The 72,089-nt window shown below is 29.7% G+C and overlaps 4 protein-coding genes across 4 annotated transcripts in view; all 4 read left to right on the top strand.

Annotated features, from left to right (window-relative positions):
• Positions 1-5,390, top strand: part of LOC136983991 (adhesion G protein-coupled receptor E1-like) — a 5,904-nt gene extending 514 nt beyond the window's left edge. The window contains exons 2-6 of the mRNA XM_067280884.1: positions 1,875-1,918; positions 2,059-2,236; positions 2,432-2,542; positions 4,857-4,946; positions 5,022-5,390. Coding sequence (XP_067136985.1) covers positions 1,875-1,918; positions 2,059-2,236; positions 2,432-2,542; positions 4,857-4,946; positions 5,022-5,218 — 620 coding nt within the window. The 3' untranslated portion in view covers positions 5,219-5,390. The remainder of the gene's footprint in view (positions 1-1,874; positions 1,919-2,058; positions 2,237-2,431; positions 2,543-4,856; positions 4,947-5,021) is intronic.
• A 3,047-nt stretch (positions 5,391-8,437) lies between these two features.
• Positions 8,438-45,195, top strand: LOC136983990 (tRNA pseudouridine(38/39) synthase). The gene is made up of 12 exons (XM_067280883.1): positions 8,438-8,560; positions 8,644-8,756; positions 10,459-10,660; positions 10,743-10,842; positions 14,337-14,427; positions 18,611-18,671; positions 18,771-18,904; positions 21,523-21,643; positions 21,726-21,789; positions 27,396-27,513; positions 30,294-30,427; positions 45,059-45,195. Exons 1-12 carry the CDS (start codon positions 8,465-8,467, stop codon positions 45,127-45,129), a joined length of 1,305 nt encoding a protein of 434 aa, XP_067136984.1. The 5' UTR covers positions 8,438-8,464; the 3' UTR covers positions 45,130-45,195.
• Positions 45,196-47,506: 2,311 nt separating this feature from the next.
• On the top strand, positions 47,507-51,101 carry LOC136984074 (pancreatic triacylglycerol lipase-like). Its single transcript, XM_067280999.1, has 8 exons — positions 47,507-47,609; positions 48,646-49,100; positions 49,222-49,453; positions 49,532-49,756; positions 49,838-50,062; positions 50,344-50,458; positions 50,636-50,812; positions 50,885-51,101. The coding sequence occupies exons 1-8, from the start codon at positions 47,579-47,581 to the stop codon at positions 51,099-51,101; spliced, it is 1,677 nt and encodes a 558-aa protein (XP_067137100.1). The 5' UTR covers positions 47,507-47,578.
• Positions 51,102-59,651: 8,550 nt separating this feature from the next.
• On the top strand, positions 59,652-68,126 carry LOC136984072 (hillarin-like). The gene is made up of 7 exons (XM_067280998.1): positions 59,652-60,461; positions 64,608-64,724; positions 64,798-65,082; positions 65,156-65,302; positions 65,376-65,458; positions 66,284-66,427; positions 66,630-68,126. Exons 1-7 carry the CDS (start codon positions 59,922-59,924, stop codon positions 67,741-67,743), a joined length of 2,430 nt encoding a protein of 809 aa, XP_067137099.1. The 5' UTR covers positions 59,652-59,921; the 3' UTR covers positions 67,744-68,126.
• The last annotated feature ends 3,963 nt before the right edge of the window (positions 68,127-72,089 follow it).

Genomic DNA, 72,089 nt, shown 5'->3' on the forward strand with positions numbered 1-72,089 from the left:
CGCGTCACACGTCAGCGTAAACAGAGTAACTTGGCGGAATGGCAGATGAGTTTCAGTGAGTGTGAGGTCTTTCGTTGTTCAAATGGTGTAAATTTATAACAATATTTGCAGAACTTTGTTTCATCGTAATTTCACAATTTCTATGAAATTCCCGGACAAAATTAATAGTTCACCCGGACAGTGACTCAATTCCAGGACTGTCCGGGTGAAAACCGGACAGGTGGTAACACTAATTCTGGTATATAATTTTATGGAATTATTTATACAGAGCAAACAAAGCTGAAATGCAGAATAATATCACAAAATATTGGACTTTTAAATTGCAATGGCTTTATTTACTTATATCAAGCATTTCAATGTTACAAACTCATAAATTTGACACATCGAACAGAATAGGTTTGAGAAATCCGATTCTAAATACACTGAACTTCCGTTTATAAGTGCATCGTCAAAATATTATTAAAAAATTATTTTAATATATATATATATTAAAATAATATATCTGCATATTAAAATATTTACTGTAAGATGACAAAGTATCATAAGCAACATTCAGCTTTTCTCTTCTAAGGGACGGAAGTGAGGTAAAATCATTAGCCTGGTTCTATAAACAACAGATCTGAAAAAATATCCTACTATTCTTGTAAAGGACCGCTTTTAACAGAGTAGGGGTAAAAGCGACACGAGCTTGTTAATTTGTCCCACCTGGCGTTATGTTTGTAAACAGTCGGGGAAACAAAGGGAGTAGCGCCTCTGTTTATGGGACTTGTGTGTGAGCGGTAAAGTGTTTACCACATGCTAGCCTACTAGAAAAAAATGTAAACAAGGGGCGGACGTTTCGGTAAGCTGTTTCGTCGGGAGAATGGCCGACGGTTTTGGAAGCTGCCGATGAAAAGAAGAATCTGAATTGGTCGGAAGTCGTCGTCCAAGAACTCGTTAAATAGAAAGACGGTGAGAAGGGCGAGAGACCGAAGACGTGGTAGTCTCTGACACTTAGGAAGCCCGCGAGGTGTAGAGAGAGTGTTCTCCTCAGAAATTCCTCAGAGAAGGGTTAGTGTAGAGACAGGACGGCCACACGGTTGAGTCAACTCCCAATGACTAAGGCCTCTCCCAAGTTGTATAGTTCCGGGTAACCAATCTGTTATGTAAGACACCACCTGCTGTTATCTAGTAAATAGTATGTTTCCAAACTTGTATATTCTACCTACTGTAAATAAACTGTAAATAGTGTACAATTTGAGTGTGGAGGTGTACTTTCATCGAACCGGAAAACTATCGGATCGTGACACATACCGAACCCAACTCATCAAAACGGAGTTCGGGAGATATCATCACGAGATCGTCACGGAGATCTTCACTATTCTTAAAATTAAAATACAGCAATTTTATTTTTAGGATTGAATTTTGGGGGAATGTAATAATTATACATAGAAATGTAAAATTTAAATTTCTACATGATATTTTTGAAAATAGAAAAAAATCTACATTTTATGTTTATTGACTAAATATACATTTTAGCTTATAAAACTTGGGACTCACACTTGCATCGCGTTATAATGAGCTGTGTATGTACTGTACAGTATATTATTTAAAACTTCTGCATAGTTGTTTTTATAGTTTAGAGATCTATTTTGGATTATCAGTGTTTTCCGGTTTTCTGCACACACTAGTGCACATTAGTACGGATAATCGGGAGTTCGGTATACTTATAAAAAATACAAATCTGAATCAAATGGCCAGACCGAATAGATAGGTATTAAAATATAATCAATAATTAAATAACTGTCTTTTGTTTGTTAAATTAATGCTTCTCAAACATGTGCTAAAATTTATTATAGAAAGAATTTACTTATATTTCAATTGCTTTTTTTTAGTTAATTGTTTTGGCTCTCAATGCATAGTTGGTGTCTGCTGGAAAGTGAGTTGAAAATTTTTAAATCTAAAATAAGTTTTTTCAAGTTAGAAAATAAACTATTTCCTGAAAATTGTTTATTAATGATAATATTATTTTATAATAATAAAATTTAATTTTATATTACAATAAATTATCAATTTTAGACTTGTACTTGTGGCTGTCTCTGCTTCCCAGGCTTCGGTGGCTCTGAATGTGATCAATACATTGGAGCTTGCACGGAAAAGGCTCAGGAATTTTGCAAGCCATTTTTATGCATGGACCATCCTAGAAAAACATTAAATTTCTCATGTGCTTGTCCGGAAGGATGGATATACTCGACAGGTAATTATTATTATAATTTCTTTCAAAACATAATATTTACATTTCAATAGAAAGAAATACTGAACGCTAATGCAGTAATATATGAATAAATTGGCTTTTGAAACTTCATACGAATGCAAAATACTTTAAATTAGAAAATTTGTAAAGAGTAAAGACGATTATATTAACAAATATTTTTTTAAATTTATATTATAGATCCTGATGATCCTAGTTGTAATGATGTAGATGAATGTGTATCTGAGACCAATCCAGTCTGTGGTACTCAACAATGCATTAATACTCAAGGAAGTTATATTTGTGCAGATGGTATATATATATTATTTATTTATTTGCTTTATGGTATGCTTTTCTATCAAAATGTTAGTAAAATAAATCAGCGCCGTCTGCAGACTATGAAAAAGGGGATCACAAAGTATAAAAAAGAGCATCGTACATTATGCGCGGAGCTTCAAACTCTACGATTCAATGTCGGATCACGGCTTTCATAAGGTGGCGCTGCTCGCATTCGGGGCTAACAAGGTCTATATAAGAAGGTCAGGACACGCGTACTGTAGCCGCCATTTTGGGACTTTTTGAGCTGCATGTTTAAAACAAACTCGTACGAACAGTCACTTTTATACGACACAATTTAACTACAATTTCATAAATTAGTTTAATTAATGTCGTATAAAACTGATTGCTCGTACTGTACAAGTTTGTTTTAAACATGCGACTCAAAAAGTCCCAAAATGGCGGCTCCAGTATGCGTGTCCTGACCTTCTTATATAGACCTTGGGAGCTAACTTGGTCTTGAAAACGAGGAATGGAGTTTTGGTCAATATACGACGAAGTTGCATGAGTCAATGGACAAATATCGTTCATTAGTTTCTTTTATATTTGCAGAATGGGTAGAAGTCATGAATTTTTCTGTTGTTTGGAACCCTCTTGGGGAATTAGGAAAAGGGCACCGCGAAGAAAAGGGGGCACCTGCCCCAAGTGCCCCAATGTACAAGTTCCTTGATAATCCGGCCCCGCAATTATCCGTCTTACCCCCCGTGTGATCGCCTGTGAAAATTTTGATTCTGTCACATTTCTTTACTTGTTTTCTCGGTTTTATTTCTTTGAAGAGTATTGCATTTCAGCCTGCCGTATTATTTCCCTATTTGCCTTCAAAAAGAATCAATACCGAAGGGCAACAGGTCCATCATTCATTGCCTCCAGGCATATACTCTCGGTAATCCGACAGTTTTCTCTAATCTGGCACTCTTTCGTGCAAGAAATAGCCGAATTGATGAGAATCCGTTGTATTTATAATAAAGATATTGAATTTCATTAAATACACGTAGAACTATTTGTAACTCCGCTTCTATAGTTTTAAGCACATAATATAATATTCAGCTGTCTTATAATTAATGCAAAGTTAAATATAATTCACAAATAAGACATCCATAGATCTATGTGACATGTCAACTGTCTGTGGATCCGGATTTGAATTTCGTTTTTGACACATAATTTATACTCGATAGTTATTTATTCAACATCTTCGATGAGAATGATGTTCAATGTTGCTTGATCCTATTGAGGATCGGGCACGCCCGAATTAAGATAGTTAGCCATATAGGCCTACAGTAGCTTTAATATGCTAGAGCATCGAGTTAATCAAACAAACCGTAGATTATATTTTAATACCAAAACAATAGACGGCCGGATGACCGAGCGGTCAAGGTGGCAGCCTACAGCTCTGGGGACGCCGAGGTCGAATCCGGACGGGTCGAAAAATCCCCAGGAATTTTTCGGAGGGTGGTCCGTCTGGATATGTCGGGCTCCGACCCTCAGCATCCGACTTCCCCATTGTGGGCCTGGCCGAACCCATGATGGGTTTGCTAGAGAAAGAGGCCCTCTTAGTACTCACAGAGCGGAAAGAGTTAAAAACAACTAATGGTCTTCATTAAGAATTCCAGTAAATAATCTCTGACTAATTAATGACTGAGAGATATGAGACTCCAACGTATTAAAACCAGTTAGGATATTATAGTCCAACTGTAGTGTGGAGCTGCGCTAACGGAGATTAAGGAATTCTGCTACGTTCGTTCTTTTATTTTTGAAATTTAACCTATTTAGCACACATATCCACTACTCTATTCCATTATTTTTTTTATTTAAAAATATATCATTTAACAATAATATATATTTTACGCAAACTAAGTTTTTTGTCGTTTAACGTGCAAAATGAAAAGAAATAAATAATGCAAAACAGTGTATTAATTAACAGTTCATAACGCTTCGCACTTACCCACTCTCAAAATTATGTAACGTTTAGATCAACCTCGTTAATTGTACAAAGGAATAACACAAAGCATTGAATACTGAACGTTGTTTTATTAATTACGTACAAAACAGTGATGATTCAGTATACGACTCTTTTGAAACAAAAATGAATCACTACAGATGAAACGTATTCTGATTGGATATGTGTGCCATTTTTCGATGCTTATTCTCTTGCCCATCTTGTAAATGTAAATAACCGATTAATGCGTACTTTAGAAAGTAAATATAAATTCTACATATATTATAAGAATGTTATATTTTTAACTTGTATTGAATTGCATATACAGCATTGAAAACAAATTATTTTATTTAGTACCCGCTGGGCCACCTGAATATAATCCCGACGTACCTTCAACTGTACCTTCTGGTTCATATACTCCTGTCGATCCTGATTTTAAAATAGGTAAGAAATTTTTATGCACATATACAACACGTTTAACACATATTTGCAACTTACTGTATTTTATAATCTTTACAGCGGACATGACTTACATAGAAAAACAACTCATTCCCTATAAGAAATATTTTTCAGCAAAAGAGATGAAACAAATTTGGAGAGATCACTTTGAAATAGCTGCTGTTTATTTTTATAAATATCCACTTGCCTATCAACTTTATATGAAACGTCCAATCGATAACAAAAGAGCTCAAACTTACGTTACAATCGAGCATTAACTTCATATATTTATCAAAAATTTTAAATGTAATAAATTCATTCATTTGTGCTTTATGTATAAGATGTATGTACACGAAAAGTTACAACAAATATATATGCGAGTAAATTATCAAGTAAATATACAAATATATTGGTTTTAATATCACGAGTAATTCGATTTGGAATAAAATATGCAGCATTTACTTCATACCAGTTTACCAGTTCTTCGAATCTTTTCACTTTCTTTTTTTTTTTTTTTTTTTTTTCCTTTTTAATCCAATTACAGTAGTTATTTTGACAGGCGGATGGCCGAAGCCGTAAAATCGTACTTCGGAGGTCTTGGGTCTCTCCCGTCATCATTCGGCCGCCCTATTGTGGACCTGGCCGAACCCATGATAGGTATGGAAAAAAGACCTTAATGCCCACGGAGCGGAAAGACTGATTAAATAAATAAATAAATAGTTGAAATTTATAGGCTTTCCGTTCCGTTTCCATTAAATCAGCGGTTCCCAACCTTATCTACAATATGCCTTCCCGATGCTGGAGTGTAATGTTGTCTCCCCTGCATACAAATAAATGTTTATTGCTCTGTATTCTGTATTTATTTGTTTTTTATTACAAATTAAGTAATATCGGTAAAGTTTGACTGCACTGACTTATTTGCTTATTTGCTCATTTGAAAATATGAAGCACAAATTGCACTACCGAAAATACAAATATACCTACCTACAGCACTTTGCACAAATAAAATGGGTAGTATCTGTACAGCCTGGAATTTATTCCTTCTGAATAGTTATAATAATGTAAATTATAACAATGTTTTCCATATTTTCACAAACTGTAAACATCAATGTGAAATTTGAGCTTGTTTTGATTTGCACAAAACGATCGATGTTTGGTTCTAATCTGTCAATCCCACGCGCAGGTCATTTTATTCCGGAGTTACGGCTTTCAATCGAGTTACAGTACAAGGCCACTATTCTTCCCTGCCATTGCTGCAACGCCGTCGGTGCATAAACCTATACAATCAATCCAAGTCAAGCCTTCAACGCAACAAATTCGTTAAGTAAGCGAATATGTCTTCATTTGAAGTTGTTGGAATTGTTTTACAGACAGCAACTCTTTTTTTATACAGTATATCCTTCCGTGGCTTATCTCACGTAACAAATAAGATGAGCCTGTGATGAAATATCGGTTGATTCATCGAGTTGCAACGTAAATATTTGACTTTATTTTACCACCGAATTAACTGCGTTTTCAAATCAATGGCCAAGTCATCGATTCGCTTTGAAACTGTATTATTTGACAGTGGAATAGTTCGTAATGCCTTCGCAGTTGCCTCTCCATTCATAATGCAACACATTTCTAAAGCTTCTGGAAGCAATAAATCCTCGGCAATAGTGTGCGATTTCTTACATTTAGCGATTTTCATAGCCACTACATAAGAAGCTTCCGACGCTTCCTGCGATACAGTGGCTTCTTTTGACATTACAGTTTTCTGCCGTTTCAATTCCATCTCTTTTCGAACAAAAAAAACCCCACGATTCTTTTGTACATCATGCACTATTTCCAGATGTCTTTTAAGCTTCGCAAGCTTTTAAAGCTGTCGTTGGCGAGAACTTGAAAACGAATGACACATGAGCTGTCGAATGCCAGATTTGCTACGAAAACAAGAAAATCCGAACTTGATATAACTTGTATCATATTGCTGCATTTTTTCTTTTCTTTATCCGTTACTATTATTAAGTTCACTTTGATCTGCATATTCTGCACTTCGCATAGTTTTCTTCAATTAGCGGTCCATTCTAAATATCAAGACGGTAGGTTTAGTTTAGTTAATAGATTAAGTAAAATATGTGGTAACAGTCCCAACGAGCGTCATTTATGCGATGAAGAAAACAAATAAGAGAGTGATGGAAAAACATCATTTGCTTGTGGAAGGTTATCACATTGTGTTCGTTTGTTTTTATCCACATATACTTACTCGTCAGTCATACACTGAATAGTATTGCGCGCATTGGCTCGCGCCTTCCAAGGAAGGCACCTGCATTAATGGATGTTTTCTGCCATTGTAATAAGCCGTTAGTCTTTAAAAGTAAACTTTACGTTGTGTTAAAGAGTAACCATCTTGTGGACAAAAGATTCACTGCTTCCTCACCTACCCACAATCAAGTGATGTCATACCACTCTTGGTGATTTGTATAACAGATTAACATCCGGACGGGAAGAAATTACAAAGTTTTTGCAGTTTCTTTTTCATTAGTTGTTTTATGAAAATGAAAAGTTCTCATATTACAGAATAATTACAGACAATATTTTAAAATATGTCCACATCCTGTAATTAATATATGACAATAGTCTAATAATCTACTCCTAATATTATGCAAATACAAAATTTTTGGTCGACAATTACTACAATTTTTTTTTTCACATGTAGACGAGGCATTTATCCAATTAGTTTTTTTTTTTTTTTTTTTTTAACTCTTTCCGCCCTGTGGGCACTAAGAGGGCCTCTTTTAGTAGGCCCATTATGGGTTCGGCCAGGCCCACAATGGGGCGACCGGGTGGTGAGGGATGGGGCCCGACATATCCGAACGGACCACCCCCCGAAAAATTCCTGGGGATTATTCGACCCGTTCGGATTCAATCCCGGGTCCCCCAGAGCGGTAGGCTGCCACCTTTACCGCTCGGCCATCCGGCCGTCTATCCAATTAGTTAATAGATACAGTTAATTTTTCAATGCGTCCACTTTCTCCACTACCTTAATCTTTAAAAAAACAAAAATACTTGGTCACTTGATAGACCATTTGGGTTTATGTTACCTTAGGTGCCAAGATGGCCGCTCGTCTCTGATTCCAGGAAGGAAACAGTGGGGACACACATTCCAACCTAACCTAACCTATTCTAATAAATTACCAGAATTATTAGCAACCAAATTATTAGAATAGATTAGGTTAGATTAGAACGTGCGTCCCACTGTTTCCTTGCTGGAATCAGAGACGAGCCGCCATCTTAGCACCTAAGGTAACATTAACCACAATTTGTGCGATATATGAAATACAATGTTTGTCTACTAATTCCAATTCATTATTTATTATATTAGATACGTTATTTTTCTCAATAGTACTTGGCGATTCTGGTATTTTTTCTTATTCATTCAAGTTTACAACTGACAAATTTAGCCCGCACCCTGGTATCAATTAGATGAATTACAATGCGTTGCCATTTGTACGGTCACGTGTTTGTCAAACACGTGTTTTGAACTCATGAAATCAATCTCGACAATTTTTAGTATATTTTTAAGAATGTGCACTAATGTTAGTTCTGTGTCTAGTGTTGAATTGGGAAATTTGTCTAAAGAGGTATAATCGACAAGTAAATTTTGCTACTTATTTACAATATTATTTATTAGGAACGTAAAAAAATAATTCATATTTACATTTAGGATTTAATATATAGAATACGTCAGTTGGAAACGCAAGTTACAGTATTGAAGAATACTATAGCTAAGCGGTCGGGAGAAAAAGAAAAAAAGCAAAAACCATTCGATTTTACTAGGTAATAATTACTTTTTAATTAAATCTAGCCTTTCTGATAAATTTAATATGAAGTTAAATTGTCATTTACTTCAAAATATTTATAAAGAAACAGTATATATAATAGTATTTCTTGTATCTGGTTTGTATGTTTCATATGCCGTCTATTTCAATAGGTAATTGACACAACTTTTCTAGCATTTAGAAATAAGTTGTTTACAAATTTCAGTAAATTATTACTTTTACTGATCAGTAAATTGATAGTTATCTTAATATTGTTAAAATGCATAGTAACTAAATATCATTAAAACTTCAGAAGACTAAAACTGGATGATTAGAGTAGAATAAACAGCAATGTTTAATCCAGCAGTTAATTAAATCGCATACACTTTTAGCTGCATTTACTAGTCTTTCTCCCATTCAAAGTATAGAGTAAAAAAACAAAAGTGATTACATTACATAATGTTATGTGTAATTAAATGAAGGAATATGAAGCATTTATACACTTATATCCTTCATTTAAGATAACACAGGTTGAAATGATGTTTTATTACAAATTAGAATTTTAGGTATTGATATATATCTAAATGATGAGATAATTTGGGTATTTGAAAGTTATAAAGTGGAATCCGCTTATTGTAATCAATTTAGGACTACTCAAAATTGATAACATTAAACAACATAATTAATTAAGTCTGCAATTAGTAAAACTTCTGATTTTGTTGACTCTAGTGTTATAAGTATGGTACTTGCTAAAGCAATTAAAAAATGTATAACTTGGTTTACTAATCATATGTTGTAAATGTCAAACTCGGCTAATACTGCTGTCAAGTGTTATGCTGGATGAGTCAACGCATAGCTACCCAAATAAGCTTCTATGTTATTGGTATATGTGTCCATGTCTATAAACTTCCTAATAATGTAACATGTTCAATATTGCAGTTTTCTGTATATGTTTTTATTCAGGTTTAATGTTTCTAGGCTTTTGTTTAGTGTAAATGGTATGATACCAGTGGAAGAAAGAACAATAAATACCCTATTCATTCTCCACAGTTGCCTTATTTCTTGGGCAAGGGAGTGTACTTGTTGATTTTTTTTCAGTATAATGAGTCTTTCTCAAGTTATGAGTATTTGGAATGAAGACAACTATGATATAAGCAATTTTATTGCATTTGTCAATGAAAGTGATGTCAGGTCTATTGTGATAAGTTGTTTCATCTGTAATAATGGCTTTATCATAGTATATTTTGTGTATATTATTTTCTAATACTGACTGTGGAGTATATTTATAGTAGGGTATCTAGGTGCTTAATAATCTATTATTATTACTACTAAGTTATATGTTTTGGGACATGCTAATTTTCCAAACATTAAATCACTGATTAACAATACAGATTTATAATTATTAATACAATAAGGGGAATCTGATGTATTTAAACTTTTTGGGTAGAAATATAAATGATGAAATTCACCTGTCACATTTTTTATAATTTTATGAATTGAGTAAATAATCATTTTGCTAAGTTTAAAAAGTATTAGAAAGTTTCATAGTTCAAATATTTGTATATACTTTATTTTCAGAAAGTTACAATAAAATTCATTTCATAATCAGTTATATTTTTTACTATTTTTTTTATATTATATTTTGGAATTTATTTCATATAATTGAATTATTTTATTTTATAAAAATAATTTAATTTATGCTCAATTTCTATATTTTTCAGATATAAAAAAAGACATGTCTTGCTTAAATTTTTATATCTTGGTTGGGATTATAATGGTTTTGCAGGACAAGAAGAAGGCATAAATACAATTGAAAGTGAACTGTTTAAAACTCTACAAACAACAAAATTAATTGAATCAATTAAAACAGCTAATTACAATAGATGTGGTAGAACTGACTCTGGTGTATCTGCATTTAGTCAGGTAACAGACACAAATGCATTCATAATATATTTATTTTCATTCATGATAGACAGTATATTATTATTAAATAATTCTTATTCAGGTGATCTCTGTTGACTTAAGAAGTAATTTACTAGAAGGAGAAGGTGTATTTACACCAAGTGATTATAATCCAGTAAATAGAGCTAATTATGCTAAAGAAGGTATATAAACTAATTTTATAGTATTGTTTGTTAGAATGTCTAATTTAAAATTCCTCTTGAACACAAAGAATGAATTTATCAAAATTTCATATTTAATTTTTTCATGTTATATTATTGCTTATACTGGGTATGGTAGGAAAATGAGTGATTATAAATAGGCAGTTATTAACTTTTTAATATTTATTAGCAAACTTTCATATTCAAGATTTCAAACAACATAGTTTGCCATTTATGTTTGAAGATGACAACACTCAAATGATCTTCATTCATATACAGACACTCTTCACATCTTTGAAGTATGTCATGTATAGAATGGTGCAATATATTCTTAGTTATGTTATTAATTGTACGACAAATTCTTGCCTTAAGAATTTCAATATTTTGTGGCTGATCTACCACACCCTTCGTTCATAAAATATTAAAACTCTTAAAGCAAAAATTTGTCACGCAATTAATAACATACTTGAGAATATGCTGTGCTGCTCTATACATGGCATACTTTTCAAGATGCAAAGAATGTCTATGCAAGAATGTCTATGCAGAAGGTTGCTCGAGTGATGGCATTTTCAAACAAATGGCAAGCAATATTGTTCAAATTCTTATACAGTCAAACCTCAGATTTTGAAATTAATTTGTTTCTAGAAGTTGTCTGAAAACTGATTTGTTCTAAAAAAGAAACAGATTTTCCCATAAGAATTAATATAGAATGGATTAATCTGTTCCCAATGCCCAAAACAAAAGCTTTTTTTTTTTTAAATCTTTTTTAGCTGTATTTTATGCATGAAAAAACTTATAAAGGCAGTATAATATTATTTTATCTATATCTAAATCTATATTTATTATACATATATATCAAAAGCAAAATGTTCTATTACCACCAATCAAAACTAACACTTTACAAAGAAATGCTATAAATAAAGACTCAACTCTGACTGCCTGGATGAAATATAACCAAATCAATTAAGATTACACAAGTACTTTATCCATTATTTCCAAAATATTATGTTTTAATTAATATTTTTAATAATTAATAGTTCTTGAATGTCATTTATATCATGTGAATGTCAATTAATGTAGTTTTTAATGGAAATAAAAAACGAAATAGTATCTTTCCTGCTTGTGTATTAAAATGTAATTTAAATAACCACATTATCAATGATTCGTGTAGTGACATGAAGCAATCTCGGCACCATTAACTTCTGAATGGTTAGTTCTGTCATTAATTGGTTGGGCTGTTGACTTTCTTTAAGAGCCGCCGCAAACTACAGGAAGCAAGAGCTAGCGTACTCTCGGTCGCGCTCCTAAGCCCCGCCTTTTTTCCCATGATGCTATGGGCCATTTTTGCTAGGTAAGCTACTCGAGCACGAAGCAGCCGCAAACTACACAACGTTTGCTCGCGTAACTAGTCCACATGACGTGGAATCCAGATGTGGATTGGCTATAGAACAAAGATTTTATTATAACCTATACTTGTCAGTTTTCGTTCCGTCAGTTATTATAACGGAACCTATCTGTCAGTTTTCGTTCCGAACTTTGAAACAGAATGGGAAAAATATGCCTATTAGTTAAGCCTAACTAGGCTTAAGCCTATTTATAAATAACTATTTTAATATACAACGTTTATACCATTTTCTTTTCAATACTGAATGTATTAATCATGTAATTTACGTACATCGATAAAATTCTATTATTTCTTTTTCGACGTGTGGCATGTTTATGTAGTCATCCATTTTCCGCTGCTCTCTCTCGCTAGCGTAATGCTCTCGTTGTTGAATTCTGTGAACAGCGAGAGTACTCTCGTATCGCTGCTCTAGCAAAGGAAAAACCACGTGAGCAAGAAGAGAGGGGCGGAGCCTTTGACGTCATCGGTTGTGCTAGGGCACGTTTGCTAGCATTTTGCTCTCGCAAAGTGCTAGTTTGCGGCGGCTCTAACATAGGAAGTTGACCATCGGTGACTAGCTCTCATAGCTGCAGGCTACCATGGCCTGCAGCTATGAGGATAGCCTCTTTTGTAGAAGCAAGGGCAAAGTTTACCTGTCTGCATTTATCAGGTACTGTACAAGAATCATCTCTTCTGTGCCTAACAGATGCAGGAATCATTTCTTTCTTTCTGGATCCACTTCAGTTCTATCACGATACAACAAAGTCATATGATGTCTTAATATTATATAAGTAATAATGAATGATAGATGAAATAAAACATGAAAATCTGACTGAGTGAAGATCTCATTATGAATTTGATTATAATTTATTCATTTATACATGGAAATGAATGAACATATTCCACAAATATATTGTGAATAAACATCATCATCATCTGAGAAGTGTAAGCCACCAAGAATTTTTGTAAGAGGTCCAAAAAGGTAAAAATCAGAAGGTGCTAAGTCTGGACTATGTTCAGAGTGATACATACACCCGTTGCATGATAATGCAACGGTGTATGTACTCCCATACTGCATGTCAGACTTCAGACTAACTAAAAAAGTATGGATGGGAAGTAATAGACGAACTTGTACATAGTCTGGACTTAACACCCTGTGATTTTTACCTTTTTGGACTTCTAAAAAAACATCTTGGTGGTTTACACTCCTCAGATGATGATGAAGTTAAAGATGCAGTAATGGACTTGTTCAAATCATTAAGTGGAGAATTTTTTCAGAAAGAAATTTTTGACCTTGTCACCCACTGGAAAAAAGTATTTAGAAAAGATGGTGATTATGTAGAAAAATAGCTTAGAATGTGTACTTTCAAATGACAAATTTAACTCTTTAATGTAAACAGTTAAAAGACAGTCGTCCCAAAAAAAATTCTTTAGACGATCACCATTTTTAGTGTTCCAGAACCAAGAATCAGACAGCCAGACCTTCCCTTTTAGGCTACATAGCTGTCCTTTCTAAAAGAAGTTCCTTAAAAGATACACAGGAAACCAATTAAAATCTTTTAATCAATTAAATTTTGATTTTAATTGGTTTCCTGTGTATCTTTTAAGGAACTTCTTTTAGAAAGGACAGCTATGTAGCCTAAAAGGGAAGGTCTGGCTGTCTGATTCTTGGTTCTGGAACACTAAAAATGGTGATCGTCTAAAGAATTTTTTTTGGGACGACTGTCTTTTAACTGTTTATAGAAAAATATTTATTCATCGGACGGAAACAAAAACGGAAAATCTTTAATGTAATTTATTTAGTTGTTATGAAAGATTGTACCTTAATTTTGGGACTTGTCCTGCAGTATTAAAATGATTAAAAAAGAAGGATAAAAATGTAGAGTATACTAATTGTAACAAATAAAGTCAAAACTTAATGAATTGGAGTAAAGAGAATTAAAATCATCAATTAATATGAGTTCATTACATTGTTACAAAATATTATTTGAATTAAAAAATAATTTTGATCTTAACTGAATTTAACTTTATGGGATAATCTAAATTATACTGTAATTAAATGATGATATCAATATAAAACAATAATAAATATACTTTTATTTTCTTATTACAGAACTGCCATATTGCAAAATGTTAAATAAAAATTTACCAAAAAATATCAAAATAATAGCATGGGCTCCTATCAACTGTAATATAAATGCAAGGTAATTTCATTTCATTTTTTCTTTTGTTTTTTTAAAGAAAATTTATGAAACTATTTTTAATTTTATTAATAATATAATTAACTTTATTACTTTGGAATATTTTTCTCTGAATATTTACAGATTCTATTCAAAGAAAAAATTTCATAACTATTTATGTAATAAATTAATAGAAAAATTCCATTCTTTTCTTTTCAATTCTGCATACAATATTAATGCATTAAAGAATTTTTCTAAAACTTTATCATAATTACATGCTGAAACAGTGTAATTTATTAATATTTTAATTCTGTTTTATGAACAAAATCCGTTATAAATTTTGTCATAAATTTGCAAAACAACATTTTAATCAATGTAAATTCAACATTGAACCAATTTTAAATCATTCAGTTATGTGTACTAGTTAATTCCAACTTTAACCACAGATGTCTACCATTATCAACAATTCTTCATAGATTGGGTTACGATTAAATCACAATATAAACCTATTGGCTGGTGTCAGTAATATGTACACTGCAAGAACATTTTCAGGCAGTGTACATAATACCGACACCTTGTTTCATTGATAGAACACAATCACAAAAAAATAAAAATGTGAATGTTTGTTAAAAAATAAATAAAATCCAATGTCCGTGTCCTATCGATGAAACAAGATTCATCTGAAGCAGGACTCAGAAGGAGCCCAAAAACATTTGTGCAATATACTTATTACTGACACCAGACAGTGGTTTAATAGATTTAATAGGTTTAATAGGTTTACAGTGCAATTTATTTGTCATCCAGTGTGAGTGTTCTTTTTCATCTCACTGGGTTACAATGTTACCATTTATCATATTTCAAGTGTTCTTGTACACCGAAGGCTCACTGCATATGTACCATTTTTCTGCATTTATTTTGTGGTTTTGCTGCAGTCAGATGTTGCAGGAAACAATCGCTAGAAACCACACTTTAGTGGTTCACAAATGGTCTGTATCAATGGCAACAAATCACACCATAAAAATTTAGTACCGAAATAAATTTTGAAGAAGCAATATTATGGTTTTTATCGCGTCAAAGAAAACAGCATTGTCAAAACAGAATTTTTTTTTTTTGTTCATCTTATTATAGAATATAAAAACAAAGGCCAGTTTCATCTACCTTGTCATTGGTTGAGAAAGTATGAACTAAGAAGATACTTTAATAGCATCAGATTTTATCCCATTGGAAAATAATGTAGATTACTGAGTGCACAGATCATTGAACACAGTTCAAAATAAATTTGCTGATTATTTTCTAACTATTAAAGGCAAATTACAGTATAATAAGTGCTAAATGCTAAATGTTGAATTATTGAATAAATTGTACTTACCACACTCATTCTTTTTTTTCTTTTTTTTTTGAAATTTTCATAAAATTTGGAGCAAAGATATTCCCAAGCATTTGCTTTTTCAATTCAGTTGCTATAAGCAGCACTTGTATAGTCCCAATGACCATAAATTTTGAATTTCTACTATAAACAACTCTATATTGAAAGGATTGCTCTCCATTTCTATTTCATGCCAAATATTGCATATGATCAAGTAACCAGTTTTTGCACCAAACATTTACATGAACACCTGGTACATGTGGTCAGTCTGTCGCACTGAGTGCATTTCATTGCATTCAACTACCAATGGCAGTTTTGTGGGTGATACTGACTTAGTCGTTGAACACAACTTCAACATCTGAGTTACTATTTTGCATTTCCATATTAATTCATTATTGTCCAGAAGCAACTACCACTTTGTGGTTGGCGTGTGGTTTTGAAGTGGTACATGTGAGTTGAGCCTTAAGATTTCTTACATTAAGGACATTCTAATCCATTAAATGTTTTTCTATGTTTGTTTACTTGAAGAAGTTTGATTAAATTAAATGAGAATGCTTGTAATTATTAATAATTTTCAGTTTAATGCTGTATTTGTTGTAAAATAGTTTTATTAATGTTCAGAATTGATCTATTGAATTCATTAATGTTCAGAATTGTTTTAGAATTGATCTATAGGTATAACTATATATGTGAACGTGTGTCAAGATAATATATTTCTTTGATATTAACGATATATATTTGAATTAATGCAAATATATAAGACTTTTTCAACAACTCTTAAAAAACAATATTGCAGATTTTGAAAATTGTTTACACTAATTATTATTGGAAACTGCCAAAATAATCATGTGAAAAGATCAGAAATTTCTTATTTCCAATATTAATAATAAGAATTTTTTCTTATTAGAAATTAATATATGTATATTAAGAAACTTCATGAACTTTAATGAATATTAAGAGATAACAGTTTTGAAAGAATTATGAATGTTATGAATAAAAGCATTATTTTCCAATGTGCTTTAATTTTTTTATAAAAATTTTTTAAATGATAAATTTGTTCTTTAATTAATGAATATCTTATATGATTTATCAGTAAATTGGATTTGAAATTTTTGTTGCTACAAATTTAATTATTATGTCACTATTATAAATACATTTTTTGAGTTTTTAAGATAAATAGTATATATTTTTAATGTATTAAAAATAATTTAAATAAAAGAAATACAATAATGTTAAGAATCAAATATACAGTATTCCATGTTGTATGAGTCACTTAAATACACGAGCCAATCACAGCCCGGCACGTATGCAGTTTAGGGGCTATGGCTGTTTGAAAGGTTTTCTTCCATAAAATTGATCGATTCTACACTAATTTGACTCAACATTTCCAAATCACGTATAATTTTTTGGGAATAATCCATATAAACTATGCTATAAACAAAAAATTGTTGGATTACTTACTGAGTGTGCACTGTTCCACGACGCCATTGCATAATTAAGCTTGTTTTCATCACGGAGCAGCTCATCGAATGGCTGGCACATGTTTCCTGATAAGTTATTTTTCTGCAAAAAATTCGCTGAACTTTGGAGACATCATTAATATAAATATAATTTTTATGGCCATTGAATAATAAATGTTTTTAGTAGGTCCAGTGCTCGTTTAAACTTGACGGTTTGTACAATATTCGCTATTGGTCCAGATTCAACCAATCCTGTCATGACACAAGTCGGCAATGGCATTTTACCGTGTTATACGAGTCTCTTTTAGCCTGTTATACAAACACAATCGCAATTTTTTTGCCGTGTTACACAAATCCATGCTATATGAACTCATGGTATAGAGGGGGTCTACTCAGTGCTGTAACTATCCTTTTATGCGCCTGATGCGAGCATCTGTAACTACGCCCCGAAACTATGACCCAAAACTTGGTCCAGGTCATTTCTGCGCCCCCGAGGGTCTACGTCCTGTGCCTGGGCACCGCTGGCACCGCCCTAGTTACGGCACTGAGTCTACTGTATATTGAAATTAAGAGGTACACAGTTTTATTGAAAATTCTCTTAAATTAAGAGATGTGTTTCTTTTAATTTAGATTTTTTGATGAGAAAGGTGCTTATATAAAGGTGTTTTTAGCATTCAAAGATTTAATGTAAAGGAAACTTATTTCTTTAAATTAAACTTATTAAATATAGCATGCAAATTATTTACTTAATTTTTTCCTAAAACATCTGTATATGGAAAATTTCAAAAAGTTTAATATTAGTTAGTAATAAGTAATAATAGCAATATTTTGTTCAATAATTTTACAATTATCTGCAGCATAATAATATATATATATATATATATATATATATCCTTAAACTGGATTGTAAACAAAAATAAATAAATAAAAATATTAATGATAGATATAATGAAAACAAAATATAAAATTAACAGGCATCAAATGAAAATAATAATTAATTTAAATATTTAGTTTCAAAATATATCATAGATTCAACTACTAAATTTTTAAAATTAGTTTTAACTGAAATATGGAAAAATATGTATACCATACTTTTTATTCTTTATTAATTGCATTTTTAAAATTTTTCCTTTTATGAATAATCAAGTGATAAATGTGTTATTTTTACATAGAATCAATAATATATAAAATCATAAAGTTGTATCATAACTGTATTTAAAAACACATTAGTTAATGATATAAAGTAGAATGTATTGTAAATGAATCATTCATCCATAATTTCTTAGGTAGAAAGATCCTGTTTATATGTTTTTTATTTGTAATCTTATATAATTATTTTAAATTTTATTTTTATTTATATAAATAATAATATTTTATATAGATTTGATTGCAGTTCAAGAACTTACAAATATTATTTTATTAAAGGAAATCTTGATATAAAGGTTGGTTTAATGAAAAATATAAATTTTTAAGTAAATTTTACTTTAATCATGTTAATTAATTTGTAAGAATAATTCATAAGGGTTAACTTTCTGTTATAGGCTATGGAAGAAGCATCAAAATATTTTATTGGAGAACATGATTTTAGAAACATATGTAAAATGAATATAAAAAATTTTATTACTAATTACAAGAGAACTATTCTTGATGTTAGTATTTCACCAATTGGATCAAGGTTAGTAATTATATTTTTATTGATTTTAAATTACAGTGGGTGATCGGTTAACAAACAAATCAGATAACGAACACTTTCGCAAAAGATTTTTATGATCAGACAATGAACACATGTTCGGATAACAAACACTTCACTGAACAAATATAAAAAGAAGCGACGAAAATAGCAAATACCGATTGATTTTCCCTTGTCTTCAGGTAACAATTCAAAACTTTTCGGAACGCGGGAGATGTCGACATTGACGCTCAACTCGATAAATACTGATCGGATAGTATTCCTCAAACTTTGAAATACTCCCTTGTAATTCTAGCCTTTTATTTTTCTGACAGAAGCAATTCTTTTATAGTATTCGCGAGACTATTGGGCGGGCACTCATTAAGTTTTGCATGGGTTTATATTTTCGAAAGGTGAGAATATAATAGCAAAGGTAGAGAGTGGGCAGAAGATGTCTGATGTTACTGGGCAGTATGGCTTGAACAAATCTACAGTAGGGCATCGTTCAATCTTATCTAAGAAAGGTACTGTAAAGAAGACTCAAGCAGCTAAAGGAGTAACAAAAATCACATCTGAGAAATAAAGAACATTGAAGAGCTCATAATGGAACCTGAAACAGATCTGACAACAGAAGAACGCCAAGAACTTTTGAATGAAGAACACCAAGAAACTTGGTGAGATATGTTTTCTTCTGAAAAAGAGGATTAATGCCAATATCTGCTATTAATTAAAGATCTTTTGAAGAAGTGGGGGAGGTCAGATCAACGGTCTCAGAATGGCATACAAACCAGGTTGAGATTAATAGGCTTGGGGATCTCTACAACGACAATGCTGTTAATTGCTTCCGAAAAATCCTGAAGAAGAGAGAAAAGCAATCGACATTGGATAGATTCTTTAACCCCCACAAACAGAAAAAAACATAACTAATAAAAATGCAAGACTGTGTATATATGTATTTTTATTATTACATATATACTTTCTTACTATGTTTATTTATATTTTTTATTTTTTGGGGTCTCCAGAACGAATTAATCAAATTCCCATACAAACCTATAGTAAATTGATAATCAGTTAACTAACAATTCAGATAGCGAACAAAGTCTTGGAACAGATTATGTTCGTTAACTAATCACCCACTGTATTTGTAAATAATTAAGCTAACATTTCTTTTAAAAAATTTTTTTATTATATTAATATGAATATTGTGTAAAACATTTTTTATATCAATTCAGCTGATATTGATTAAGAAATAAACTTTCGATATCTCAAAAATAAAGAAAAATTTTTATAGAGGATTTTAGACTTATTTTTGATGCTAGAATTCATCCCTAAAATATTAGTACCAAGTTTATTGCAAAACAAAACAGTTTGTTAATATTTTATAAAATTTATGAAATTTATTAAGGGATAAATTCAATAAATATATACTTTTGAACATTGACTATACAGGATTTGTTAATGAATAATAAACAATTGCTTTTTTCTTTTTGCAAATCCATGTATATTTATAGTTATGGATTAATAACAGAATAAACTACTTTAATTTAATAAAACATTTTATTTTTAGTTTTAATAATTTGACAATTATAAAAAATATATAACTGTTAATTAGAAAAAATAAATAATTAAAAAGTTGAGAAGCAATAGCATATGTGCATAATAAGTCAAAAGATGTTTTATTTTGTCAATATGCCATACTATAAAGGATGTGAGAGTCAGGGAATTTGTACAAAGTCAGTCAGGGAAAGTCATCGGATTTAAAACAAAAGTTTGAGTAGGAACTCTGTAAATAGGGTCAATGAGGGAAATATTGTCCAAAATGCATATTCTCCAGAATTAATAAAGCCTGTATATCTATCTTTGTTGTGTGTTCCTGTGTGATTCATTCTCTCAAACAATCTTATGTTACTCCTAACAAGTCTTTGATTTTTGTTAAAAGTCTGTCATTATTTTTTTAAATATCTAAACAACAAGAATTGAATGTATAAGTTATATTAATAAGAATTGAATGTGAAGTTTGTTGTGATATAGATGTTTAGTATTGAAATTAATTGAAGAAGAAAAAGATTTTATGAATTCAAAATTTTCACTTGTATAAATAGAAATTATGAAGTCAAAGTGTTTGTTCTGAAGTGTTTATAGCAAGGCTAATTTAATCAGTAATTGATATGTTAGATTAATGTATTTTAATCTTTTTAGTCTATATTTCAGAATACAGGTACTCCTCACTTTACGACTGAGTTCCGTTCCGACGACTACATCGTTAAGTGAATTTGTTGATAAGCGAGGAGCTTGTGCCGGGAATATAAGATCGTTGTAAAATTATACAAATAATGCAACAAACTTCAAATTTATTCATAAAAAGACAATTATAGTATGTGCAAGCCTATTATAGTACTCTTAGTGCGCATGTCACCATTCGCCACTGATCGACACTCAAGCTGAGAAAGGGGATTCCCCGAATTGCAGGTTAAAACTCGATTGGCGTAAGTGCAAGTGGTCGTTAAGCAGATAGGTCGTAAAGTGAAGACTACCTGTAATTTAAAGTACAGGGTATAATTTAAAACTTTATTATAATGTGTATCTTCAGAATTTTTATAATAATTTTGTTTATCTATTAATAGTTCTGAAGGAAGTTATCAAGTTTATGAATTAATTGTTAAAGGATATGCTTTCTTGTGGCATCAGATTCGTTATATGGCAGCAGTTTTATTTTTAGTTGGTCAAGGCAAAGAAGCACCACAGGTAATTTTATTCATTTAATGATGTTATATTGCATTTTTTTTTTTTTTTTATGTATGTAAACTATTTAATTAAATATTTTCAGGTAGTTAAAGAACTTTTGGATGTTGAAAAATATCCCAGAAAGCCTCAATATGCCATGGCAATAGGTATATAAAGAATTTTAATTTAAATTAATGCTAAAAATCATTTTAATGAGCTAATAATATGAAAAAAGTTTGAAAAACAGTTTACTTCAAGTTTTTATTTTTGGTTAAATTAAATAAAACTTTTTCTTAATAATAAAAAATAATAATATGTAATTAATTATAACTTACATATTTGATGATTTATTTTATAAATATATCATTAAAATCTTATTAATCTAAAATATACAAATTTGAAATAAATAATAATAGCAACATATAAGAAATTGTATTGAAATTTTCATATCTGAACAATATAGATGATAAAAAGTTAGTGTATTAAAATAATTATTTGGAGGATTATATTGTTATCAGAGATTGAATTTAATCTTGAAAAGTTGCTGTGTATATGGAATAGCATAATACATAAAATCAGTAATTGTGTATCTTAAGATTTTTAAGAAACTTAAAAAAGGTTTTTCTCAGTTGTTTGCTTTTATTTATTAGTAATAAAAACAAATGATTTTTTGTGCATATTCTGTTTTTCTGCTGACATTTATGTATCTTTCCATTATAAGATTTACATTCAAGAATAACTTAATTCGGATTTATATACTTAGTAAGTTTTGATATTCTGTAATAGAAATGAAATACAATTCATAAGATTTTTTAGAAACATACTTTTATTCTATATTTGAAAATATCTTCTACTTTGTTCATGATTTAATTTTATAATTCTTCTTTTGAATTTAAAAATAATGTAATTCAATTAATTGTCCAAATGTATGTAAATCTTAAATGCTGTGACAGCTTGCTACTCTCACAACAAATTATTTTTGATTATGATTAGTGATGTAACGAATATTCGGTTACTACCCGGTATTTGGCCTATTCAGCCTATTTTTCGCTATTCGTCCGAATACCGAATATTTAAATCACTATTCGGCTGAAATACCTAAAAACAGGAGTAAGAAATAACAAAAACACAATAAATTAATCATTTTTGTAACTTTTATTAATGCTGAACATTAAACTATCATTATTAAGGTTAGTAAGAAATAGCATCTAACTCTAGTATTAAATTATTTCATAATTAAATAATATTATAGCCTTTATCTAGCCTGATATCTTATGGCATTGATGGCGTGTAGGTTAGAATGTATCAGGCATTAATATTATTGTTTAGTTAATTATGTTATATTCGTATTCGCGTATATTTTAATATTTTTTACAATATTTTAAAATGATTTACAAAAAGTTTTATTGAAACTTATCGTATTTAATGAAAGAATTATTTATCTATTTCTAGAAGATGAGTAACTAAATATATAATTTATTTTATAAATAAAGCAAAGAATGAGCATTTCTCATTATATGCAAAAGATAACATTTGAAATCATGTTAATTTTAAAAATATTGACAAAAACAATAGCAACAAAATATCACAAAAACTTCACAAATAGAAACTCCCTCAATAATATATTTGAACTGTTCCACAACTGGGGAGAAACTAGACCATACGTCCCTACTAAAGAATATCCTTAGGGTACTATTCAGTCTACAAATACGTAGTAAAAAGAAAATTTTAGTGCTTAATTAAAGAATTAAAAAGATCAATTGCAAATAAAATAACTTATAAGTTATAACTTACATCTAAATACCAACAACTGCCGAATCATATCGGGCTATTTACGGCTATTACATAAATTATAAACCAATTTGGCACTAGAGGTAGACATTAGGCTCCATCTTATTAACTTTAATAATTATAATTTAATTAATTAATTTAAATAATTTAGACCTACTGGAAGAGAAAATATTGTAGTGACAGCGGGCCAATAGAGAGCAGGGTGCGCGATCCTTGCCATAATACGGTTTGTGCACCAATTTTCGTACGTGCGTTAATCAAGCCGAATATTCGGCCACGCTCCTGGCCGATAATTCGGTATTGCCACGCTCCTGGCCGAATATTCGGTATTCGGTCTGAGCCGAATATACTATTCGTTACATCAACGAATCTAATTATCTAATTATGATCTTTACTATTTAGAAGTTTAAAACTTCTTGCTTTTTCAGTTTTCTTCTGCAGTAATATATTGTTAATTCAAACCATAAATATTGAATTTTTTAACAATAAATACAAAAAAGATTACAGACATTTTTACAATAAGTAGTCAAATTTTGCAAGTACAGAATACATAAAAATGGATATTTACTCTAATTACACATACAGGTTGAATAAGATACAGGTATACATCATACAACACAGTATTCCTACAATATGGTTCTGCTTTAACATGATTCAAGAATTGGAGATATCTCCATACAAAACATTGCAACTTTTAAGTTCAAACACTGTCATTCAATATTTTTTTATTCATATGATGTTGCTTGCATGTTGTGTCGTATTTTCCCATGGATTTTAGAATATTGAAATTTTCAGTGTTGTATCATGCCTTTCTCTCCAGTTTTCTTTTAATAAGAACCAATTATCCAATTTTTTATCTTCCTTGTCCTAGCTTCTGTTCTAGTTTTTCTATAAACCAGGTGTCATTGTCATTGGAGATAATGCTCTAAATGAACCTGAAAGACTATTGCTGTTTTTTTTTTTGTTTTTATAGATTAAATTAAAAGTTACTACGTAAAAAGATTAGATTTTTAAAGATCTCTTAGGCAAATGCAAGCAAATAAAAATATCATATTTTATGAAAAAATAGAGAAAAATCAAGATATTGCTGATAGTTCAGCTTAAGATTAACAGGAAAGCTCAGATGATGATGAAATTTAGCCAAAAAGAAAACATTCCCATTTAACGGTGTTTAGCAGTAAAATTAATATTTATGTGCAATATTTTTAGTTGTGATTATTAGTTGATTATTGATTGCTTTAATAAACATATTTCTCTAAATTACTAAAAAGAATAGTATATTTTTGCTAATTTTTGGAACCTAACCTTATGTTTTGTACTAGTCCTTTGTTTCATATTGCACAAATTTCCATAACACTGTACTTTTCCGTAACATCTCCATTTTTGAATTGCAGATATCCCCCATATAACACAGCAGTGTTATATGGGGGATATCTTTTATTCAAAAATTTATTATAGATGAATAGAAATTAAAATGTAAAGTAACCCGTTTATTTTCAGAATACAGAATGCTTCATTTTTAAACTAGTCAAAATATTTTAAAATAATATATTGAAGTATACGTTGTGAACTTGTATAGAGGTCAATTTAATTCTACTAATACAAGTCTATAAGTAATAATAATTTGCTATCTGTATAAGAGCTTATTATTATTTAATTTAATAGAAGTATTATTATTAATTACTAATAAAAAAATTTTTAATACTTCAAAATTATAGGCCAATACAAAAATTGTCAAATTTGTATATACAGTGTTACAATGGAAAGTTATTATACTTACAAGTTAGCTCATTAGCTATAAGCCCTTTGATGTATTAATAGATAATTTAAGATAAACTTAAACATCTAATTCACAATTGTTCCATTTTATGAGAATAACTTTTTGTGTATTGAATGAATTTTATCATTTACATATAATCTTAAATTAATTTGATGTTAGTCATTTCCATTAGAGCAAAAGGGTTTATACATATGTGAAATATTATAAACAAAATATTATTTTGCATGAAAAATTTCGGTTAATGTTACCTATGGTTCCAAAATGGCGGCTCGTCTCTGATTCCAGCAAACAGAAGAAAGGAAACAGTGGGGACGCACATTCTAACCTAACCTAACCCATTCTAATAATTTGGTTGGTAATAATTATGGTAATTTATTAGAATGGGTTAGTTTAGGTTAGAACGTGTGTCCCCACTATTTCCTTTCTTCTGTTTGCTGGAATCAGAGACAAGCCGCCATTTTGGAACCATAGGTAACATTAACTAAAATTTCAAATTAAAATAAAAACAATTTACTTCTGTAATAGATATACTTTAAATTTAAAGCAATATTTTGTGTTAAATTACATCAGTTATAAAATGCATACTTCAGAATGAATCAGAAAATTGCAAGGTTTGTATTTTATACATGTGTTTAATGTATACATGCAAACATAAAAATTGAAACCTCAATTAATTTACTGTTTTTTCAACATAGCCACCAAAATACTTAGATACCGCTATGTCTCTGAGCTTATCTATTGAATAGCATAAAATTTTTATCTCTAATGATTTAACCATGCAGATGTACTGTACAACTTAAATTCAAGAAAATATAACTGCATGTTTTACCTTCTCATTTAATATGAAATGACATCTGCTCAAGTGATCTAAGTTTTCCAGGACATTGTTTTTCTATATGACAATTCCTGCCTGCAGCGCAGAATAGAGGACACAAGGCAGACTACAATAGTGTCAATAAGTGATTCTATCATTCTGTGTGAGAACCTGGGTCTGTGGGGCAGTTAAATTTAACAATAATTGTAAATTTTAACATAAATTCAAAGTAAAAGGTAGTAGAGAATTGGATTTATTGTATAGGTGTGATAAACAGAAAGGCAAATTTGTATCTACTTCAACGTCTAGCCACGAAATTCCTCTGATTCAGAGGATGTTGAGGTTCCTGAGAAATTAAAGTTAGTCAGAAGATGACTGCTTCCGGAGCAAACCCAATTGGCCATCAGTTTTTCTATATAAGGTGGACGTCACCTTCACTCCAGGCTTTTATAGTCTAATAGCCATCTTGCTAGTCCTGCTAATGGACAACTTGCCATGGTCCCAGTTCAGAAGTTTCTAGCTCATAGAGGTAGCTCACCTCTGAATCAGAAAATATGCAACTATCAAGAAATAGAAGAAAAGGTTCTTGACAGGTAGTATACTTATCTACGTAAGCTCTCTCATTCGGCAGCCGTAGCCTAAGGTCTTAGCCAATAGTTGGATTTGTAGCAGTTGAGGTTTATGTAGCATTTTTTGTACAGTTTTATTGTATACTCGATATTATATTTATATACTTTGTATGTTTAATCCAGAATATATATAAATAAATAAATATTTAGCTTAGTTTATTAGTGTATTTGTCTTCCCTTCATTTCACATGCCAACACATCCCCTCCTCTATTTTACGATACAAAACAACCCTCTATATTCAACATCATCCACCCAAATTTACTACTCAGATTCAGGTTAAAGATAAACCAAACGTAGTAATCCACGAGTTAGAACACAATCATTATTTATCCTAACTGGTGTCAGGACCTGACATAGACAGAGATCTCACAATCTCAGAGTCTTCTTTAAATTAAGTAAATGATATACAAGTGAGCAGAGTCCTAACAATCCCAATCTCACATCTGTGGTTGATTAAGAACCTATAAATGTTCCAATAATTTTCACCTTTTTCAACATTTGAATATGATCACTTGGATAGATGCTTCATATCTAATGACAAGATAAAACGTGCAATCATTATATGATTAAAACAGCAGTGATAGAAATTCTATACTGAAGAAATGTGTAAATTCATTTAACATAATGACAAAAATATGAATTTTTTGATAACTATGTTAAAAGTACTATTTTTATTATAATAAAAAAAAAATTCAAACACAGCAATTTGAGAGTTTCTTAGTGTGTTATATAAATGTATGTAATTTTGTGTTTTACAGACATTCCACTAGTTTTCTTTGATTGTGAATTTGGAGATGTTAACTGGCAGTATGATAAAGAAAATATAGAGAAAATAATTTTTCGTCTACAGAAATTTTGGACAGAGCATAAAATTAAGTAAGTATTTTATTGTATGCATTAAATTAAAATATAAAAGTTAATATTATGCAATGACGTGGACCATTGATTCTTAATTTGAGTTCTGCAGTTCCATATAGACTTATTCAGGATATGCAAATGCTTTAAAAATTTTTGCCAGTCTTACTAAAATTAAATAATAAATAAACAAATAAACATGCCTGCAATTTTAATATAGACTCACAGCTTGTAAGGGGCATGCATCTCCATCAATACTATAATGTTCAGAAATCAATGTGTATACTTAAATTAATTTATAAGGCCTTTGTTTTATTGTTTATTTGTTTATAGGCATATGCATATTCATGTTCATATTTGATTGTTTCATACAGCAGTTCATTCACATTTGGAAAATGGATTGTTTGCTAATTCTTAAACATAATGAGCAATTATTTATTGTGACATCATCACAATGCCAGGCTGAAATTTTTAATTGTATTTTTTAAATTTATTTAATTTAAAATTAATAGTGTTTTGCCTCTGTACATAATACTTTTCCTGTTAGCAACAGAGTCATGCCATCATCTAATTCCTTACAGGGAAAAATGTTTTAATTGAAATAACATGACTTCCAGTTTGCATCAGATATAGTTAATCAGGCCTCCTGCCCTTAAGCTTTCCATATCTGGTCTTGGATTTCATCTATCTAATTTGTGTTCTCAAGATTAAGGAAAGACAAATGGATGACAGTGAAAATTTATAGGTTTACAATTTTTTCAAATTGCAGCCCAAAAATACAGAAAATATTGATGAAAATTCAATGATGTGACAGGCATTAACAGTGCCCCTGGATCAGGATCTGACACCACTTGTGGATTATGCCCACAGGAACCCTTTGTGCAGCATACCTTTAGTCTGCCTACTGCAAATGGTTGTGTATGCAGACTCAAAATAAGAGAACAGAAGCCTGGAAATGATTCACTCTGATACTAATCTAGCATTAAAACACAAAGATTTATTTAAACTTAAACTATTGACAAATACAGCCATAAACTATTAAAGAACAATTAAACTTTAATATAAATGTTTTGCTGTATGGTAGATATTATTACGAATAATAGAATTCAATAGTATAATTATTATAATAGAATTCAACATGGTATACATGAAATAATAGTGTCGTTAATTTGTTAATGTTATTTATGCTTCGTGAATACATTATACCTATACATTTGTCAGCTTATTTAATCATTTGTTGTTTTTAGAGTGTTTATTATACATCTGTGGTGAAAACAATTTTGTAATTTGATACCAGTCAATGTGAGGAAGGTTTGCCCTCCCACCCATATAAATATAATGTTGTAATTTACACCAACGTATATTCACTGAAGAGGGGTTGGAATAGATTAGACCAACCCGAAATGCATATGATGTAATTCTAAATAAAATCAATTTGCCAATGATATTGCTGTGAGATTGGTCTACTAATAGTTTTTGGATTACAGAGACTAAACTTGTAATAATAACAATTAAACCTATCTCAATGCACCATCTTCCGAAAGAGAGAGTTTACAATCAAATCACACAGGGATAATTTCCTCCAATTAAATTTCTTGACAGAGCAAGAAGGCTTCTTTCAGGCAAGAGAGTCTGTAACATTTCTGTAGATAGATTTTCGTTGGCAGGAGATGTGACATTTCTAGAACAATTTGGGAAGCTGAGCTGGCAGGGATTTCTTGTGCAGGGCAGTGAGAGAACAGACTCACCAAACAAACAATAACCAGACTGAAATTCTCTGACCTTCTCTCACCTTCTTTTTTTTATTCAGTCCCTTTTTCCCATGCATCTGGGTTTGTCTAAATTTGGTAAAATTGGATAGGGAGCAATATTATTATCCAATCCATGATTCTTTTACCAAACTTTTCTGGGTGAGTGAGTAGTCATTCCAGTAAGATGTCAGTTGGAAAGGAAGTGTTATCAGAGATAAAATCTTATGAACTTTCCTGTTTAAATTTGCAAGCTCTGGCTTAGTTTAACTTTTTTATAAATATTGAAATGGCAGCTCTGGACTCTCACAATGACCTTAACAGGAAGTAATGCTGTTGGTATTTACCAATAGCATTACTTTCTGTTAAGATGTAAAAATAAAAAGATGACATTTCATAAATACAATAATAGTCATTTTTCAATAGAATTTACTGTATTAGTTCAGAACATAAACAACTACAGTATACATTGTATTATATTACAAAATGACAAAATTTTGTAACAATGTACTGACAAAATAAAACCATGAAACCATTGAAATTACAAAAACATATTAAAGCCAGATGATCTGCCTAATTATAGCCTGATAATTTGGCAGATCATCTGGCTTTAATAAAAAATCGAATTTATGAAGTTATTTACATATAAAACTACTTTAAATGATGTTTTATTTCACCTTATCATTCAAACAATAATTCCAATTTTGCATCTGTTTTTCAAAATTGCTAGGGGATCTTTCAGATGTATCTTAATAGAGATCAGGAAAAGATAAAAGATTAAAAAGCATTGATAAAAACAGTTATAAAAAGATAAATATTTATTAGAAATAATGAAATTTGATAACTAATTTTTAATATTGTAATTTTTATAATTATAAAACTAACAGTTTAGAAAAGAATGAGTAAAATTTTATTTTAATCAACTTTAGCTAGTTGATAAATGTGATTGATTTATTACTTAAATATATTTTATAATATTTTTTATAACATTATCATAAATCTCTGTGAAAGTATTTATTTATATATTTAACATATAATATATAATTTTTTCAGGAGTACTATTGTTAAAAGAATGATAGAATCATTAGAAAGTAAATTAAATATGCATGTTGAATTTAATACTGGATCTTTAATATCAGGAACATCATCAAGAACTTATACACCATTATTGAAAAGAAATTTTGAAGGTAAACATATTTACTATGTTCTATTTTCCATAAAAATGTTTATATCTGTCAAAAATTAGTTATGTATTCATTTGGTTCATTGGAAATATAGTTGGAAATATAAATAATTCATTGCAGAAAATTTGTTAAAAGATGACCTTGGAACAAGAATGATCCTTGTCAGCAAATCCTAATGAGATAATGAACAAAACTGTTACACAACATTTCCATATTTTTTTTTTTTTTTGCCTAGGATGTAACAACAAATAGGTATTCTTTTGCGTGTGAAGGTATAGGCTTTGACCTTAGTCTGTTTTATCTTTGGAGAATTGGTCCACTGTTTCAAATACGTCCAAGAGATAACATTAGTATCCACTCCAGTATCTAATTTGATTTATTGGGATTCCCGTTTATTTCAATGACTTCTTCCCAGTGTTCATGTGTGACTTCATCCAGCACAACAATTCTATCCAATAGATAACCTTCCTCATCTGAGATGACGGTGGATTTAGGATTATCAATTTCATTTATTTTCTTTGCCTTACACGCTGAAGAAAAATGATTTTTCTTTTTGTATTTAAAACAAAATTTGCCAAAAGCTGGACAGTTTCATACTCATGTATAGGCATTTGTGGCATTTTTTATTCTTGATGTTATTTTTATTCATCATACACATATTCGATTTTTTCAGTTTATCTTTTTGTCTTGGAAACTGACTTTTTACCTTGATCATTGTTATTTCTGTTGCCCTGATTTTAGATAATTGGGATGCTCTTGCCATGTCTATTGCTTTGGCCAATGTTAATGTCGGATCTTGCAGCATTTTATGTCTGATGCTATCATCTTGTGTGCCTAAGACAATTCTGTCTCTTATGAGAGATTCTGTTGGGGTGCCAAAATCACATCCCTGAGCTTTTATACATAGCTCTGTTACAAATTTGTCTATAGTTTGTCCTGGCTTCTGTACAAGCGACAAAAATACATACTTACTATAGATAGTGTTCTTATACGGCTGGAAATGGTTTGTAAATTTAGCTAAGATTTCATCCATTGTCAGATTTGTGCCATTTTCCTCTATATGGAAATTATTTTATATTTCTAAGCCTTTCTCTCCAATAATATGGAGCAGGATAGCTCTCTACTGCAGAATACTATTTGTTGGTAAATCTATAGCCGTTGCATAAATATCAAATCGTTGGTTCCATAAACTCCAATTTTCAGGATTTGATGTATTAATGGAACAAGGTTCCAGGGGAGTTAAATTATTCATCTTGTTTTTTAATTAAATTATATATATATATATATTTCTTCTAGTTTAAAGTAATCATTATATTAATATTACTTATGCAATGAATATTCGGTTACTATTTGGTATTCGACCTATTTTTCACTATTTGGATGAATACCTAAAAACAGGAGTAAGAAATAACAAAAACAGAAAATTAACCATTTTGGTAACTTTTATTAATGCTGAACATACATTTCAAGTTTGCAAAAGCACAATTTTTTGCTTATTTATCTAAAAGATCAAAGGAAAAGTAATATAACTAAGTTATTTTTTTAAGAGATCAATAAAAGGTAACAAATCAAATGAAAAATGCCTACTTATTATGTAGTTTAGTCATCTATATACTCATAAAAGAACAAGTCCTGATAGGATAATTAATGCAGAGCCAAACTACTGGTGCTAGAAACTTAAAAATTTGAGGGTGTGTTCCTTTTGTAAAGTTTAGGCATGCTAAGAAAAGATTTCCCATTTTACAATTATGTGACTCGTAGCCTGGTGATAACAGAGAAAAGAGACAGATAGGACGTTGGTATAAGTCACAGTTAGGATTTCACAGATTTGAGACAGCTTGGTAGCCTGAACAGTCCAGGCTTTTGCCCATGCACACACTAAGTGACTTTCATTACAAGCATTTAGCTTTCCAAAGTCTATGAGAACAATTATTTGGCATTGATGGATGCAAATTTTGTTCCAATAAGCTGCCTCAACTTGTTTGATTATGTTATCAACTCAATTTCATATTTATTTTCACATTTTACTTCACAGTTCTTCTCTGTTGTTTTACCATTATTTACACGTTTAGATCATTTCATTGTTATCCACATTTGATATCATCACTTATCACATACTGCCATGATGCTCATGTCTGTCCGCTACAACTGTCAAAAATTAGCGTGATTGGCAAAGCGTAGTGACAGAGGGCCAATAGAGAGCAGGGTGTGTGATCCTTGCCATAATGTGGTTTGCGCGCCAATTTTCGTACATGCATTAATGAAGCCGAATAGTTTGGTTGAATATTCAGCTATTTGTCCACACTCCTGGCTGAATATACCATTCATTGCAACATTAATTAATATATTAAAGAGACTTTCTGTCTGCCGTAGCATCAACCTTTGAATGAAGTGTCTAATTACTTCTTTAAGCTAGGTGTGTTCATTAAGCCTCATTTCCTTCACTGGTTTAATTATCCGCTGCCACCATGTTTTAAGTGGTTTACTTGGTATTTATACACCCTTTGCGATGTACTTGGTAGCCCCCATGACACAGGAATACAGACACTTACTCTAAATACTTTATTCGGGGACCTTCCTGGACTGGGCGATCTCCACCCTTATAAATTAGTCAGGGCCGTCTGTCTTGCACGCCCTGTGGCGATGACAGCTCCATAACAGGATCTGTATTGCATTAGATTGTTTTTAAGCTTCACATGCTAAGGTTATAACACCAAAAAATGGACTTGGATCACTTTTGCTCTGAGATCACCAAACAGAAAAGTCACTGATAGTAAAAAATAACAAACTCTTGTTCTAAACTGTAATGATGTTTTTATTCTCCATGAAAGTATCCTTGTATGATTTACAGCTATGTTTAGATTAATGAACTTCATTGCAATGAACTTGCTTTTCACTATAGAATATATGCTTGTATTGTACAATACACTGTTTAATTGATAATAAAGTGATATATTTAATGTAGATGTGTCTGCAGTAGTGATGTAACGAATATTCGGTTACTACCCAGTATTTGGCCTATTTTTCACTATTCGGCCGAATACCTAAAAACAGGAGTAAGAAATAACAAAAACACAGTAAATTAATCATTTTGGTAACTTTTATTAATGCTGAACATTAAACTATCATTATTAAAGTTAATAAGAAATAGCATCTAACTCTAGTATTAAATTATTTCGTAGTTAAATAATAATATAGCCTTTATCTAGTCCGATATCTTATGTCATTGATGGCGTGTAGGTTAGAATGTATTGGGCATTAATGTTATTGTTTAGTTAATTATGTTATATTCGTATTTGCGTATATTTTAATATTTATACGATATTTTAAAATGAGTTACGAAATGTTTTATTGAAACTTATCGTATTTAATGAAAGAATTATTTATCTATTTCTAGAAGATGAGTAACTAATATATAATTTATTTTATATATAAAGCAAAGAATGAGCATTTTTCATTATATACAAAAGATAACATTTGAAATCATGTTAATTTTAAAAATATTGACAAAAACAATAGCAACAAAATATCACAAAACTTCACAAATAGAAACTCCCCAATAATATATTTGAACTGTTCCACAACTGGGGAGAAACTAGACCATATTATGTCACCACTAAAGTATATCCTTAGGGTACTATTCAGTCTACAAATACGTAGTAAAAAGAAAATTTTAGTGCTTAATTAAAGAGTTAAAAAGATCGATTGCAAATAAAATAACTTATAAGTTATAACTTACATCTAAATACCAACAACTGCTGAATCATAGTGGGCTATTTATGGCTATTACATAAATTATAAACCAATTTGGCACTAGAGGTAGACATTAGGCTCCATCTCATATTAAGTTTAATAATTATAATTTAATTAATTAATTTAAATAATTTAGACCTAATGGAAGAAAAAATCGTAGTGACAGTGGGCCAATAGAGAGCACGGTGCACAATCTTTGCCATAATGCGGTTTGCGCGCCAATTTTCGTACATAAGTTAATCAAGCCAAATAGTTTGGCTGAATATTCGGCCATTCGGCCACACTTTTGGCCGAATATTCGGTAATTCGGCCACACTTTTGGACCGAATATTCGGTATTCGGTTGAGGCCGATTATACTATTCGTTACATCACTAGTTTGCACTCCTTATAACAGACTTTTGGCTAGTGAAGTTGCAGAAATGAATTAGCATTTTAACCAATTAAAACATTAATATGAAGAATAATATTTTATTATTATTCGTCTTTCAAAATTATGTTATCTATATATATAATCGAGATGAGTTGATAATAACAATAATAATAATAATCAGCACAGAGCCCAAATGGTTAGGAGTTGAAACTTGAAATTTGGTACACAGTTAGGGTACATCACGAGAACGCACACTAAGAAGGGATTTTTCAAAATTCCTCCCCACGGGGCAGAGGGACAGGATTAAGGCTTAACACTTCCATTGTTGATGGAAGTGTTATGTAACAATGGAATTGTTAAGAGAAAGCGACGTGCAAGACGCAGATGCAGTTTTTTCGTTTTTGCGGGAAATTGAACATATTTTTAGACCCATCTAAAAATTCTCTAATTAGTCTGGAAACAGGGGGGCCCAATTCCTGCATTCTGTGAAAATGGGTAAGGTTGACTATAACATAATAATCTTAATCTTCGCTATCGTTACTTTTGCCTGAGCAATGCCAGGCCTACTGCTAGTTTAAAAATATTTTTAAATGTAAAAAAGACATATTTTCAACATTCCATGGAAAAATTTATTGGAGAGAAATTTATATTTTATACAACTTTTTAATATAGAAGTATGAATATATTTTAAATTAAAAATTTATTAAGTACTTAACACTTATATTAAACTTATATTATGAGTTATTATCTTCATAAAGCATCTATTAAAAGAAAAAATGTTGGAAGAATATCTAATATATTTTCCCAAGATACTGAATAATTTATTATGAATTATATAGCATACTGCCATGTTTTAACATAAAATTTAATGTACTTTAAGTATTATTATTGTAGAAAATAGGCTAATTATATACACATTTGATGAATTGCATATGAAATGTACTTTACTGTATAACATGTTAGTATTGAAATTATGTCATTGTATAATAATACCAATGTTAGATATGTTTGAATTTAAAAACTAATAATACTTTAAAAGACATTAACATTACAACTTTTATCAGAAAGCCAGTATGCTGCCAGGCTTTCTGACTGAATATGCTGGCTTTTTTATTCCAAGCAATTTATTGTAATATTTGATAATGAAGATTTTTATCTATTTAGTAATGTCCAAAAGAATAAGCATGAGACAGTTTAAGGCTGTCAAAATGCAGATTTTTTGACAGTCGTAAGGAGAAATCTGTGCTTAGATATAAGTAAAGAATTAAAAATTAACTTGTTAACTCTGTACTTAAAAGTTAGAGTTAAAAAATTTAGTTTTAATTGGCAAAAAACTCAGTCATAAAAAGTTCATTACTTATTCATTATAATATGCTTTTATTGAATGGCATTTCAATAAAAGTTTAATAATAATGTTTTTTATTATTATATTTAATTATAATTATAATTATCCCATAAAAAAACTGATGAAACCAAATTGAAAGGTAAAGATCAGTAAAAATATCTAAATAAAAGAAACTTTTGAAAGTTGCAGCATAAGAATACTGGAAACAGATTTGACAGTAAGACTCAACATGATAATAAATCAGGAAAATAAACATTGTTACAGAAAAAGACTTTGAGCTTTACTTTGCACCTTAAAGTTCCTTCACTAATATTGCTTAAAACTACTCTAATGTTTGGCCAAATTATTGTAGATGCAACAATGTTAAGGCACAAAGTAAAGCTTGAAGACTTTTTCTGTGACAAAGCTTGTTTTCCTGATTTATTATCATGGCAAAATTGCTTCATCCAAAACTTCCTGTAGTTGTAGTGTGTGTAATGTGCATTCTATTCACATGTTGAGTCTTACTGTCAATCTGCTTCCAGTATTCTTATGCAACAACATTTAAAAGTTTCCTTCATTTAAATGTTTTCACTAAGCTTAACTTTTCAACATGGTCACCAGTATTTTTAATGGGATTTCAAGTATTTTTCAGTCATCAATAACTTCATAATAGTTTTCATGATAATTCTATAGTTATCTGACTATAGAATCATCACATGATAGCTTGCAGTAAGTCATGGCGTATAACTGACTGACCAAATAATATGTTAAAATTTAAAAAATAGGATATTATTTTATAAATTCTTTATTTTTTAAATCACTAGGCTTGTATTAATTAATATATCAAAAATAGTCACAAGACATGAAATCACACGATCACATGATAATTCTGTTTTCATATGACATTCATACTAAAAATGACAGGATAGCCTGGTCAATCAGATGATATCTAATTGATCAATAATATGTTAAAAATTTTAAAAAGTGGCTGCTATTTTATAAATTCTCAATATTTTTAAATAAAGCCTTCAAAAGGGCAAATTAGGTGGTGGTCAGCTCAGATACAAGCTATTAAACATGCAGACTCCTAGCTTGTTAATTAAGTAGCTTGGTGTCATTGTACTTTCTCATTGTAAATCTAGGCAACAAAATGCTGATTGTGTAAGTCAAAAACAAAAGAATTTATTCAAAATTTAAGACATTCATAGTTCTCATCATGGACACTGTTTTAAATTTCATCCAAATCAGTTCCTGGTTGTGGCGATATTGAGTCAAAGTTTGTATTTTAACATCAAACATGTGGCAGAACTTTATCATAGAGCATGGTAGTATATAATTATATATAATTAATATGTATGTATTAAATATATAATTTTATATGTATGTATTTCTAGAAATTAATATTTTTGTTTTATATTCAAAAGTATTTGCCATTTACTTACTTACTTATTAACAAAATATATTTTCTCAATTTTAATATTGTGTAAGTTGTTTTGGATAAATAAAAAAAAGATGATAATTTTATTTTAAAACAAATATGATTGTTTTAAAAAATATTAATACTTGATTCTGTCTCAATTATAGTGAGATGAATTATCCATCTTGTAGCTTGTTAATGTAGAGAGTGATAATTATACTAATTTCTGATACTACTGATGTTTTTTGAAAAATGAACTTCTTAATATGGCTAAATAGTAACATTACCTTGGAAAGAATATACATCAAAATACTATATTTTTATTTCCATGGTTAATTAAGTCATAAAAGATTGAACTGCATGTTTGAATTTCAAACTTTCAATTTCTGCAATTGTTATTCTAGTTAGGGTCATGCTGTGCTATGATACAGAGAGGCAGCCACATCAGGCAGCAGCACCATAAGGGGGTGGCATTTCAAAGACTCGTATGGAGAAAATCTACCACAGGGCCCTGATTCTAGTCATTTGGAATATATAAAAGTTCATTTTAAGAAATTCTGTATCATTTTACAATCTTTTGCTAATATAAATTTGATAAATTCTTTTAACTAATATTAATGATACTAATACTTTTTAACTAATTGGTTTTGATACAAGTTGAAAAATCCCAGGGAATTTTTTAGATTTTTTTTATATTTTCTTTTATAATGATTAATATAATGTGCATTATATTATATATTTTCAAAATGACTAAAATTATAAAAATGTGATTTACTGTTTAATATTTTATAAATATAACTTGTCATATATTTAATTAAACTTATCAGTTATCAGTTTTATTAACTTATCAGTTATATACTTTACATGGTATATATTATACATAAACTGTATCAGGAAGAGACAATTAAAACCTAAATAATTTATAATTGTTTTAAGTTTCTACAGCTGCTTGTCTTTGATATAATCTATTGAAACCATCTGTTGCTTATATCTTGAGCTGAATTATTTTTTGGAAGGTCAAAAGTCTGATATATTCATGGTTCTTTTGTATTATTGACATTCAATTATCTGGTTAAAACCTGTAAGACAGGTCTGAACTTTTGGGTAAAATTACCTGTTTGCTATAAATTGTTTCATTAAAATGTAAAATTTTTGATGTTTTTTTTTAACTTGTTTTCAAGAAATATTATTTTCACTTAATTAGCATAGTAATGTGTAAAAGTTATTTATAAAATTCCGAAAAGATATTTGTATGATGTTCTTATAAAACTGGATCTTTTCGTGTGTTTTTAACAAAAGCTAAGTATCAATAGATTATCATTATAATTAGCAAATGCCAATTTTATATGGCATAGCCGATTATCAGATATAAAATTAATAAGATTTTGAAATATATACATTATAATACCACGATATTGACGACATAATAGGAGAGGACACTGAAATGTGTTTCTACAATAAGCATTCTTTCCTCATCGGATGATCTCGTAGGATTCCATGAAACGAATATTTGTTTTGTGAAAGACAATTATTTTATTTTAATGATGAAATTCGATTAATTGAAATTGCTTTTGCACGTTTTTACAAACTGCTTTCAATTGATTTACCAACTGTTAAGCTTACATCCAGGGTGTTAAAATAAATGCATTCGGAATTTATATGGTAGATAGTACACTTTATCATACTGAGTAAAAACTTTACCTAAAAAAAGTGAAAAAAAAACTCGTCCGTTTTTGAGACAAAGAGACAGAAACCTGGAATTTTTGAAAGTTTACGACTCTAACTAAGATGATGGGTGTAGGACACGTGGAATACTTCTGTAAATATGGATGAGGTAGAAACTTGGCAAAATTATCCTATCATTTCACGTCGCACAAGACACGTAGAATCCAATAAATCAGTCATGATACTAACATGCAAAATTGTTAATAATATTTCAGTATGGTGCGTACCATCTACCTTATAAATGCTGAGTGCTTTTTATTTAACATCTTGTATAATAATTTTGTTCTACGCCTTCGTTGTATTATAAATAACTTCAAAACCGACAACTGGATGTTAGGATTGTTTCTTCCTTGATCATAAAACAACTATTTTTTATTTTGTCTAAGATTTCAGTTATTCGTGTAGATTGTCTTTCGACCGAAAAAGTTCCTCTGAAAAGAAAAATGAATTCAAATAAAAATTGGAAGTGGAAATGATCATAGAGAAAAAATATTTTTTATGACTTAAAATAACGTAAAGACTTTTACTAAAAGTCTGATAAAGATAATATTAATGTCATCAGTAGACCGGTTTTAAGATGTTTGATAAAGGACCACGAAAAACAGTCATAAACTAAGTGCAAGCAGTAGACTTAGTTAATGAATTAGATGTTTGGCTTTTAAAATAATGAATTACATAGCCTATATTTATTTATTAGACATTTACTGATGAAGTATGTTCTATCTTCTTTTCTTTGTTTTTTTTTTATTATTTTGTACCGGTATTACAGACGATTTGAAAATATCGCTAACCGGATTAATAAATCCGTCGACTTGTTAATTTATTTTAAATGATTTTTATGCTATTTAGATTGAGCAATCTAAACTGTTTCTTTATTGAATACTGACTATTATTCCTTTTTTTTCTTTATAAATCATTTGATACCGAAATAAAACCTGTCAATTTTTATATGTATAGCCTGTATATTCTGTATAATAATAGACTATTAGTTAAAGTCACTTGCCTGAAGAATTCTCACAGAAACTTATATTTGCATGAAAATCTAAGAAATTTTTATGAAATTCCTGGATTTCCGTCAAACAAAGTTTTCTAATAAATGTTTCTTAGCGAAATATTATCTTTAAATCATTAAAATCTATCTAATACAGTCCGTTATTTAACATTTTGTCCAAAAAATAAGAACAGTTTGAGTAATGTAGGCCAGGGATGGCGAACCTATGGCACGCGTGCCCAAAGTGGCACGTAGGAGAAATCATCTGGCATGTAATGTATCATATGATTTCTGTCTTTTTCAATCATCCTTTCTGTTTATCACCTGATCATCTTTTTTTCAATCAGATTTTTTACATTTATTCGAATTAAAGCTTATTCGTTTAATTTCTTTAAATATCATTATTCGAAGTCTAGACATTGGCACGCATTAACATCTTTAAAGCTAAGTATGCTTACAATATGGCACGCATAACATCTTAAAAGCTACAGCTATGCTTACAATATGGCACGCATTAACATCTTTAAAGCTAAGTATGCTTATAATATGGCACGCGGACTCGAAAAGGTTCGCCATCCCTGATGTAGGCTAATTACGGATTCATTTCACGAACTTTTTTCCGCTACTATATCGCGATCACATTTTTATCTAATGATATACAGGTTGACCCAGACCCCTTTCAAAATGAAGGGAAGTGAATTTCATCAAAAATCCTAAAACATTTTATAATTAAATCGGATACGCTCTATCGAATGGTGATATTTTCAACTTCCGATACTGGCTGGAAATGGGTTATCTAGGCCGAAAGTTGAATTTTCTTTAAATGGAACGTGATATTTTTTAATTTGGATTCGAATTAAACGCAAAATATTGAGATAATATTTATCTTGAACATTTTTTTTTTTTCTGAAAACGTCTGCATCAACCATAAAATAGTCTGAAATGATGAACTCTTCTTGGCAAATCCTTATTACCAGTCATTTTGTAGTGATATTTTTCAGCTGGATGGATATTCAATGTCAACAAATACAAACATTACGCTTGTGTTTACCTTTTCAGGTTAATGTTACCCTAGGTATACAAAATGGCGGCTCGTCTCTGATTCCAGCAAGGAAACAGTGGGATGCACGTTCTAACCTAACCTAACCTATTCTAATAATTTGGTTGCTAATAATTATGGTAATTTATTAGAATAGGTTATTTAATAGAATTTAAAACAATGAATTATTTAACAGATATTGTGTGTTGCACAAAATTTTAATCACAGAAAAGTTCTTGTTTTCTGTCAACCCACGCATTCCTTGTGGATAATCAAATAGCCAATCTCTTTTTTTGGCTAATGCCTTTACAGCTTTTTTGAAGGATTCTGCCATCACCATTTTTTTTTTTTTTTATTCAGCATTCATGATTGAAAACAAAGATTGAGAAAGATGTCATAGGTATCAAATTGACAGCTTTCTTCCTTATCCTTCTTTTGTTTTCAGTTATGCTCAATGCAGTGTACCAGATTACATTGGTTCTCTTTTGTAAGAAAATTATTTTTTCTACAAAACAGAAAAAATTATTGTGATAATTGTGATTTAAATTTAGGCAAAATTTACTGATTAATAGATACAATATCAAATTTAATGGCAAATTTACTAATTATTAAAAAAAGAAATTTATTAACAGAAAATGACGATGCAAGGAAGAAGACAAACACGTAAACATATATGATCCTCTCAAACAACTACGTAACTGTTAAATATTACATGTTTTTACAACAGAATATGCTGATGAAAACCATCTATTAATTAATGGAGTAACTAGCGGTTAGGCTGTATAGGATAATTTGATCTTATTACAAAACTTTAAACTCTTTGCAAATTAATTACTTTTCTTCAATAAAATAAATATTTATTTTTAAATATGGTGTAAGAAGTGAAAACACAAAAAAAATTAGAAACTATAGTAATTACATAAGCATAGTAATCAATGTCTAATGACATTTTATATAAACTTTGAGTAATAAATACAGTAAATAAATAATTACTAAGTTATTAAAATGTAATGTAATGTTTTTATCTTGAATTCTTACACTTCAAAAGAATTTAATGAATTCTAGAAACATTACATAAGTATTAAATATTTCCTTAGATACAAAATGTTTAAATAAAGAAAATTTTCAAATTTCTATTTTAAAATACTTTAAATTTAATAAATTAGTCTGAAAAAGGAAAACTTTTTGTGTTTGAAATAAAGATCAGCTTGATTTAAATTACCTAACAAAAAATAAAGAAAAATTTGCACTGGAATTATAACCGGATGGAGAAGTTGATGTTTAAGTTATGTGATAAAAGAAGGAACAGATTAGTCTGGATTCTCCTGGAGAAGAAGAAAAAGAAAAAATACATTAAACTGTTTTCCACAAATTGTTAGTATCACAATATATTTGAAAACACTGAATAAAACAATAATACAGTTAATTTACAGCAGGAAGTTCTCACATAAGCATCAAGCATTGAGAGAGATCTTATTTACTTATTTATGTAACATCCTATTAATTAAATTCTTTGCGGTTAATAGTATGAAAACAAAATTTTGCAAAATATGATTTTAAAATTTAGTTATTAGTTATATTTATAAATCATTTATATACTTTATCTATTAACTATGAAGTTTATAAGACATGTTCCATTGAAATTCATATTTTTAATGTATTGGAATAAGTTTTGAAAATAATGTAAAAATTACATAAATTTTGAATAAACTTTTGACTTATACATTGACTAAATGATTTCATCTCCAAGAAAATTTCAACTAGGTCTATTTACAATTTTCATAAAATTAAAAGAGTGTCCATTGTTTTGCTCTTTATCACAAACCAGTTAGTGATTACATTGGACATTGTACTAGCCTAGCATGTAATGTTATCATCAGCAGATTAATATATTATATTTTCTTTTCAATGGAAATTTTACAGATTCACATTATTTACTGGTATCTAAATAATGTTGATGTTAGAATTTGAATATGGTAATTAGAAATGTCATGAAAATTGTTAGTAAAGAGTGTAAACTGTACAATAGTTTCAGTTAATGTATTGACCGAACTGCTTTGAAAACTTGATAGTTATAAACCAGTTCAGTTAACTGGTAGTCTATGGCCTAGCTTTTTATGAGTCAATAATAGTTTGGAATTGTTTAACTAGTTTTTCCCATCTTTAAATTTAATGCTTTATTTTTAGTAAAATTAAGAAATACAATGTTTAAATCTACTATACTTGAGAATACGATGATTTTGTAGCAATATATCTACCTACATTTGGAATATTAAATGAAGAGATTTTGTTTTTTATTCAATTATTAACATAATAATATTATGCACTTACAAACTCAAATTTTTCATTTTTAAGAAATCTCTGCGTATTATTAAGCAATTACAATATAAGGATTTAAACTAATAAATTACTTCTTATAAACTACAATTAATAAATACTTATTCTTTGTATACATATATGAAAGAGTACTGTTTTCATCTAGAAGCCACTAAGAGAATCAATGTTATGGATTATTTATTAAATTATATATGTTTTACAGTTAATCTAAATAAATCTTTTATAAACCTATTTATTGATTTAAAACCTAAGATTATGAAATAATGCTTTATACACATTACATATTGGTTGTCTCCACTGTTGTCTCCATAATTGTTAAATTACGTAAACAATGCTACAAAATAGTGTTGTTTATGGTAATTTAACATATTTTTTATATTTCTATTAGAAGAAAAATTGAAATGAAGAATCCAAAATTAAAAATGTGTGTTCATACTCCTGTTAAATATTGGACATATATTTCTAAATTAATTCGTCATTAAAAATTTTAGAAACTTCCTATCATTTCTCAATATTTAATATTATGTAGAGATTTTCAAAATTTAAACAGTGATTGAAGATATATTGAAAAATGCCTGTTTAATTACATAAATAAATTATTCTTTGCTTAGATGATCAATAGATTTTGAAAGATTTTATGACTTTATTTCAAAATAAATTTTTATAAATTATCAAAAAATATAAAATTATGCATAAATCTAAAAGAAATTGTTGTGAAGAATATAAAATAGATGCAAGTTATAAAATAGTTTTCAAGCTTTCCTATATAAAATTCTAGAAAAATCTTATTGAACGATAAACTTTGGAAAACGATATCAATAAACTCAAGCAATGGGGTATGACTAATTTAGAAATGCATGTCATTTGCAGATAAGGAATTTAATTTAAATTTAAAAAAAAATAGAAAAATTTGAACTAAAATAACAATGTTTTCAGTTTTAGAAATAATTCAAATGTACTTGGAATATAATTGAGCAGTTAAACTGTTGTTATGAATTAACTGTTGCAAGATGTAATGACTTGTTACATAAATTTTTCACATATATTTTGACTAATCATTTAATAAACATTTTTCAATAAATATATTATAGAGAAGGTATTTTTAATATTTAAATTGAAACAATTTAAAGATTAATTTGTAATTGAAGAAGGTAAATTTTTAAAGAAAGAAAGAAACAGTAAGAAAGGGTACTTGTATTTAGATAAATTAGATAAATATCTTTAAAAGTCAATAATTGAAAAAATTGTTTTCAAGTAATAATTTGAGAAAGGTAAATAAATAAAATAAAATAGAAGATAAAATATAGCACTTACACATATGATAGAACTAATATGAAGACTAACTGTGGATAGAATTAAAGAAGAAAAATAATAATGAATTAATATGGATATGCAAATCTTAAATGGTTTAAGTTATTTATAAAATATTACTATTTTAATTTTGATATAAAGAACTCATGAAAGATACTATAAGAATTCAAACAGAGAAAGAAAATAGTTTATGTAATTATTTATTATTATTAATAATTATATTTATGGTAAATATTTTTTATAATTGTAAATAAAACTAATCATTTATTTCTGCTAATAAGTAACAATACTTGATGTATTTAAAAATATTACAAAGATTTACAGATTTTTTATTAATTTCTTTAATAATTATTATTATTTTAGAAACACTTGAAGAAAAACTTGAAAAGATGAATAAAAAGAAGAAAATACGTGAAGCTCTGCAAGGCACATAATCTTATTAGTTTATTAAATTTATTTACAATGTATTTATGTGTATTAAAATATTTACTTTATCTAAACAGTTTCTGTTGCATATTTTTTTAAATTATAAACAAATTTAATATGTTTATGTTCAATATTCAGAATTTTAAAAGGTGAAAACCTTATATACTTTGTAAAATGTTATAAAAAAAACAGTTTATTTGAAATTTGGGATTTCATATAACAATTTAAGTTTAGAAAAATTATGAAAATTAGATTTAATATTAAAAATAAATAATTTATTATATATTGAAATTGTTTCAGGCAAAATATCTGCCTCATTTTATTAATATATTCTATACAATATAAGTTACTAGTCACATTTATCCTTCTAACAAAAATAATGTTGTAAAGTAAGTTAATTTTTCACTTTTTATTGGACATCTTGAAGTGTATGACCTTTATAAAATAGTTTGCATGCATAATATATTGCATTTTTATTTTATGAAACAATACATAAAAACTATAGAATATTGATAAAAATATTTGTTAATTTATTAAATAAGTTAAAGAATTCTTTTTAAACTCAAATTGTAAATAAGTGCAAAATTTATAAAGTTAGTTTTTTAATGATTTAATATATTTTTTAAGATTATCCCATGCACTAAAGCAAAAAATTATACTTTGTCCTTGATATCATAGTTATTATAGATGGAATTCTGATAAAACTAATATAAGCAATTTGAATTATTAAATAATGGATTACATTCAAAAATAATTCAAGTTTAATATTTTTATATATAATTATCTTCAAAAATTATCTAAAATTACTTTTTTTTCTTTTAAATGCCCTTTGAACATGGATAACAGTCTGAATAAAGTACTCAGCCTATATATATTATCAAGTTCTTGGAATTAACGATAAAAATTTTATTTATAGTCAAAATGCTGCTAAAATTAATATCCCGAAGGAAACTACTAACAAAAAATATATATATAACATATAATATATCCATCATAAACTTTGGAATTTTTATAATAGAGTTTTGATGGATCAAGATGAACTGTAATTATTAAACCAGTAAAATCCAAAAACAGTACTTCCGGACTTATGTTTAGCTTAAGGTTAACAAGTCAACCGAACCAATTTGCTTTTACAATTTTACTTCATTGCCTTTTTTTCCCCTCTTACTAAATGGCTAGTGCATTTACTCCATATAATCACACACAAAACAATTTATCCTCAGGTAAAATTCATGACCGAGCTTTCAACAAAACAATATACATTTTAAATTCGTCAATGACCTTATCTGGATAAACTTTAGAGAAAAAAAAAATTAACTTCCTCTTAATGTATGAGAAAAATTCAGAAATTTATTTTTTCATATTAGATATTTTATAAACGTGCATTGACACGGTAAGCGATTACATTTTTAATTGTTTATTTAAGAAGTAATCAGTCACGGAAGATTACATCATTATTTTATCGTCTAAATATTATATCGAAACGATTAAACAATTGATTAATCATTATCTAATATGTGATGAAGGCGAAGAGGGATTAGAAATGAAGCAAAAACTCCGTTTTTTCGATATTTATGTTGAGATATTAAAAGCCAAAAAACTTGACATTTAAACTGTGACGCGTTATCATATGGGCAAAAAAGGCAATTGCCTGAGGCCCCCACTAACGGGGCCCCAAAACAGTCTATTTCCCCGAAGAAAAGTGTCTGAAGTCAATACTACATGGGGGAGCCCCCTAATTCAAATTCGCCCGGGCCCCACGAAACTATAACGCGCTACTGCATTGACAAAAATATGGAAAAGTTAAATTTTTCGGTTTTAAACTATACTTTTCTCCTTTTTAAATACGCCAATTTAGAATTAATTTAATTTAAAATAATATCTTGAGTTTATAAATAAAGCAAAAAATAAAAATTATAATTAATTTGCTGAGATCCGCATTTTAACATGTAATCTACGGACATTTTAACATATCCTTATGTTATCGATCTTGATTTTAGATATATAAATCACATCTTTTCGTATGAAAAACTCGGTAATATGTACTTTTTTTATGAACCCTTTTTTAAATCCCGTTTCGGCTGATAGATCCGGAACCCGCAAAGTACCGTACGTAAACAAAATTATTTAAATGCAAATACAATTTTTTAAATCGTACTAAGCCGAATAGTCGCTTTTTTTTTTTATGGTCCGTATAATGTGCTGAACAGATGATGTTCCCGCATTTCCGATCACGTGAATAAAATGGCTAGAAGCAATTGGAGGAGGGGAAAAAAAGTCACTTCCTGTTTCCTGTCAGAATGACCTGCGCGCTACAAAGACAGCACTTCTCTTTATTGCTATAGAAGCATCAATAGCGAGCACATGGTACATCGCATCACTTATAATGGACCTTAAATAAGGCGAAATCATTATTTGCGTGACATAAAATATATGTAAAGATCTCATTCCCAAATAATGCTATATTTACGTTTGATATTATTATCAGGTAAGTGTTTTTATTTTTATTTTTATAAGTTAATTTAAAATAAATTGCTTTTAAACTTTATGTACACCATTGGATGTATTCGTGATGTGCCCAGTATGGTCTTGTTTATATAAGAATTTATTTATTTCGCTCGGTTGTCAATCCGTTATAAAAGATTGACCATAAAGTCAGGTAAAAGTACCTGTGTAAGTGGAAATGTGACCTGTGTTGTAACAAATGTCAGTGACCCTGAACCACTTAATCTTATCTTTTGTGAGGTCAAGTGATTGTGACCGTGACTGAAGGTGGTGTAAAAAGGTTCAACAGATGAATTATGAATGAAACTAAAATTACATTTTCCTCTTCTATAATCATTATAGGGAAAGTACGGGGTTTATTTATATTCTATCTTTATTCCTTACCGGAAAGAAAAATAATCTTTTCATTATCATCATCGTGATTTAGAACCGCTTTATCGATTCTACTTTAAACTTTGTTCATTGAATAAATGTACAAAAGTCAAATGAAAATTATCTTAATTTGTAATAATAATAAATTATTATCGAGATTAACAAGGTCAGTTTGAAGTTATTCCTAAAGTAACCTAAATTTTTTAAAATTTTATGACGCACTAAACAGGTCTGAGTATGTAACATCCTGTTCCAATTAATTCCCCACAAAATGATTAGTAATATCCAACTATAAATTTGCATAGAGAATATTAACATTGAAAAAAAAAGGAAATCGGCTCTTCAAACTGGTGTTGTAATTATTATTTTTAAAATGATTGGCCCAGATAGTTAGGTGGGTCGGGTTATCAGATTTTGAGAAAAGATGGAATTCTTCTAGGTCAAACGGTCATTGATTGATAACAAAGCACAATATCAAGTGCGAAAGAGTTATCAGTTCGAAACGTATTCTTTTATCTTTCTATAATGCTTTCTTATTAAATGAGTTTTGGTGCCATCACTCATCAATAAACATTCGGGTCTGAAAGAAAAATTAGAGCGAACCAATCGTAATTATCTAATTTTTAAAATTATTATTATTATTATAGCTACTGTTTACACAACGTTATCTTTCTACCAATATCCTCTGTTTAAAAATTTGGATGATGACGAGCCAAGCGATTATGAAGTTTGGAAAGCGATCTTCACCTCACTAGCTAGATGGAGGGAGATGAAGAAGAAAAAGGCACAAAGACCTCATCATCATATCCAAAGAAGATCAGAAGGACGAGTTTGTTATAGTAAAGTTGGATGTTTTCAAGATGACGGCGCATTTGATTATTTAAATACTTTGCCCGCTTCACCTGATGCTGTTGGCACGAAATTTATACTCCATACGCGAAAAAATGCCATAGAAGGTGACTTACTTCACTATAATGACAGTTCTTCTTTATATTTTTCTCATTTCAACGGGAGTAATCCTATTAAGATAATTATACATGGATTTGGTAGCAGTTCGAGAAGAGCTTGGGTGAAACAGATGACCGAAGCTCTCCTGTTTGTTGTAAGTTAATTCGTAGTTGTAACTAGTAATAAATTACAATTAAATCGTTTTTATCGAGATATCCTGTTTCCTTACATGTTTATTAAGAGGAAAGCTGATGGTAAACATGCTACATCCACAGGAAGATGTAAATGTCATCGTGGTCGATTGGGAGAAAGGATGCGCCCTTCCAAACTACGTTCAAGCAGCAGCTAATTGTCAGTTGGTTGGTAAAGAAATTGCATTACTCATCAAGATGATTAATTACGAAAGAGGCACAACGAATCAAGACTATCACCTAATCGGATTCTCTTTGGGAGCTCACGTTGCAGGATTCGCAGGAAGAGAGTTGAAGCATCTCAAGAGGATCACTGGTAAACTTCCAAAAACATATGAGAATTCTATATAATTAAAGACATTTTTCAGAAGTTTTAAATTAAGTTTTATTCTAGGTTTAGATCCTGCTTCGCCCCTGTTTGAAGGGTATAGTGCAAAGGTGAGACTAGATCCATCCGACGCAGATTACATAGATGTAATTCACTCCAATGGAAATAGTTTCTTGAAAGGCGGTCTTGGTTCTTTCGAACCAATGGGGCATGCAGATTTCTATCCAAACGGTGGAAGAATACAAGTCGGTTGCAATAACATCTTTATTGGAGCCATATCTGATATTTTCTGTATGTTTATGACAAATAAATACATTAAATTTTACAATATGAGTAGTAATTTCTTTATAACTTTTGTATAAATATTTGTAGATGGAAATTGGCAAAGTTTATGTAATCACAGAAGAGCTTTCCGTTTCTTCATCGATTCCATACTTCCTGGATGTATTTTTACCGCATTTAACTGTGAAAGCTTCGAAAAATTTATTTCGGGTCAGTGCATTCCTTGTTCCGGTGATGGATGTGGACAAATGGGATATCATGCAAAAGGAAGAGGAAAATTTTACCTTGTGACTAGAGAAACTGAACCATTTTGCGGTAAGTGAATGGCAAAATTCTAATTTTGCTTTATATACATTATTTATCGGCGGTTTTTTTTTTCATATACGGCAGAAATAAATTTCTAGATTTTTCAATCTTATAGATGAATATAGAATTTCGAATCTGGAAAAACTATAATTAATTGAAACTAGTGAATTTTAATAAACTATGCATAATTTAAAGAAAATAAAATTTACTATATTATAAAAGATATAGAATTATAAGTTTCTATTATATGTAATGTATATTTAATGTAGTTAAAAATTTATAACTTTCAGCCAATCAATATAAAGTATCAATGATGAATAGTCAAGGACAAGGCAAAACGTGGGGAAAGTTTGAAATTACTTTAATTTCTAAAGACAGCAGCAATGAAACTTTTGTTCTATCTCAGTAAGTAACATATTCATTTTCCACATCAGAATCAACTATGCCATTATTAATTTTTTTATGGCTATTGTTTCTGGTTTTTTACTAAACGCAATAGGAAAAAAACTTCTTTGGTATTCAAAATTCATTTCTTTTATTTCGATCGATAGCAAGTAATTTTAAAGATTTACATAATCTTAGCGAATCCCAAGAAATAATGGATACCCAAGTGATACAAGGATTGATAGTAGCGCATCCGAAAATACGCAATTTAACTCAATTTACAATTAAATATACCAAGTATCGAGGATGGATATATAACGGATTAGACGAATGGATGTTAGACAAAATATTGATTCATGACAGTTATGGACAGAAGTAAGTTGTGAATAAATTAATCTAGAATTAAATTTTTGCTACTGAGTTTATTCTTCCTTTCTTTCTTTTTAGATATTCTTATTGTGGACTCAGCACAATTATCAAAGATGGTGAATCAAAAACATTGCCACTGACAATAGATGACTGTCAATTGAAACCTCCTTTAGAAAGAACAGCCAGATTGATCTGGGAAGTTGTAAGCGATGCGGTTGTAAGTCCTCATCCGAGACCACCAACCGTTTTATGGAAGTTTATGCTGGACGAAAATGGAGAATGGCAAAAATTATGATTTTGATATATCCCATGAATGAGAAACTAATTAGAAAATGTGGTGATACAGATGCACATTTACATAGTTTTGCAATGTAATAGGTTAAAAGTAGTATATATTAGGCATAAATGAAAAAATATGTAGTCTATAGTTTGTGTTTGAGGCTTATCGAAAGATAGGAAAATTATATTACGGCACGTAAGACTTATTTTTATAGAAATTTTTATTTATTATCACCGATAGAATTAAAAACTTTTGTACATATGATAATATTTATTACAGAAGACTTACATTGTAGAAAATACTAATGATGAAACTTAATCAAATTTCTGTGATGTAAGTATTTTCTATACTGTAAAGCAGGGGTCCCCAAGCTTTTTTGACCGTCGATCCCTTGAAGGATTCCTCGACACACCCTTTTCTTTTTTGATAATATAGTTAATAATAAATAAATAAACCTGGTAAGCCAGTATGAATCCACAGACCATTTTCATATAAAAGATTTACTTACAGTGCGGGGTCTTCATTGACACCCGAAAATACCTTATCGACCACTTTGGAGACCTCTGCTGTAAAATCGAGGCGACAATAGCTATAGCGTACTATTTACCCGAAGTGAAACTTCGTTAAAGATTTAAAATGTCTTTAACATTTAGCACAATTATTTGCCAAAGGCAATTTTATAGAATTTCCATTAGGCTAATTTCAAATTTGAGTTTCTTCAAAGAAACAGTCCTGCACGAATTAATTTAATAGAAGTAAAGGACTCTAATTATTGCATTTAAAACTTGTTCATAGTTTCGAGATAAAATGTATTTTATCACAATGTATTTGTAAAATATATCTTTTATACTTAACTCTTGCACTCATATGAATAATATTGTTTATATTATTCCGGTAATGTTTCTTTTAAACATTCCCTCGCACTTCATTCATTTAAATGTAATTAAATTATTAATTAAATAATAAAATATTAATTAAGGCGTTTAAATAAATTAATTCGAGTTTATTTTGTTAAATTTATAACGGAAATATTTTAGGTTATCGTTGAAAACTGTAACATTTTATAACAAACTTTTGTTTAATACTAAAATCAAAATGTTTAGTCTACAGAAATGGCTCTTTTTGCGTATCAAAAACTGAGAAAAATAAAAATGTTTTTGAAATAAGTGTCAATTTTTTAAATAAAACTCGATTATCTTAAAAAAAGATACTGTATTTATTTACTTTTACATAACTGTTGGATTGTATGAGGTTCACCAGTGGCCGAGTGGATAAAACCACTGAACACTGGTCGTGGTTCACGCTTGATCACCGGGCTGGCCAAGTGGAATTTTCTGGGTTTACTTTAACAGATAAATAGAGAATAGTTGTCTATAGAAAGCTTCAGATATCTATTGTTGCTGGGCATCTCATGAGTTATACAAAAGTCCCTACAAAACACACAATTATTCATCCAGAAAAGGTCTTTGTCTCAATTTAAAAGAGCACATCAATCACATAAATTCGGATAAATCAAGAAGTGAACGATTTTATTTACAAGCCGAAATGCACTTTATTAATTTATGAACCCGCTTAAATTTGCAATAATCATTAATTTCTTCTCTAATATCTTTTATCGAATCGAATTCGACTATTAGATTTTTTATTGAATTTCTTTGCTTCTATATACTGTATTTTACGCTCTTTATATTCATTTGCCAACTGAATATTTAAATTAAAATAATACTAATTATATTTGTGATAAAAATATAAAATATACAACGTATGTGGATGGGAATACACTCGAGATCAGTTATCGGATAAAATTCATAATTCATAACCACTTGTTTCATTTCGAGTCAACTCTATTCTAATTTAGTTTGCAAAAAATTTTATAAAGTAGTTTAGTTTCAGTGGCGTAGCTAAGATTCTCCGGGCCCGGTGCGGAACCAGATTTGTGGGCCCCCGAAAAAGCTTTTCGGGTCTTTTTTCGTGATTTTGGGGCCCCTATGGGCCTATCGTTTTCCAGGGACCCGGTGCGGACCGCACCTACCGCACCCCCCTAGCTACGCCACTGGTTAGTTTATATATTTTATCAATATTCATAAAATGTACTCCTCTTCAATGTTATGTAGACAAATATTTAGAAGTCTTACTGAATAGAACAGGCGGAAGGCATTTCCGCAAAAAAGTACCAAAACTCACCGCTCTGGCATTTTTGGCGTTGCAAGGAGCAAACGCTATTTGTAGAAAGACCCTCACGCTCTGCAGAGATCTTATGCAGAGACCATGATCTCCATTCTGAAGGTGTAAAACATAAAGGCGATGAACAACGTCCACCATAATTGATCTTCTGTGATACTTCTCACGAGCAGTGTGATACTGTATTTTAAGGCAACCAAATTTTCTTCCAAATGTTCTGAAATTTCACCGTGCTAAATTTGGTTTCATTTGGACTGCTGAATGTGTCCCTCTTTCTTTCTTTCTTTTCTTTCTTTGATCCCTAGCTAGCATTTGGTTGGGGGTGTCCACGCAACCAGTATGCTGCTGTGGGTACCTCAGGAAGTGGAGCCTTCTCCATAATGCTCCTCCATTGCCTTCGATCCGTGGTTGCCGCTTTCGCCTGCTTCAGATCAAGCCGTTGGTTCTTGAGGCTTTTTTCAATTTGTTTAGTCCACGTTCTCTTAGGTGCGGTGCGTTGGATTTTCCACAGGATAGGTCGCCGTCGAAACAGCAGTTGGTGAGGTATTCGGTTAGTATCCATTCGGCACACATGGCCAAACCATCTCAGCCGTCGCTGCTGTTTCAACAGCTGGTTGCTGTAGGCATCTGGCCCGGATAGCGTTGTTGGTAATGCGATCCCGAAGGGAGATACCAAGAATCTGTCTCAAGCATCTCATTTGAAAGGTCTCAAGTTTTGTCAAATCTGTCTTGAGCAGGGTCCAAGTTTCTGATCCATAGAGAAGGATTGGCATGACCGGTGTACGGAACAGGCGGATCTTGGTCGTCATGGAGATGTTATTCTTCTTCCATGCACACCATTTGAGTGAAATACATGGGCTGCTTGTCCAATTCGGGCGGAATGTGTCCCTAGACAGCGTTGAATAGTGGTACATTAATAACGATTCCATGGTATGTCGAATGTATAACAGTTCATATTCTCTATTTAAATGACCACATCTGATGAATCTTTCCGTAATTTTAACTTTGAAATTGTTAAACTGATTCAAGGGACGGAATTATGTTGTTATAATATATAAACTATACTTTTTAGCTATCAAGTTACTTACAATATAAGTAAGCATATAACTTATATCAATAGTTGTGTTAGACCATTTACGTATAGATACGAATATATCTTAGTGGTTTAGAATATATCTTTAATTATACAGGTATATGATATTATAGTTTGGAAGAATGGCTCATTGCAAGTGCATGGGCTCAAGAACGTCCACAAACTAGAAAGAGCAGGGGACTTCACGATTCATATTGATTTTCTGAAGGCTTAAATAACAATATAACAAAGTAGCAAAACAATATAATAGCATAGGCTCTTATAATGCGATAAATAAATATGTAGTAGGCCTGTACGTACAACAAAATTATCACATTATCAATTGTTAATTTTTCATTGTTAAGAATTTAAGAATTTTGACATATTTAATATAACATTTCTAGCATCTACAATATTGATTTATAATGTTTAGCATCAATATACAACGCTTATTTATATTAACGGCCTCAATTTTCTCTATTATGGGCAAGTCTGACCTGTAGTAGGGGGGGGGGTCGTCGGAGTGAATGAGTGATAGGGAACGATGCCTCAACCTATAATTGCACTCACGAGAAATCAGATTCAAATCCGGATCTCTCATAACAGTAGAAGAATATCTCCTGGTCATCTGGCCCATTTTTAATTTCGTTTCATTTTAATTGGGCCTATTCCTGTGACGAAACACGTAAAATCATTTAAAGACGATCCTTACAAGTATTAAAAGCAATTCTTACGATATTTATAAGTAATTTTATAGTATAAATAAATAAATATTTTCTTAATGGTATAACATAAATTATAACTAAAGAGGTGCATCAATGTTATACACTGCAATATTTATTTCAAAACTATTGGGCTGCATGATTAACAGTTAGATAATCTACCATAGATTTTATGTCAAGTTTGCATTATTTTTTATTATAAATATATTAAACATTTCTTTATATATATATATATATATATATATATATATATTTTACTTACAAATATATATTTTTATGATTTAAAACTCCAAATTTAATGTTTCTGTTACACAACAGATGGCAGTACGAGGACTTTATAAGTAAAGAATCTTTCTTTGTGAATACGAAATCATCATTTTAAAAATCAAATTTTAGTTCAATATTTAGGCTATTATGTGATTAAAACTCTCATAAAAAAACTTATTTATTTATAAAAATTTTTTTAACTTAAAAATAATATAAATTATTAATATTATTAAGTTATACAATATGTTTAAATATATAGTTTTAAAAAAACCCGTCTAAACGGACCCTCAACTAAACAGAAACCTATCAAAATGGAAAATAAATCTCGAAATTAACGATCTAAACCCGTCTAACATGAAAACTGAAAACCTGTGTAAAACGGAATTAGCCTTTTTACACAGGTTTTACTGTAATTTAAAATGAATATTAAATGTATGATGTATAGAGTTTTCAATGTTATTTTACTTTAGAAATGCTTTGTAATGTATAAATAAATAGTAGATTTGAATGTATTCAGTCGAAACGGCGGACTTTTTTCAGGAACGTTTCGTTTCGAAATGTATAAAAAATAACCTCCGAATAACGGCCATTTTTATGTTTCCGTCAGTGGCCGTAGCATAGAGGTTTCACCGTATTTTCATATTATAAAATAGGTTTTTTTCTTTCTGTACATATCATTGAACATACGTTTGTATCTTCTATTTTTTAATTATATACTTTAATTATAGTCGTCTATTGTCTTAAAGCTTTCGATTTGCATATTTATGACGTCTTCTATACTTCTATATCAATATGAAATGCATATCTTAAAGCGTGATTTCTATTTTCTTCTTTCATCATCGTGAAGAAATTGGAAAAATTGCCCTTAATTTACATAAATTTGGTAGAAACCACAATAAAAGTTGATCTACAGTATATTAAATATTTATTTTACTAATATTTAGAATTATTATGCAGAAAAACGTTAACTTTTTTCCTCTTATTATTTAAAATATTCACACTTCCGTAGTAGCCTACAAAGCTGTAGATTATAACAACACTCTATAAATAGATTAAAACTGTAAAGTTTATAAAATTTTTGAAGTTATTTGCTTTGAAAAATTGACAGATCGAACTTATTAAATGCTCTATAAAGTTTTTTTTAAAAAATTACAGGAAAATTAACTTTAAAACTAATGATTTCAAACATATAGACCGTCACTTTACGCAACATTCACACTGATATTATTTCATTTATACAAGATTCGGGAGTAATGGGATAAGACACTACAAAACATGGGCGATTGGATGCTTCTCTGGGAAACTGGCTCCTATTTACATATTAGAAATGTGAATTAAACCCAACACCCCACGTATCAGTCCGTTGGTGAAGCATGAACCCGCGACCAACTAGCAGTAGTCAATGAATTTTATCCACTCGGCCACTGGTGGGCATTCTATTAATATAGTAGAGTAAAATGAATGCAGACTTAATTATATAGATAGAATATAAATCAAAATTAAAGATCTAATAAAGTAAACTAATTAATAATTGTGATAAATGCTAAAAAAGTTTACTCAAAACTTTCAGAACTTATGTTAAAGGATATTAGAATAAAATATTATTTTTTGTGTGTGTATAAGTTTAAAAATCGTTTTAATTAAATACGGATAATTCTCTTGTAAATGTTATAAAATATTAAACAGTAATTCTGAACGCCATTTTGAGAAAAATCACAAGCAAATGGCATAAATTTTATTTTATTCCGAGACTAATGAATTCTCCAATAGACAAATTATAATCTTTTATCAAACAAAATGATTGAAGCATCTGCTTATTACAATATTAACTTAGTACATTCAAGTATATAAAAATTTATATTAAATACTATAAATAATATTCAAATTCCCCCTTTACGTATCAAAATCATATGTAGAGAGAGGAAATCTGTCTTAAAATAAATAAATATTCTCTACATTTATCACTAACATCTGCATACGAGATACATTTTACGATATCTTAGCATATATATAAAGTTAATTTCCTGTAAAATTAGCTTAAAAATAATATAAAATTTGTTATTCGGGTTACTTTTAAGGTATTATTTTTCGGAATTTTATATTTAAAATGCTACTCAGAATGCAAAATCCTAAATTAAGGTAAGCTTTTCAAATTTAAATACTGTATTTTCAATTGAACTATACAATAAAGTACAATATAATATGAAATTCAAATTCTAGAACTTATTAAAATTGATTTAAACTATATAAAATGAAATATTTTAAAACAGCTTCACTAATTATACAATATAAGATAGTTATAAACACATATTTTGTTAATGTTTTTAAGACTTTTAATAAGTTTTACCTATTATTATATATATCTTATCCATATATATATACGAAATATGAAATGGGAATTCTAGATCCTGCAGAGATAATTGGGAAAAAGGGGTAGGGCACCTAACCTACTTTTACTCGGTACGTTGAATTCATGCTAAATGGCTTCTCAGAATGAATTCTCAGGTGGGACAGGTGTATGTAAAACTAAACCTAAGATGGTGTGAGTATCTAGATGGAACAGGTGTTTACTCAGCTAAATAACGTATAAACAATATTAAGTGACGAGAGAAAGCCATAATTTAAAAGCTATACTAACAGCTGAAAAGGATAAGTGATGAAGGAAAAAAGTCAATATTTTAGGCAGTTCTCTTGAAACCTTGTAGACCTTGGTAACTTGGATCATGCATAAAACTCAGTTCTAAACTCACACTAATCATACAGCATAATGAATTGTTTTTTAAAAATGATTATACAATTAAATTGAGTGATCACAAATATAATTTTTTTTTATTTCATTGGAAGGAATTCAAAAACTTTTCCTCGTACCTTATCATAAAAAGAGATTAAATTTAATTTTAAATTAATTATTTATGTATATAAATAATACTAAATTACATATTATCAGAAATTATCTTTATTTTTCAATAAAATTATACGTGTAGGCTATATATATATTATATATATATATATATATATATATATATATAGATATATATATATATAGCTCAAAATGAAGATAAATTATTTATTAATGCTCTTAAAAATTATTTTTTAGTTTTTGAATTTTTTAAACAGGTCGAAGAAACATTCGTTCTCCTTTTATTTTATTTTATCTCATCCCTCATCCTTTAGTTTTCGTTAGAAGTACTCGCATATATTGTTAGAATATACTTTTTTTCGGTTATGTGAAAATTATTGACCCGTTTCTTTATGAAATAAGGATTTATAGGTTTTAATCAGGCGTTGAAGAAGATAAAAACACTAGGAAAAAACTTGCTTGGAACAATTCGTAAACATTTTTTTAACTTCTACAGAATTATAACAATTAAGCAGCACCAATTACAAACAGTTTAAATATTTACTCGAAGTATTGACGTTTATATTGATCTATGAAGCAAGACATAGTTTAATCTATTGAAGAATATGGCGAAGAGTTCTTGGTTGCACCCGAAACGTAACTCACTTCTGTAACATTCAGCAAAGTAAACCAAAAAATGATAATTTCGGGGTATTAAAATACCCTTTGAAATCTATTAACTGGAAATAAATGGTACGTACTGATCAGGAAATAGTTTAGAATTCTCCAAACAACAAATTACGATCTTCTTTCAGCCATGCTTGTTCATTTTGCTCAACGACCGTGCAAACTATGTTTCCTCGTGTTTAATATAAATAGTAAACATTATTGATCCTAAAAAATACTTTAAACTTGAAGATAAAAGAGTGAATAACCGTTTAAACTAGGTCAATAATAGAATAAGGAGATGAAAAGAAATATGATAATGACTGCATTTTTGTGCCTTTTAATTAAACTTAAAAACCTATTTAAGTACTTTCTTTTTAAGTCGACTTTTTACATGACGGATGAGGAAATTGTGTGTGTGGTGTTTACTAATTAACTTAAGGAATTTTAAATATTATTTTTAGGGGTGTGCGATTTATTACAAAGTTTGGCTAATAAAACAGCTGTTGTCATCTTAAAACAAACAAAATTTTAGATACAGGTGACAATATTCGAGGTCAAAATGCTTTCAAAAAATAATGTTTATTATTATATAATTATGTAAATGACCAAAAAAAATGTTAACCGAAATAAAAATTTCTCTTCCTTTTACTTTAATTAGTTTTTTACCCCTTTAATCGTAGGGGAAAATAATCCTTACGATAATTTAAGGCGAAACTCGATTCCTATTGGTCAGTTTGGAACGTATATTGAGCATTTGCATGACGATTATTACCCGTTTTACCACTTAAAAAGTAAAAATCGTGTCTAAATATACGTCGTGTGTTACGATTAACAAATGTAATGAATAAGCACAGAGAAAGAGAGAGATATGTAACTGCTGACGTCCTCCAAAATTTGCATAGAGTAGTAGGCAGGTTACCGTGAACGAGTAGGTACAGGTAGGTAGACAGGCAGGGAGAGCCAGCCAAACAAGTACATAGATGACGTTGTAGCAGGTGGAACGGCTTTCTGTGCAGGGGCGCTGTGCGGCTCATAAGATGGCTTCCAGTGTATGTCGATAGTCGAGCCGAGTGTAAGCGGCGAAAATGCAAAGCGTTAACAACAACCACGAGATGAATCGCTACGAAAACAACTGTCTGCGTTGTGGACAGACTGTTTATCAAGTCGATAAAGTAGGACCTTTAAAAGATTTTTCGTTCTTTCATCACGGTTGCTTTAAGTGTTCGATATGCGGTACAAAACTGACTTTGAAAACTTATTACAACAATCAACAGAGTCAAGGTGACAAAGAAGTGTATTGTCAGAGCCACGTGCCCAAAACGGGACCCGGACACCTCGATGGTATGTCGGTCGGGATCAAAGCGGCCCTCAGTGTGCCTAAAATGAATCATTTGGTCAACGACCAGATACGAGGGTCTGGTAAGGGGACATTCGATGCGGATGCCTTGGGCATAAAAAGTGCCTTGACCTCCCCCAAACCTCATGAACATGATTGCCGACATAGAGAAAATTTAGCTGGTAGGTTCGATGCTAGTGCTTTACACATAGCTCACGGTCTCAATGCTACCAAAGTGCAAAGAGGTTACAGATACGCCGTTTATGAACAACGAATGGATGAATACATGGTAAGTTCTTCACAATATATTTACCGTACTTAACCTTTGAACTATTTGCCTATCATTGATAAAGATACCTCCATCTGTCATCCTACAAACTTAATTTGAATATTTACCACTTGATTATAATCAATAACCAATTAATTATAATCACTTAATGAGTAATTATTATTTTTTCCAAGAATCTTCTTAAAGACAGGAGTGTATAGAGTTTATCAATTCCAATATTTAATGATTACCTAAGACTGTGACAAAATATTTACTTTAAGTTCACTTTTTAATCTATAAAGTACATGATTAAATGAATTATAAATCCGATTATGCCTGTTTGATTAGATATTACACATCCTATTATTAATTTATGTATTAACCTCCTTAAAGAGCCTTATAATAGACTTAATCCTAAAGTTACATTATAATTAGTAGACTGAATTAAAATGTATACTGAATATAAAATAATTTACTTATAAAATTAATTATCATAATAATAGATAGAGCTACTAACTCAAAACTTTTTTATTCTAATTATTACAATTCTATGCTGTGTGATAGAACAATTAAAACTGTCAAGTTACTGATTAGTGAACTCGTAATTAATTCTACTTCACTAACTCCGAATCCAATTTATTCAGACTTAAAGAAGGAAAAAAAAATGGAGATAGCATCAGAGGGCAAATATCAGTTAATTAGTTGACTTTTGATTCCTTAAAAAAATCATTTGAAAGTTAGGTCATTGGAAAGAAAAACTAAAAGTCAGATTCAACGAAACGTATTCGTTAATTAACAATAAAATATTCACGAAGTAACTAAGCAGTTGATCCGTTAATACATAAGTTTGTCTTAATAATCAAATTAAAAAAAAATAACACGAATTTCGTCTTAATACACGTATTATCTAATTGCAAAGGTCGTCCAGATAAGGAATATTTGGGCTGTTAAGAAATCGTGTCGTAATCCTCATAATTTACACACCTACGTACAGTAAAGTTTGAATTTTGAAAGTAAAAAATGTCCATCTAGCAAACGATTCCCTAACTGTCAGCACAGGAAGTACGGATGATTGCTCGGTGGGTTGTGCCCTCCCTCATCTGCTATTGTGTCACTGTCTGTCTGCCGAGCAACGTGTTACAGGTAACAACCTCGTTACGTAGAAACCATTGGTTATCTCCAATTAATGCCGTACTATCACGCCGATGTTGCCAGAAACTAGACACTTTCGGGATGGTAAACACACTCGATATGCATAAATGGTTATAAAAATACGCATGCGTAACGACCCGATCTACAACTTCCTGAATATGAACCTGTCAATTCCTTTTCGATGACGTCATAGCCGAAAGTTTTTACTCTCGTATCGTTTTTTTTACGTAGGCCTGATCATTAAGAGACGATCCCTTCGTAGTTAACGATAAATTACTAAGATGGGACTTCTCTCTCTCTTATTTTTTTCTTAATTGTATAATTGTATATTAAACAATACGAAATCCTTGACCTAAATTGGCATTGACCTTTTTCTATTAGGTCTCGAACGATCGCTATTCGTGTTTTCTATCGATTCTTTTTTTTACGTCCTGAATAATTTCGTGACATGACGTCACGCTATGTAGGTTCACGTGACCTAAATCTATTCACTCTTGTCTGGTTACGTTCGTACAGGAGATAGTACGGTTTTTTTAAAAGCTTAAAAAAAGCAACTTTTTTCGCTTTTTATACGAGAAAATAGCATAATTAAATGAGGTTAAAATGCGAAAAAATCTTAATAATTTACAAACCCATATATAATGATTTTTGGAATGTAGTTAATCAATTTTTGGATCGTTAATGTTGTATTTTAAAAATAACGAAGATAATAATAATAATACCAGTAAGTTATAGAACAGCTTGCGGTTGTCATGGATCATAAGATATCCTAACGAGGACAGGTGATTTTTATATGACGTCTTAAAGCTCATAGTGCCTGTCACCACCGGACGAAACTGGTAATTCGTCAACAATAAAGTCTATGGAATAAAATTTATTTGTTATCCTATATCCGTTTTCTGTTAATATTCCTTTTTATTTCGGTTCAAATTCACGCATCTTGATATTTTGACGGTTTAATCGCGGCGATTGCCAGTTTGCTAATCACGCGATTCTCGAGTATCACATGATCGATTGTGCGATTAAAAAGTGGAAAGAAAACGATCATCCTGCCTAGAAAAGCCACTTATATTTTAAAAAGATGTGCTTTATTATACACGGTTCTCAAGTGTAGACTCTTATCAACAGGGGGAAAAAATCTCTATATATTAACATCTATGATCTACAAAGATGAAGAGGGTTGTATGTAAAAATGCCTAGAGATATTCGAAACATGCCTACACTTCACGCTGTTGATTCTTTGGCAAACTTGTTAGAGGCGTGACAAATTCCAACAATAATTAATATATAATTTTTTTTTTTACGGGAGTGTGAGCCAGGTGAAAGGAATTATTTTGACCTTGTAGGTCCACTTTAGTGTAGGATGTCGCGGAAAAATACACCTTTTGGACGTGGGTTCACTTCGGTGAAGGTCGTTTAGAAAAGAAGAGGCACATCCAGTTGGATCGGAACCAAAAAAAAAAGAAAAAATGTATATGATTTATGTACAAGCTACCGTAAACAACTATTATTCAAATCGTGATATACTACACTCGAAACTGATCTTGATCACGAGACTATTCAGGAAGGAGTAGAAGGAATATGTGCCTTTCCTTAACCAAAAATATACGTAGTACATAAGTATTTACAATTGTACACAAATCAAATCTATGTGTAAATTTATTCGTGACACACCCCTAACGATAGTGTATGTATATTTCACTGATCTCGATAACACAGTCTATGGGGGGAGTAAGATCATTTCTACGGATAGGAAGAGTCAGTTTATCAGTCTATTGTGAATTTAAAATCATTAATTAGCATTAAAATGCCGTGATATGTAAATAATAAAAAAAAGGTTATTGTCCTGTAAGGTATCAGACAATATCGTAGCTGTAACACTTCATACATTACTTGTTTTTATAGAGTAATTATTAAAGTAGGTCAGTTGCGAATCAAAATATTTACTTTCTTATTTCAAATCTTAAAAAAAAAAAAAAAAAAAAAAATTCGAGAAAGGAATTTACAATAGATATTGTTAGAAAAATATTCATATTTTTATTTTATGAAAGAATTTATTTTGCTTTCAAGGTGAAACTTTGATGCAAAGTAATTTCCATATGGCACATGAATTTTATTCTTGCGAGTGTTCCTGTACAGTACATAAATAGTTTATTTTAAAATGGGATGATACGAACATTTTATAGATTGTCTTGATAATTAAAACAGCAGGATCTCATTAACTATTATTAAAATTTCTTACTGTCACGATATGATAAAATTGATAATTGTAGATGCTTAACAGGAGACCTAAAAAATACTCAATTTTAATTTTTAAAAAGTTTCTTTAATAGTTTCTTATAAAAGAATATAAAGAGATTAATTAATTTTCTTACACGATAGTACGAAATAATGAATATTTATGCGCTTTAATTTAAATATCAGATATTATAAGGCACAACTTTATCTCATCTCCAGAAGTTCATTCTTAATATTAGAAAGGAAGAAGTTAACAGGTACACTAGCAAGGACACTCCATTGAGTTTTCACCTGTTCATAGATTCGTAATTATCTAATCGTGAATAATTTCATCACGTTTTCATATAAGTCGGCGTAAACATTAGATAAGAATTCTTCTAGATGCTAAGATTTGGGTCGTAGGTGGCATCTGGTAGAATAAATAGTATTGGGTCACGACCGAATTTCCTTCTAGAACTTTTATTCCTTTTATGTATCGTGTCTCAAGTTGCACAATTCTGTATTATCTGTGCTAATTATTTTTCAAATCCTTATAGAAAAATAAATGTTTTTCGTAACGAAGATTGATTTCTTTATTATAAAGATATCCTTTTTGTATTGTGTTAGGTCTTGTAGCGTATCGTGATCCGTCAATATTGTTTTTAAACATCCTCTATGAGATGAAATATTAAACACGATATTTGGATATTTCTGATGAGGAAATCAACCGAATGGAACGTGAAAAATTAACTGTCTGGAACATACATTAACTTCTTTTTAATCGTGTCGTATTTGCAGGATACGGAAACACAAAGAAAGCTAGAAATGAGACATAGAGCAGAAGAAGATGCATTATATCGGCAATTTGCTAAGAAACGTGTCGAAGAAGAAATCCACATTAGCCAATTAATAAAAGTAATGCTTAACAACTTTTTTTTCTTTAAATAACTTTTGTTTCCAATAAAATAAAGTTAATTTTTTATGATAGGAAGAATGGGAGAAAGAATTAGAAAAACTTACTAGTAGATTCCACCAAGAAATGCGTATTAAGAAGAGAAAAATCAGTACCGAAGAGGAAAAAGCTTTAACTATTAAGCATCAGAAAGAAAGAGATGCTCTAGAAAAGAATATGACGATCAAATTAGATAGGAAAAAAGAATCTCTCACTAGAAAATTGTTAGAACAAGAAAGGGCAGCTACTGCCGAATTAGTGGAAAAGCACAGTAGAGAAATGATGAATCTCATTAATGAAAAAAGACAAGAATTTACTGTGGTTAGTAAATAATGTATACTTTTTAAATTCATTTTACTCTTTGCTACAGAAATAAAACTTTCCTTTTTTTTAGAATCAAAATGATAGAGACGGGTATTATGCTGAAGAATTAGTTCCTTATCCCACTCATCCACCTCCTCCTGGGCCTCCACAAATGTACAAAATAGATATCTATAGTGATCCGAGTATATTTTCCGATCTAGATCAAATAGCTATCAATGTAAGTAATTGCTCAAGTTTTAATTTTTTTTTCTCCTGCTCTTTATTTTACTAATTGAATAGATTTGTAACAGGTAGCGAAAGAAGATCAACAGACATTCACAGACTTGGTTAGACTCTTAATTGGCAGCTGCATTAATGATGTAGAAAAAGCCAGGTAAAGTATACTCGTTCACTAGTCAATAAAGGAATAGGTGTCTTTTACTAGTTTTGTTTTTTATAATAGGAAACCGAGAAATGGGATAAATTACCTTGAATACCATTCTTAATTCTTTTGAAACGTAAAAAATTCAAATTCGTTGTTTGTCATTAACAAAACTAGTTCAGGACATCAGATTTCCATTATTGCCTTAGAATTTCATACCATTTTCGTCGCTATACTTTCTATCTTTGCAATAATGATCTGAAATGCAATTGAATCAGTCATTTTAGAAAGTTTTTTCCCCTATATAAGGAAAAAAACAAACAAAAAAAGAAGTTAATATATCTCAACGAGATAATCTACTGTGTTAAATTAAGAATAATCAGCTGAATCAATCTTTAATACGAGAGTACCTTATTTTTGCAAATTCGTGCAATATTCTGGTTAAATTTATTGTTCAAACCAAGGCCTGTTTCGGAGGCCCTAAGCCGAATTTTGTGAGGCCCCTTATCAATCCTTTATAATTTTAAAGTCGATCATAAAAAGAAAATAATTAACATAAACATATCAATTAAATATTACATAAAATAAAAAGTAAAGTATATTTTGTTGGTTTGTAAAAAAAAAATTTGATTTCAATTTTCTTTTTTTGTAGAAATTTTTGAGGCCCCTTGGAACTCGAGGCCCTAAGCTACAGCTTACTTAGCTTACTTGTAAATACGGCCCTGGTTTAAACCTACGTTTTGATTTTATAATGACTTCATATTGAATATTAAAATGATCAATAAAATGAAATTTTAGTCCTTGGTATTAATAACAGTCTTTAACTTCTTTTTATAGAACAATTTTCCGCTGGATAACAGTTAAGAATCTGAACACTATGCAGTTTGATGATAATGTAAATGCCGACACACCCATGGGTATTTTAAGAGGCATTAAACATGGGACCGAAAGTTATCATGTGCTATTTAAACGTCTTTGCAGGTAATTAAACAATTAAATTTAATAATTTTCCAGAATTTTCTATCGATAACTATCAATGGTTCTATTGTTGCGCCTATCTATCAATCAATCTTTCACCTTGTGAAATAGGTTAAACACTAAGATTCGATCTATAATCAAACTAATTTAAAATTATATTTATAACACTGAAGGTTAGTATAACAAATATAATTCTTTTTAACAGCTATGCTGGTTTGCATTGTGTGGTAATCAAAGGTTATTCTAAAAGTGCGGGTTATCAACCAGGTGTAAGGTTTGAAGACAATCGCTTCAGGAACTCTTGGAATGCTGTATACGTTGCTGGTGCTTGGAGGTTCGTACAATGCAATTGGGGTGCAAGACATCTTGTTAATGCTAAAGAAATTCCTAAACCGGGAAACAAGGGAAAATCTGATAGTTTGAGATACGAGTATGACGATCATTATTTTTTGACTGATCCTAAAGAATTCATTTACGAGTTTTTCCCCTTGCAACCGGAATGGCAACTGTTAAGACATTCCATATCCCTCCGAGATTTTGAGGAACTACCGTTTGTCAGATCGCTCTTTTTTAGATACGGTTTATATTTCCCAGACGAAGAAACGAAAGCAGTTTTATACACGGATAGTACGGGTGCCGCCACAGTTAGAATAGGCATACCAACCAATATGGCGTCCAGCCTCATCTTTCATTACAACTTGAAATTTTACGATAGCGATATTGATAATTTCGATGGAGTTAGCCTTAAAAGATTTGTCATGCAATCTGTCGTCTCCAGCACTGTTACATTTCGTGTTCACGCTCCTTGCAGTGGCGCTTTGCTCTTGGATATATTTGCCAATGCAGTTACGCCTAGAGAATATCTGACGGGGGAACCCATGAAATTCAAAAGTGTTTGCAAGTTTAAAATCATCTGTAAAGATCTACAGACTGTAATGGTACCTCTTCCCGACTGTGCTAGTGGCGAATGGGGTCCAACTAAAGCTACCAGATTATTTGGTATGATACCCCTGACTCACGAAGATGCTCTGATATTCTCCAGTCGCGAACTGGTGGTTCAGTTTAGGATGACCAGACCTCTTACTGATTTTATGGCTACTTTACATAAAAACGGAGTGGAAGAGAAGAAACTTTCTAAGCACGTGACACATTCCACAGACGAAGACGATGTGGTGACATTTTACATCACGTTACCGGAAGAAGGGCAATACGGGATGGACATTTACACTAGAGAAGTAGATGTAGATCAGGACGGACTGGATAAACACCTCTTGACTCATTGCTGTAAATATTTAATTAACTGCACTAAGAGGTCGTAATCCACCTTTAAAATTAAATCAGTCTCACCTTAATAATAATAATAATAATAAATAATAAAATTGTAAAATGATGATATTTGTATAGTTTGTGATCTGTTGTTATACGTATAACATATTCTTTTGAAGAATGATGATCGAGAGAGAGCAATTCTTTAATATATTTTTGATATTTAGAAACTTTATACGTTTTTATTTTTATATTCGATACTTTTATATTGGTTATTGGAGTTTGAAGATAATTTTTTTTCATTATCAGAATTGTTCTGATAATTACTCTATTGTAATGAAATTCGAAATTGTTGTTAACTGCTTTAACTAATGTTAAAAATATCTATATGATTTTTAAAGTCAGAATAAAAATGTTTTTGATAGTTTTTCATGTATTTTAAGCGTTGATATTCTCTCTTACATCTTAATTATCACTTTTATAGCTTATTATTTGGCTAATTTTACCATCTGCTTTAAAAAATAAATAAAAAAAAACTAACTTATTCATAATTTGTTTACAATATTTTACATCTTATCAAACGACATTTTTTTATAGGAGATCTGGCAAATATATTTGAATCTATGCCAAAAATGCTAATAAATAATGAAGAAAAATTGCGTTACGCAACAATATAATAGTTTTTTTTATTAATAATTCCATTTTAAACGTCCGTTTTATTTTCCTAGACTAATCCTATTTAAGCACTTATTTTAAAATACTCATATTAATTAAAACATTTCAGCTGTGAGATTTCAAGAGAGCCGTAACATCTGGCAATAATGATACAATAGGAGGCATCAACTGGTACGCTGTATCACATTACTCCGTGTATCATATTATTCTGAAACTTCAGAAAAATAAATCGTGAATTTTTAATCAAATCAAAATATTTAAACCTTTCAAAAATTATTATAAAAATTTACTTCGAAAACTGAATACACACAGTCGTTTATTAAGCGAGGCTTGAAATAATATTTAAAAATGACACGTGAAGTCAACAAACAGTATAAATTATACAATTACTGTGTGTAAGTCTATTCATTTCCCAACATTACTTTGACGTCATTTTCACATCTCCCGGTATATTTTATTTGGCATCATTATGGTTGCAATTGACTAATCTTTAATTTTATATTCGCCATAAAAATTTATAGCTACACCGAAACAATTATTTCTTTATCGAATTTAAAAGCCAGAAGACAGAACAAAACAGAATTAGACTCGAAGATTTGCTGATTAATTGCAACTAGTTATTGTGTGACTAAGCAATATTTGAGGAGGATTTTCTGCAAATAATTCTGTAGAAATGCATACGTAATAATTATGTAAATGTAAAACGAGTTTAGTTAGGTTTTACAACGTAAAATACTGTATAAGTAATTTTCTTTTAAAATTTTATTTTATATTAATAAAGTTAACGTTTGTTTAATTTCACAACTTTATGTTAAATTTAAACGTAAAACTATATCTTTTTTTATATATTAAATATTATATAAAATAATTGATCTTTAACGAATTAAAAGTGAATAAACATTATGATTGAGTATTAAATTATAGAAACTTTTTTAATTGTAAGTGAAATTCAATGTAAAGTAAATCACGTTCAATTATTATTATTATTTTTTTAAATCTTTTTAATATTATTATAAACTAATATAAGATCGAAGTAGTATTTACTATATAGGGCCTATTTTTACTACTGAGGAGGAAGATAATTTGAAAATTAAGTTTAGAGATAAAATTGATGATGATGACATAATTCATTCAAACATATACAGTAGATGAACGTTTATATAAACATATATTATATTATATAAAAAATTCTTTGGCTGCTGTTAAAACATTTTAAATTCCATTCAAGAACTCAATATTGCTAATTTTATAAAATCATCATAAAAAACTTTGAAAATTATCATTTAATAAAAATTAATATTAATTTATAACTTTGACTAAGCACGATGGTAATTAATAATTTCCTATATGTATCCTGCATGTACGAAAATATTATCCTGTATAACCAATATAACAAAATTACTTTCTGATATCGACAATACATATTTTAGAATTTGATCTATTGAAACAGTTCTTAGATATAAATCATAATTTAATATAACAGTAGATATTTTGCTAATATCGATACACTCTAATAAAGTTTTCATAAAGAAAAAGAATTTATGAATATCTAAATCTATTTTTGACGTGTTTGATATAATCTGAACTCAATGGAAAGAGTTGCATTTGTGATGTGATTAATTGATTTAGTGACCTTCTATTTCTTCAATATAAACAGGAACTACGCGTGCATGTCGAATGTAGAAAATAAAATATTGTTAGGCAGCAATTTTATTTAGAGAATTTATGAATATTTAGCACTTAAAAAATATAGCAAATATCGCTCGAATATTTTTTAAAAATTAATTTTAATACGATTGACCTATTTTATCAGTTCAATTGCTTATGTATCAAGAGTATTGTGAAGAGTGAATTGTTAACATTTCGCACATTAATTCAAGTGATTTTAATACATTAAAAATGAAATTCCTAAATATTTTCCTGATGAAATCGACCCAATGTTTGGATTTCATAAACTTTCTTTTTTTTCTAAAACCCAAAATATATTTAGGATATTAACACCAAAATATTATGGTGATATTAATGACAATAGTAATAACATTAAATTGTAAACACAAATATTTACAATTGAAATATCTTTCTAGTTAAGGAAGAGAGAAAAGTACACTCGTTACCGATTTGATATAATTAAAAATTTCATTGAAAATGACACGAAATAATTGAAGATTTACAGATAAAGCCATATCTCGAAACACGTACTGAAATATTTTCTGCCATTTCTGAAAATTTTACCTTGAAGAATTTAACTTTTTATTGAAGTTTTTATGTATAAAAAAATGCTGAATTATCTTAATATCTTGAAAATATATATCCATGAAGTAAAATGCAGTTGTACGTGTATAATTAATGCATAATGAGGTTAATATTCTAGCGGCATTTATATCCATCGTACAACTAAATATTTCTGTAGAACTGCATATTTTGCATTATATTTAAATGACACGTTTATGACCTAAAATGAAACTTAACTCCGTTTTTTACTTTAATAATTATATTTATTTAAAGTAATCACAATTGTTTAATATTACTCTTGCTAGATACATACAATAGAAGTTCATTATAACTAATAAAATTCGTTGTATGAGATTTAATATCGTGACTGATAATTATTTAAAAAAAAAAAATGTATAGAACAGGAAAAATGAATGAATAGATTTATCGAAATATATAAACAGAAATAAATATTAAAAGAAGGATATTCATGCACATTTGGTAAACAATGTAAGTCTATTTTAAAGCGTAAACTGAATAGTTTAAAGGGAAGAATCTTATACAGGAAATAGGAAAATATAGGATAAAACAACAATATGGGATAATATATTTAGATGAATATGTTATATTTTAATGCAAGTTTTCAAAATACTGTATTGAATTCTTAAAAAGTTATAATCCAGATATTATTTATACATTAATTCTATATTAAATATTTATTTTTTAAATTATTGCTGTTTGTAACGAAAAAATAAGGTTCAAAACTTTAATTTGAATCAATTGATAATTCGATACGATATAAACGTAGGCTTATATCATTTTAATAATAAAAAGTTATTGTTCTGGAGATAATAAATCAAAATGTACTTGACAGATCGCCTATATGTTGCATTGCTTTATCCAAAAGAACCAAACCCTTTAATTAAATAATTTAAATTTATATCAGAGCGACAATATGGAAGTTTATAAGAATAAAATAGTTATGACAATCTGTATTTGTGTTTAAAAACTTCAAGTAAAACCAAATTAATTATTATAAAAGTAAATTCATTAAAATTGTTAGATTTTAAGGGAAAAATGTTAAATTTTTCTTCTTTAAAATGGGATTTTGCAGAAAATTCCAACTGATAGAAAATCGAAATGCAGTTTAATTATTTGTGGCAATAATTATAATATATTTAAGAACTTGGTGTTAATTGAAATTTTACGAATTTTATGGGAATAATAATAATATATAATTACATTAGAGACTGATAAGTTGATCCATGAACATTAATTATAAGATTAAGGCAATAAAAATTTATTCACACTTTTTAGAGAGTTAACACTTAATTCGAGGTTTTTTGTTCTATCTGATTATGAATTAAATCAAATCGTAGTTAGAGAAAACAGAAAAATTTCCTTTGATGAAAAAAGAAACTTTAAAACTGCCCTATAGGGAAGAGAGATCTTTATAGCATGGAAACTTATGCTGTTTACGACAAATTTGTCAAAACAAGTGACAGAACTTGAA

Source organism: Centruroides vittatus, unplaced genomic scaffold, assembly GCF_030686945.1.
Source record: "Centruroides vittatus isolate TY-2023 unplaced genomic scaffold, ASM3068694v2 contig_900, whole genome shotgun sequence".
Taxonomy (NCBI): Eukaryota; Metazoa; Arthropoda; class Arachnida; order Scorpiones; family Buthidae; genus Centruroides; species Centruroides vittatus.

Bases quoted from the DNA above. Each gene is read 5' to 3' on its own strand.
- LOC136983990 (XM_067280883.1), top strand. From the start codon at position 8,465: ATGAAATCAATCTCGACAATTTTTAGTATATTTTTAAGAATGTGCACT. The intron at 21,644-21,725 runs GTAATTTTATTC...AAATATTTTCAG, and splicing joins AAGGCAAAGAAGCACCACAG to GTAGTTAAAGAACTTTTGGA. The intron at 30,428-45,058 runs GTAAACATATTT...TTATTATTTTAG, and splicing joins ATTGAAAAGAAATTTTGAAG to AAACACTTGAAGAAAAACTT.
- LOC136984074 (XM_067280999.1), top strand. From the start codon at position 47,579: ATGCTATATTTACGTTTGATATTATTATCAG. The intron at 50,063-50,343 runs GTAAGTGAATGG...TATAACTTTCAG, and splicing joins AGAAACTGAACCATTTTGCG to CCAATCAATATAAAGTATCA. The intron at 50,459-50,635 runs GTAAGTAACATA...ACATAATCTTAG, and splicing joins GAAACTTTTGTTCTATCTCA to CGAATCCCAAGAAATAATGG.
- LOC136984072 (XM_067280998.1), top strand. From the start codon at position 59,922: ATGCAAAGCGTTAACAACAACCACGAGATGAATCGCTACGAAAACAAC. The intron at 60,462-64,607 runs GTAAGTTCTTCA...TCGTATTTGCAG, and splicing joins AACGAATGGATGAATACATG to GATACGGAAACACAAAGAAA. The intron at 65,083-65,155 runs GTTAGTAAATAA...CCTTTTTTTTAG, and splicing joins AAAGACAAGAATTTACTGTG to AATCAAAATGATAGAGACGG.